The following is a 58905-nucleotide window of genomic DNA, read 5'->3' on the forward strand; positions in this document are numbered from 1 at the left end:
CTAATGAAAGGATTTTACCTTATAATATAAAGTGCCTTCAAGTGATTGTTGTTGTGGCACAATATAAATAAATTGAACTGAACTCAACTGCTAAATGTTTAACATAAGTTACCGTGATGATGTATCTCAGTTTGAATCCAACCACCTTCATAATACTGTAAAGTGTAGAAGTGAATTCATGTATCATTTGATGTAAATGTACATTTCTATTTATATTCACATCAGGGGTCTCCAACTCCAGGCCTCGAGGGCCGGTGTCCTGCAGGTTTTAGATGTGTCCTTGGTCCAACACAGCTGATTCAAATGGCTAAATGACCTCCTCAACATGTCTTGAAGTTCTCCAGAGGCCTGGTAATGAACTAGTCATGTGACTCAGGTGTGTTGACCCACGGTTATATCTAAAACCTGCAGGACACCGGCCCTCGAGGCCTGGAGTTGGAGACCCCTGATTTACATGTTTACATGATGTGTTGAATCTACCTTGTTGGTTCTCCTGCATTTACCTAAGTCTAGGACTTCCTGGCTTCTGATTGGTTAGGAAAGTCATGCGGCGGTCAAAACAAGGAAGTTATGTGGTTGAGGTGAAGTTATCCCTCTCTGTCTTGTAGTGATGGGATTTCTGGCTCTTTTTAGAGAACCGGCTCTTTCGGCTCGGCTCATTAAAAAGAGCCGGCTCTTTCGGCTACGAACCGGCTCTTCAGGTTGTTTTGTTGCTTTAATTAATTTATTATTACAATAATATAAAATTATGTACAAAAGGAATTACTAATGTAAAAAAAAGTGGTTTTATTTATGTTTATATATAAATATATACAGTGGCCCCTAGAGACACGTACAAACTCCAAAAAGCACGTACAAACTCTAAAACACATTTCTAGCGTTAACTGAACTTCCAAAACAGAGCTACCTAGATCACTTAAATTACACAATTGAAAGCATATGTGTATTGTTTGTGTATTTATACACAAGCACTCATATATATTCAAATAATTTAAAAAAAAAAAAGGTTCATTTACCTCTTACTACCACACACCGGTCGTTGGTACTTGCTGGCTTGTGTAGCCTCTAGGTAACAAAAGCTCAACACTGTGCCTAGCATTCTGGAGCACTTCTGTTGTCTTTTGTACATGTTTTGGAATTTTTACGTGCTTCTGAGGCTACGTCCACATGTACACGGGTATTTTTGAAAACAGAGATTTTCCGTTTTCGTTTTAAAAAATAATCCCATCCACATGTAAATGCAGAAATGAAGGAAAACGCTGCTAGGAGCATGCCAAAGCAACAAGTGCCGATATATTCCTAAACGTGTAGAAATGTTGGCCAATCAGAAACGTGGTTTACGTGTGGACGAAAGGTGCAAACGCATAGAAAAATCTCCGTTTTCAAAAATACCCGGGTACGTGTGGACATAGCCTGAGTTTTTATGTGTTTTGGAGTTTTTACGTGCTTCTGAGTTTTTACGTGCTTCTGAGTTTTTACGTGTTTTGGAGTATGTACGTGCTTCAGGGTTTGTACGTGTTTTGAAGTTTGTACGTGCTGCTTTGTCTCTAGGGGCCACCGTAAATATACTTTTATTTATTCACTCCACATAAAATGTAATAAATAAATCATATAATACAAAAACCAACTAGTCACAGTTCAACTTTTAACTATTTAAATTTTCAGCTTTTTCCTTTTAAACAAATTTAAAATGAAACAACACAAAACACTGCAAACCACAACACAATTAAATATAAATTAAAATATGAAAAAGAAGATGCATATTCTCTGTCATATGGACCTGCATGAATAAACTTTCTGAATCCTTTATCATCTGCAACTGAAAATAGTTGTGGATGATTACTATACCTTTTTAATGTGACGTTGTTGTCCCTAGCTCTCTTTCTCTCTCTCTCCCTCCGGCTCTGTTCCTGTGCTACTGAGAGTGTAACTACCGCCCCTCCCCCCTCTGCCCAGCGCAAAGCACAAGGCTCGCGTGCGGAGTGAAGCGGAAAAAAAGTGCGAGAGAGAGAGAGAGGGTGAGAGAAAGAAAAAAAAAAACCCACGGCTCGCGATAAGGAGCCGGCTCGCGTCGTTCACTTCAAAGAGACGGCTCTAAGAGCCATTTCGTTCGCGACCGACCCATCACTACTGTCTTGCTGTTTATAATTATGAGAGATTTGGTACCATATATTGAACCCTCGTAGTACCCCAGTAAGCAGCATGGAGACGATCACACCTGATCCAAAGTAAAAAATGGTTCCTAAAGACCCGGAATGTAACAACAGACAATAACACAAACTGAACTGTGGTGATTCTTAAAGCCCTTTGCTAGAGTTATTATCAACAATAATCTTGATTCAGAGAGCTGATGTAGCTCTGTGGTTTTCAAACAAGAACAACATCTAATTTTGAAGCAACTTTTATAACAGCAGAGGTCAGCTGTGGGTTTGATGGCCTATTGTTAAAAAAAAACATTCAACATACAAAACACATTTGCAGGTTATGGACTAGAAATGGAATATGTACAATTATTTTAGACTTACATGATTTGCCACCTGTCAGTTATCCTGATTGCTTTTGATGATGGAGATAAAAAGGAAACACTGAAGCACCCTTCTTTAGTATTTAGAGAATCTGACCAGCTCTTATTATGGTTGCTTCACTCAGTTAGGAAGCTTCCTAAACAAATCTGACTACACTAACACAGCCTTACTCCAGTCATGTTATTCACCTGTTTGCAGTTTAAACTAATTAGTTGTGAGCTGTTCCAGCAGGTGTTTATTTTTTTTTATTCATTTATTTGTCCTTGTTGTCCTTTTCTGAAATGCATAACATATTTCAGTTGTTGTCCTTTAATAATTCTTTTTTCTTTCCTTTTTTTTCATATCACTGTTCTTATTTCGACTTTACATGCTGTGACAAGACTGTAATTTGAAGTATATATATAAAGTATTAAATATATCCACCTGAAGTGAATTAACTTTTCCAAAGTGACATTTCCAAAAAGAGTGACGCAGAATTAGAGCCATGATAAAGGTCAGAGTTCACCCTCACATGTTGGGGAGGTGACTCAGCCAGCTGTTATCCTTGCGTGTGACACTCTTGGCATCTGGAAGCCACAAATTTATGCAAATGAGCAGCAATTAGTTTGTGGATGCTCATTTGGCCTAATGTACTCCCCAGACATGACTAGAGATCAAAGACGAGATAGCCGAGGGGTTTCCAGGATAGGCTAAAATTTCATGAATACTGATATGTCGTGTAACATCCTGGCTGACCTCCCTGCAGTCAGAATCCTGCAGAATTATGTACCATACCAGAGGAGTCAATTTTCTCTTTTGGCAAAGCTGTTAGTGACAGCACCTCACCCGCCTGTGGAATCATTAGCAGAGGAAGCTCACCATACTGACACTATCTGAACAAATAGCCTCTCAGAAGAGACAGGTAAGGCAAAGCCTCAGACCCTGTGGAGAGAGATGTGAGTGGCTACCTCCTGAATGCTGATTAAGTCACAGGGGAGGGCATCCAAGTCCCAGCTGAATATCAACGATAAAATTAAAATCTCCCTACTTTCTTCAGTTTTGTCCTCGGTTTCCCTGAACCCCCGACCTCAGCTGCTGAAGTGAAAAATGAACAACAACCCAAGATCAGATTCTGAGAGTGATCGATTGCTATTCCGGTCCCATTTCACAATGAAAATGATAATGACACGCACTTGGAGCAACACCTTGGTCCCCAGATCTCCAGACAGATGGCATGTGGCAGTTAGAGCATGCCCTCAGCTGCGTGCAGCTGCCCAGCAGAGAGAGGCTGTCGCTCAACCATCTACTCATCCCCTACACTCCGTCGGCCATCAAAATTATATGACCAATATGCTCCCTTTCAGCGGAGGCTCAGGAGAACATGCCGTTATGGCCGGTTTACATGATGTGCTCCATCCAATATAACAGAAAGTGTGAATGTTTTGAGTTTATTTAGGCCATAAACCTTGAAAAACACCAGATCGAAGTGGAACAGACTCATTAAGAGCGTGTATTTTCCTTCATATTCATAATTTAATCCTTTCATGCAAACTTGCATCTATGAAAAGGGCCAAAAATCAGCTGATGGAACCGAAAAGATTGAGCAAAGTCGGAAAATTACTTTTTTTTTTCTTTTTGCTCGAAAATAAGTGCAAGCAGATGACAGTCAAGACGCGCATACATTCATAATTAATGTGAAAATTGGCATTTTGGTGCAGTGCAATTTTCTGTGCTTTCAAGAGCATCGCACTTTGAACAAGTAATTACTCAGGCAGCTTCGTGAAAGTTGCTGTTAATTTGTTTGTTGAGAGAAAGCTGCAGACAGACGAGGAGGAGAGACAGAATTCAAACCAATTTTGGAGTACCGCTTTACTGCCTGCTACTCCTTTTTCTTGTCAGCCTTCTTGTGCTTTAAACAGCCTCTCAAGACTTTAAAACAGACTAATTATTTTAGACAGTGGCACTCCTGTGGCCTGGAGGGATCCAGCCCGATGCGGTCTGCGTGGAGACTGTCACATAATGAGGGCGCAAATGTCGGGATGCAGGCAGGGGAGCACAGTTCAGACCTGTTAGACACATGCTCACCGATGGCAACACAATCTTTCAGTGTTCGCAGAGCATTTCATGATAACACCTAACCTCTGATTCTATGTAACGTGCTCATCTTTGTTTAGCATTTGTTGAAAATGCATTAGACCCTTACATTAGTTTATCTAATGTTGTGTTTCTCTTGCTTTGCTGGTGCTGGGGAGGGTCTGTCAACTGCTGAAGTTTCATCACTTCATGGTGTGATGGCAGGAAATATTTACTCTGAATTAAATGTTATTTCAGTTTGATTCATTTGATTTGAGTTATTTTGGATGATGTGACAGCTCAGACAGGCTCCATCCCATGATGTTAAGTTCAAGCAAGTGTTAAATAAAACGCTTTGCTTCTGCATAGTTAGTTATTTTGTCTGTTTGCTGGTCCCGTGTTACAGTTCCTCTTTGTGCTCTGTTTGTTTGTTCCATTTTCTGGCACTTTAATTTGTTCTTGTTTAAAGATTTAATTTGCTGTGTTGCGTTTGTGCGTTACTTTATCATCCAGCCTGATGCAGCTTCTGTTTATTTCACGTCTTATGATGTGGCATTTTTGTACAGTGCCTGTCTTCCTCGTGCCTGACCAGCACACATTCCATGTTCGTATTAGATCTACACATTGATAAATATAGTCCACTCTCTGGGCTGTTTAAAGCAATGTGGAGTTTGAATCTTCTCTTCATGCTTCCTCCAGTTTCTTTCCACATGCATGCATGTTAACTGTTTGGTTATCTGCCTTGTTAGCCCTGTGATGGATCAATGATCTGCCCCGTGTCCACTGGGATATGCTCCAGTACCCACTACTCCCACAACCCTATTTGGATATTTGGAAAAAGCAAGACGGAAAATGAATACATGTTTAACTATGAAAAAGAAAACACTGCTTTAGAATTGCCAGCTAATGGCAGAATTATTTTTGATGACTTGAGTTTTCTAGTTAATGGATACTGAATGGTGACAACAATGTAAATATGAATCTAGTGCCAGATTAAATAAAGTTAGCATCCAGATGTTTAGATATGCCTCTCTAATTAAACTTTGTCATCATTCATAGATGAAATAAAAGCATAAAGTATTCATTTGTGTAATTTGTTGAGGTATGTTTGTTCCTCCCTTTGAAAGCTGCCTGTATATGCAGCTGTTTAAACAGATAAAGGAGCAATAAAGAAGAAATGTTAGGCTACCACATCCTTTGACTCACAGAGCCTGCCCTTGTGTCCTCCAATTTAGCGGCTTAATGGTGCGTTAACACCACAGAGAAAGGACTGTTTGGTTACAGTGAGCAAATTTGCTTTTGATTTCCAAACCTCACATCTCACAGCAAAGTGACTTGTCTTGTTCTGCAAGCTGAGATAGTCTTCTGGTGTACAGTAAACTGTAGTGAGACACGACATGTGACACGTCAGGCCGTTAAACATCGCGGATCGTTTTACTCAAAGGAGTCAAGCTTTAACGAACCTGTTTGCCGAAAGCTTTCTGTAAACAAGAGTTTAATAATTGTGTTTACTTAGCTGATGCAAATCATCCTGGCTCCAGTTGGGGGACATTAAAAACAACTCAATTAATTTGACTTCAGTACCCCCAGTAAACACAAGGCCCCCTCCTCCCAAAATGACCAGTTCAAAGAGCCACTGCCAGCAAGCGTTGCCATGGGAAAGACCAGTATAACGGCGGATATAAACAAAGCACACACAGACAATGAAGCCACCTGTCTCTTCTGCATCTTAGCCCGCTCGGCTGAGCCTCTCATGTGTGGATCTCAAGCAAAAGACTTCCGCTTCAGGCAACGCTTTGGGAGAAATGCTCTGGCAGCCTTCCCGGTAAAGGGATACATGCAAACTTAGTGAGATAAGCACAAAGTGAGTCCAACAAAGTGTATTCTGTCATGTCGTGATTGCAAGACTTTAAATTTTAAAAGAACAATTCTTGGAATGAAATCATGATCCATGAAAAATACCGAACACCCACTCAGTGTAGTTTTGCTGCTTCTTCGTGACTTTCTTGGTCTCATCCGACCATAAACTGTCTAGATAAGAGACGCTGTCATTGTGATGTCGTGTGCTGATTAGTGGACATAGTTTGCTTAGCCCTCTAGAAGTCTCACGACTCAGCAGTAATCTTGAAAGGCCAGTAGAAAATTATTGTGGCTGGGTGGTTAAGGCTAGAAAAGTTAGCTGACTTTAGCAGTTACACTTGCTTTTGTGGAAATTTCCCATAAATTCCACTTTAGGGTGATGTGAGGGCCAGCCTCTGTTTTATGCCCCCCGTCAGTCATTGCAGGCAGGCAGCTGTCTGCTAATTAGTCTGGCCATGCTCTAAATAATGCATAATTTGCAAATAAGTTCTGGAAAAATGGACCAAAATGTTTTTATACCATTCTATACGCATATTTCTTTCTTCTTTGCTGTGAAAATTGGTATTTTAACAAGTGGAAGGAGCCCCGCCCTGTGGCAGACTGAGTCTACCCTGCCTCTCGCCATGCGACAGAAACAGTCCAATGGATCTTTTGGGAAAACAAGAAAAACCACATGATAGTGGTTTTTCCACTACAAGTTCAAAGACAGCCTAGCAATAGGCAGGCACAAAACAGGAGACTTCAAATCTGATTGGCTAACCAGGAACAGGTATGACTATTTAAACACAGGTGATACTAATAAGTGCAGGGCAGACGTTTAAAAGCAGACAGGTGGACAGGAATAAGGAACAAATTAAACAGGAAAGTAAACTGGAAGTATCCTAAAACCCTTTCAAAATAAAATACATCAAATATCGCTGATAAATATGAAAGCATCAGGCTAGACAACACAACAAGTCAAACCACTGATGCTCACCCTGCTTTCTTCTACATTTATGCTACTGTCACTCTCTATGTTAGCTTTTGCTATTATCCACTAATTGCTGCTCCATATTGGCTGCTCTTCAGCAAAGGTCACACAGTCTTGCTTTCAAATGAATGTTGGATCCATCTCAGAATGACCGCCTCATAAAATCCTCATTATTCACCACACCAGTAATCAGTCATTGTGATTTGCTGCATTGCGTTCCAGCTGATTTTAGCCTGATTAGTCATTTCTCGTTTCGGCCGTCTTTCAACTATGACATCACGCTGTAATCCTTGTCCTGGAGGCACTGGGGAATTTTCCTGGAATGACTCAAAAGACACAGAGAGCGGTGGCTGCGTTGCACCCGTGGCTGTGTTATTCACTATCAAAAAAGGCAGGCGCAATCAACAAAACCCTTTCCCAGCATCCCCACCCGTTTGTCTAGACAGGTCACGCCACAAAAACAACAGGGCTCGAATATTAAAACGTTCACATTCCTTTAGTGCTCACAAACTTTTTAATCAACTTTTTTTCTTTGGAATGAAACCGTGGCGGCCCTCAGTGTGGGGGCAGTTTGTTGATCTTTTTAGTTTATTTTCTCATTTCTAGTAAAAGCTGTGTTCGTGCGCCCTTGTAAAGGTGTATGTTGCTATCCTGTAGTGGATTAAACAAGGGTGTTTATTTGAGGGCACTGATCTGCAGATATTTTCACTGCTGTAAAAAGATACATTTTAATGGAATCAAGTGGACTTGTTACTTTTTTGTTGCTTGATAAGAACAAAAACCAGGAATTCAAAAAGCTATTAAGTGCTGTAGATGATAATTTTGTTATTGTACTCTAGTGTTATCATCATAGAAGTAGTTGAGCGTTTTAGAGAAAGTCACTTTCTTATAAAGACTTGGATGAAAAGATTCTTACTTATGCTACATTAAGCTACATTAAAAAAAGACACGGTGGGATGGGGGAGTTAGATTGGCTCTTCCCAGTCCCCAAATGTCAGTCTACTCCTTTAAATGAGATGTTTTGCCTGAAAACAGTGAGCGTAATGAATATTTGCCCTCGGGCCTTTGGTTATAGACTTTAAAGGAGTACATTGCAGTGCCTCATAATCCAAAACCAAGGACAATGATCTTACCAGCCATAACATTAAACAAGTGCTGCGAGTGTCTAACATCGCCATTAAAGTAACGAGCAGCAGTTGCATTGCAAAATGAGATATTTTTGTGGGAAATGTGAAATATATTACGATGAGCATTTTACTGATAGATGCTTTTTCAGTATCCAGGTGGTAATTTGTGCTTTTTGAAGCATATATGTTGTTGCACAGTGGTATAAATGGGCTGACAAAGATGTTCCACTAAAAGAAAGAAACACAGACTTACACAGTCTCATCCTTGAGTTGAAATCTTTCTTAGTCCATTTATGAGGAAAATAATCTTGTTAGTAACTCTTTAAGTGTCTTTTAATGAAAATTAATCATCCCCATTTTTTAACCTGTTCTCACAAAAGGAGTAAAGAAGCCTCCATGTGAGCCTCACAAAGAAGGACTTAAAGGGGAACTGATTTTCTGATGTATGCTGATGTTAGACATGGCGAAGTGTCACAGTATGTGGAAGAAATGTCCATGAGTTATAAGCTTCAGACTGCTCTAAACAGACAGTTTTTTCTACTCTTGATTCTGTATAATGTCAGTCAGAGTGGATATCCAGCTGTCAGCAGTGCAGCCCCACCTGACGTATTTTAAAAACCTTTTGTTTATGTGGGGTAGCCAATCAGGGAGGGAGGCCTTTTTTGTCCCTCAGATAGAGGAACTGAGGCACACTAAGGTCCAATATGAGCTGTGACTCATGCAAAGCAACTCTAAAAGAGTTCAAGAATAAAATATGGAGCTGGGAATAAGTATAAGATTTGTCTTTTGGGCTGTTAATGTGTTTATGTGAGTTCAACTAATCTCAACAACTCATCAGCATCCTGTTGAAACAAAGCCTACACAACAGTGGAAGCAGGCAGAGCTGCTAGCACTGACAAGTCTAATTGGGTTGCCTTGGCGATGTCCGAGCTTTCACATCCCATCAGGTGAAAGGACCAAGGAGACGGTTAACTCTGGATGACTTCCCTGTAAGAGCAGTCGGACTGTCCTTTCATCTACCATAAGAAGAAGCAGCCAGATGAACATAACACACAGTTGGTGATAAGAGTAAAGGCTCCACGTTGGCTAACATCACAGGAACACCGGGGTAACTAGTTTACAATATACTGGCTCACATGTTGCTTAAGAACATAATTTTTTGAAAATGGAATCTTTATATAACTTTTTGACCATTTTTTTTAAATTAATAAAATATTCATTTGCATAGCTGAGTTTGTGTTCTGCAATTTATTTAGGTTTTTCAGGATTTTTCGTGTCCACAGTGAGGCCACAATCTAGGAATTTTCTCCTTTTCAGAGGTCATGAGCCAAAAACCGCAGCCAACTTTAAATGAACCATCTTCAAACCTCAGTGAGGAAACAAAGTAAAAGTACACATAGATAAAACAGGGTCTCAACTGTCTCTCAGTCCTTTTTGAGTTCATATCCTGTAATATTGACCTAATCTGTCTGCAGTGCCACTCACATGGAGGCTGTTCCATCATTTTCACATGAGAGGATATTAGCTCTTTGCAGCCACGGCAGTAACATCTGCGCAGATGCACTCCTGTCTTTTTAAACGACTCTTGGCTCAATACAAAAGTGTCTAATATACTCTGGAAAGACTGAGCTCAACAAGACTCCAAGGATGGTTTACCATGTCCTAATTTGATTAGAGTGCTGCAAAGAATGTGAAAGCAACCTCTGGGAAAATGAAACACAAAGTAGCTTTAAGAACCCAGATATCTCTCACAGTGGTGAACCACGTGAACCAGGCTGTTTTAGCATGTTAGTTCCTCTGATAGGTTTGACAGGATGTCACATTAAGTACAAGTTAAAACATCAGAAAGCCATGGTTTCAGTTTTACCGTATACTTGACGTGCCAATGCAACCAGCAGTCATTTTGCATTTCAGTTGAAGTAAATGAAATCTGAAGGATATGAGGTGTAGGTATTTGTTAGAAGTCCCCCAGTATTCTTAATTTTTGTGGGTGAAGTAAAAATCTATTTATGCGACGCCTTTCTTTTTAGTGCTCAGATTGCAACCTATATATAAGACACTGTGATGAATATTTGCCTTGCAGCAACATCTGAGTTCTTTCAGGAATAATAAACTGCACAAATAAATTAATATGTTCAAAACAGTTCAGAGTAATTGTTTGTTATGCACAGGCTTCAAGAGAAAACTGCACAGTGCAGACTACTAAAATTCTAACTACTTACGCTTATCACTGCCATCAGTGAGGAACAATGTGCAGTCTTTCTGCCGATGTAAAGCTGTATCATCCCACTGGGGCTTTTAAAAACTCAATAACCATGTTCCATCGTGTTCTTAAGAGCTTCAGTGGAAACGGTTTACTGTCTGGAACACTGCAAAACTGAAAAGTGGGTTTATATGCAAAAACCAATGTAGCTTTTTGTATGATGGTCCTTTTGCCACCTGCTATTTGTTTGGAGTGCTAGTTAAATAGCAAAGTGGACAGATGGTCTAAAAGACGCTGTAAACACTCGTTGTAGTTTGGAGGAGGAGGGATTCTTCATTCTGTGAAAAGTTTTTCATCCAAACTTTCCCCCAGTTTGTTCACTGGTCCAAATCTTCACCTTATGACCTGTTGCTTCTGGCTGAATACAGTGCATATCTCACTTCTGCGAGCAGGAACACAGGCAGGATGTTAGGGTCCCCTGAACAAATATCGCTTAAGGCGCTTTTTGTTAATTATTAATTCTGATCTACTTCCTGCTCCCTCTCTCTGGCTCCTGGAATCATCTCAGGTTGTGATTCAGTGTTTTTTCAGAGTTGATTAATGCAGGCATTTTACTTTCTGATAGTCTAAACCAGGAGAGAGCAGATTATCCAGGCAGCTTAGGTTACTATAGTGACACCTCTAATAAAGGTGAGCCCAGATGAAATGCAAAGCTACCTCATAATAACTGGTAAATCATGCACATTTTCACTAAAGAGCACAGATTTCAGCTTGTGCCTTTAAAACCATGTGGTCAAATCAAAGTTGGAACTTCATGTTGTACTGAATGCCACCTTAAACCAGCAATTTGACCCATAAACCCATCAGGGAAGTGTTTCCCGAAATCACAAATCAAGTAGGCAGTACATTTGTTTTCCCCTTAGACTTCTATATAGCTGGGTTTATTTTTACAGTCAGACCATAGACCATCAGTGTAAAAGATGAACATAGCATCCAGGTCTGAAAAATGAAGCCAATGCAAAAGTGCCAAAAACCTTCATCAATTTTAGTCAACAGGGATGTTTCATCTGTTTTTTTTAAAAAAAAACTTCTGGTCCTGTAGGAAAACTGTGTTCGGCTGAGCCCTCCTGCAATTGAGTCATTTTGAGTCATACAAAATAGAACTTTGAGTCCATTAATGGGTTGCAAGATATGTATTTTTACTGGCCAAAACACAACCTGGTCACTGGTGGTGTGACAGTGATACTGGACAAAAAGACCTGGCTTACAGTCTCTGGTCTAATTCATCCCAAAGGTGTTCTATAGGGTTGAGGTCAGGACTCTGTGCAGGCCAGTCAAGTTCTTCCACACCAAATTCACTCATCCATGTCTTTATGGACCTTGCTTTGTGCACTGGGGTACAGTTATGCTGGAACAGGAACCCCACACCAGCAGGATCCCCCCCTCCACCAAACTTTACACTTGGCAGAATGCCATCAGACAAATACGGTTCTCATGGCAACTGTCAAACTCAGACTTGTCCATCAGATTGCCAGAAGGAGAAGCATGATTCATCACTCCAGAGAACACGTCTCCACCGCTTTAGAGTCCAGTAGCAATGTGCTTTACACCACTGCATCTGAGGCTTTGCGTCACGCTCGATGACGTAAGGCTTGGATGCAGCAGCTCAGCAATGGAAACACATTCCATGAAGCTCTCTACACACTGTTGTTGAGCTAATCTAAAAGCCACATGGATTTTGGAGGCCTGTAGTAAGCGATTCTGCAGGAAGTTGGTGACCTCTGCCCACTATGCACCTCAGCATCCACTGACCCCAGTCTGTAATTTTACATTAACTACCACTTGTGGCTGAGTTGCTGTCATTTCCAATCTCTTCGCCTTTGTTGTAATACCACTTACTGTAGTAGCTTGCGTGTAGTAGCGTGCGTGTAGTAGCGAGGAAATTTTAAAACTGCACTTGTTGCACAGGTGGTATCCTGTCATATTTTTATCATGCAGCACTGATAAAAATAATCAGCTTCATTTTAAACATATATTTCCACTGTGTGGGCTAGATCGCTAGATTGATGTGGCTTTAGCTTCCTGTATGTTTTGCAGCAGTGTTGCATTCCCCTTTTTATGTGATCACAGTTTCACAGCCTGAAACCGAAAGCCTAACTTAAAGGTAAGAACCACAGATTTAGTCAAACCAGCTAAGGTAAAGAAAGCCTGGCTGTGTACAACTTCCTTTATCTTATACCTCTGGTGATTCTGAGAATAAGAAGAGAGGATTAGCCAGAATATGCTCATTGGTTAATGACTTGTAATTGACAAGTGATTAGCCAATAAGTGTGCAATTTCACAGTCAGACCTGTCCCTCGCTCTTAACATCAACCTTCAGAACACAAAGGTGTTGATGACAAAACTCTTTTCCATGCTTCACAGCAGGACCTCATTAACCAGTGGGAGTCATCGGGGTGTGTGCATCCATGTTTGTTTTTTAATACTGTCTATGATCCAGAGTAATCACCCCCTGCTGGCCATTTTTTAAAAATACAAGTTTCAGGCATTTCTACATGGACTTTACTTTTGAGACCCAGCATCTACATCCATCTTTTATGGACAGTCTATGGTACGCACCTTTAGCAATGACATCTGTTGGGGAATGGCAAAACTTTGACAAACCAACAATTAAGAAAATGTATCATACGCAATGATGCACTGAATCCATATTGTGTTTCTCTTACTCTAATAATCAAACATTAGAGCACAGACAACGAGACTCATTTCAAAAAGAGACAATGATTCATGGTTTACTTAAGCTTTGGGTACAGATAACAAAGACAAGCTCCACAACATTTTCTTCAGATGTGCTGGAGTGAGGATTACCCTTAAGGGCAGAATGAACACTGCTTGTATTCAGCGAGCAGCTCTGACACTGCTGTCTGGGTGAAATGAGATGAAGTTGAACCACACAAGGATCAAGTAACAAGACACACTATAAATAGAGAAAAAAAATCTGCTCTACTTACAGAGTCATGACAGTTTAAGTCAGATGCGTAAAGCTTTTTATAAAACTATACATTCTGTGATTGGAGAGGCTTTTGGGAGGGGGTGCAAATCAGGCTATTCAATTTATCTCAGATAGCTGAATTCATATTTGCTAAGGCCATATGGCAACATAGGATGTTGAAGATTGTGGCGTTAAGGCAGTAGCATCAATGTAACTAATAGAAAATGATGGACCAAAAATCCACAGCTGGACTTACAATATTTAGGTAGGAATTATGACATCTGTGCTTTAACAGAAAACAAAGATATGGATGTTTGCTACAGGCTGAAGGAGGACAGTGTAACAGATTGTGTTCGGTAAAGGCTACTCTACACTTAAGTTGCAAAGCAATTAGCCTATTTTGAAGAGCACGAAAAAAAGCGGACATCATTCAGCTCCCGGCTCGCTTTTGATCTCCTCCATCCTGCTGTAATGAGCGGCCAGCTCCCGAAGCACGGCTGTCCTGCCCAGGTGATCGTTCCTCCTCTTCTCCATGATCATGTCCTCCAAACTCTGAAACTCCAGCACGTGCGGCTGTTTGCCCGTCATTAATATTTTCAACCTGTAGGGCTGCTTGCCTATGCGTATCTCCCCACCCATTTTGAACTCCCTCTTGCCGAACCTGCACCAGGCTGCAAAACACTCAGAGTTTCTCCAGCTCAGCTCCCGGTCCTTTAATCCCACCTGCTCCATCGCGTTCTGCACCACCATGTCCGGACCCAGCGCTTTGAATTTGTACAGCTCGTTAACAATCCGACACCTCCTCCCTTGACTCGCATCGGTCAGAAAGCTGTTCTTTACCTCGGCTCTGTGCAGGTGCACCACCTGGAAGTCTCCCACATACACCGCCCAGTGCGGGTACTGACCCGTAGCCACAAACTCCACCAGATCACCTGGTTTGCATTTGTTTAGCAGATTCTCTGGGGAGTAAACTTCCAGGTTCACCGACTTTGCGCTCTTCTCGTAAATGCATTCGTCTCTGTTGTAGACGGCGCATTCCACCTCGTCGCGCTGGTCGTACTGTTTCTCTTCCTGATTCGGGTCTTTATCGGAGCCGTCTACCGCGCAGCCGTCCTCCAGCTCGTCGTCGTCGTTGGAAAATATGTAAGAGACGCCGATCCGCGGACCGTCCTCGGCGTCCACGCCGTTGGGGTCCACTGTGGGAACTTCTGCGTAACTTAAATGTGACAGCCTGTCCATCTGGTTCCCCATGCCGCTGCTCACCTGGTAGCAGCTTGTGTAATGTGATCTGATGCCGAAGGCTGTTACCGGTCGCCAAACATCCCAACCATCTGCCACAAAAAGGCTAAACAAACTTCGTTCTCCCTGCCCTCAGACAGGGTTTTGTCCAAATTACGCATAAGAGTAACTCCGTTTACCGAATGCGCCGATAACCACTCGGTGCCCCATCAACAAGTGGAGTTGGGAGGAAAAGGCAAACTGCTTACAGATTCGGCGAGGACAAATATCCCTCAGGTATAGCCTCACCTCCTGTTTCCCTGCGTAAAGTTACGTCTGCCCTCTGTCGCAAAAGAAACGATGAAAGCAAAATCCTCCACAGACACAACGACAGAGCGACGTGTTTGCCTACACACGTAGATATAAGCAGCTCAGGAACTGAGCAGCGTGCCACCGGGTGACTCGGCATCAGCAGGGACTCTCTCCAGCTACACGCAGCGCCGCTTTTAAAGCGGAAGTGCGCGTAATTTTCACCACCGCATCTTTAATATCCGCTCCTGCTCTCTAATGAGCCGTTTTGTTCACTCGGATTCTCAGTTCATGCTCAGACTGACTCATTAAACTGTAAAACAAAATATACAAACATTTTATTCAGTTAGTTGTTTGCAGTCAGATGGATCTACTTTGAGCCAGTTGGTTATTTTAATTGTAAATATAGTTTTGGAACTGAGGATATATGTATATTTGTGAGAACAAACAGACTAATTTTATGGTCTTTATGATTACTTTTTAGTGCTCTAGTAATTACTGCAGGCACAGTGTCATGGTCTTAATATGTATGTAAGTGTTTGTGATGTTCTTTGATTAGTGGTATTGGAATGAAAGCAAATCAGTTAGTCAATCAAACTAGATCCTGGAATGATGAATCTATAGATAAGTGACTGATGCCTTGGTACAAATTACCACTGTCCTATAAGGGGACAGCGGAGTGGGGTGTGGGGGCGGGGGTCTAACATCTGGAGATATTTTTACAGTTTTGACCACCTGTCTGTCCTTGAATGAGCTGAAGTTGCCAAGTACTTTGCCTGCTATCTCCTGGAGGGACCATAATATTTCCATTATGTTTGTACTGGCTCGTAGAATGCCTGGAGGTGCTCGGTTATGGACTATTTTCTCACCACTGTATCCCTCCGTCGAAAGGAATATGATCCCCGAAATGGCACACACTGCTGCTGCTGTTGCAGCAACCTCTGTGTGAAAACACCTGTATGTGAAACGGCTTGAGGAACAGGACAGGTGCTGAGGGCTGCAAGCACGCTTGCAGTTTAAAGGAAACAAATGTTACATTATGAAGACGAGAGAGACACAAACTTTGCAGGGTGAATGACCCTGAGTGTGACCCCAGTATAGTTTTATGTGCCATTCTGTCCTTGGTGACTACAAATGCAGAGTCACCTATTACAGATTTCTGCAGTTTAAGCAGGTAGAAAGGCCTCATTTAAGGACTCAACAGATTAGCAAGGAGACCTTTGGGCAGCACTCATCCAGACTATCAGGTTAATTAAGAGACTGAGCTTTCGTAGAGCTGCAGAGGATCACATTAAGTTATTTCCCCGTAACCACCGAGTAATCCAGGACGAATGTTTTCCCAGGTTAGTAAGACTGTGGCAGGGTCACAAAGTGCATCTGTAATGCAGATTTTCAGGTCACAACAGTGCCACTGATCGTTAGCACTCCAGATATGGATACAGCACTGTATGTAACTGTAATTCCACTTTTAGCGTTACATCAGCACATTTTTTTCTAGTTGAACGAATATAATTAATCTAATCAGGCACAAGAGTTTGTAGACTTGTGACATTTGTGGCCCCCAGATGCTCCCGATGGTCTACTGGAGTATGAGGGTGTGCATGTGTGTCATTGTTTGACCCGATACTGATGCAGCTTGATTCAAAGATCATCTACTTCTGATTTCTCTTGAAATGACGTAAAAATGACAAAGCAGCAGACTGCTGCGTGTAAGAGGCTGGTGTAATTTCACCATTCACAAGCGTTTCATCCACTTCGGCTCAAGTTTGTGCTCATTGTGTGAATAAGCACAATTTTTTTCAGGGCTTTTGTGTGTGGCTGTGTGTGCGCGTTTTACTTTCCTCTTATTTCACTCTGACGCCCTGCAGCAGTCTCAGTCTGACACTGCATATGATAGGAGTCTAAAATAACGTGCAGAATGAATTCAGCAGATGTATTACACCTTTACAGAGGATGAGGTTTTATATCAACGCAGGCTGAAGGTGTTGGGAAAGAAATAGACTGTTAGAGTGGTGACACGCAGCCTATTTGACCGGTTCTTGGTGCTTCTTATCCTCCGGTGGCATGACCCAGTTTACGCCCCCGGTGCCCCCTGGTAACACTCTGTAATTTGTGGTGCTGGGAAATTACTGGAGCAGGGAGGCCTGGGAGACACACTCAATTAGACAGGGCTCCACCTGTCCGATGGGGACACAGCCAGCCTCAGACTGACACCTTAATCTCCCCCATCCCCCCCAAAACTTGCAGGCTTTTCATAGCTTTTTCAAAGGCTGCACAAGCAGGTATTCAACAATGCGTTTTTCAGCTCAGTGTCCGTTAAAATCTATGAGGATAGTTGAATATGTGTATACTTGAGGCAGATGGACAGAGCATCCGGACCACTGCGTCTTGCACACCATCTGTTCCACCTGGCTTGGAAAACATCTAATGGCCTACTATGGTGTAATGTGATTGGCCACAAGTCAGAGGCTGTGGGCGGTGGAATCAGTGATTCAAAACCTTCAAAAGTGTACAAGAAATAAAATACACCACTGCAGGATATTTTAATGGAGAGGGGGGGAGGAGAGAGTTTGATCTTATTACATATTTATTTATATTTTCATATACTTTTTACATATTTATCTGTAATAGTATGTAACCGGAGATGAGGCAAGATGGAGAAAAGGATGAAGGAAGGGCATGGTGAAGGAATGTCACTTTCTTCTTCTTTTTTTGTAACCAATGTAATTACAAGATCATGTTTAAATCTGTCAAATAGCCACAGTCCCATTAAACAAGCTACAACAAAGAGTTCCTAAAATACCTGCTGACATATAAAACTAGCATTTTAAACACTGCGGTGGATGTATATCTAAGGGAGGAAGGGGATGGGGGGGTGTATCTGGGACGACTGAGTAACTGCAAGTAGATAACAAACAGGCAGGACTGGGAGGAGACTCTTACTGTGAAAGGTAGGCGTGTATTAAAACACACCTGTGAGGTGTACAATACTCAGGCAACATACTCACAATGATTTCTACACAGTCATCATGCTTCAAAAGGTCCTTGTGACAGTCGTTTTTTCCCCTATTTTAGCATCACGTTATCAGAAACTACCACAAGTGGGTCAAAAACAGAATGTAGATTCCTTCAAAATAAAAATAAAAAATGGAGGGAGAGAGAGCTCAACAAACTGGGTTTCCATTTTAAACGCAATAAAAAAAGTACTCTATATTCTCAGAGCAACACTGAAAAAATTCACGATAGGCTTCAGACACTTTTTGGGCCATCACATCTCTGAGATGCTGGGCAAAGCATTAGCATTTCCATCCCCTGGGTCTGCAACAGCCTTCACAACAAAGTTGCCTTCTCTCTAGACTACAAACCCCATTTTTTTTTCAAAACATGGTGTAAACAGAATCCCCTGGAGAGTGAGCAAGGCTGGCCAAGAGTGCACTGCACAAAAGCTGATCCACAGAGAGACAGAGAGAGCTAGCTGGCAAGCGACAGTGGCAACAGCCCTGGGTCAAACATGCAGAGCTAACTGTTCCCATTCTTTTCAGTTTGGTTCGCTCGGTTAATTTTGTCAAATTCTTGATGATGGCTGGCAGGTTTTTTTGATCCGATGTTGGTAATTTTTATTATTTAGACACACTACATTAAATGCATATTAACAATTTAAAAAAAAAAAGAAACTTGTGAGATTTTAAAAAAACAACCCCCCAAAAAAGGAAATAAAAAAATCAGGAGATATGATCCCAGACCTGGTAGTTTTTGATTGGGTGAAAATAATAAGGCAACACCAAAATAAAAGAACAGAGAGAGGAGTAAAAAGAAAATAAATCATTATAAAGAAATAAGGTCTTTGGTGTTCTCTAATGGATTAAAAAAAACTGCAGTTTCTCAGATGCCTTGTATGACACTTTCCTTATGGTGAGCTCTAAAATCACGTGCACACTACTAATGAGCCAACATTAAAAAAAAAAAAATTAAATGATGTTACTACATCCACAGGTTTGAAGAAATCCTGCACAGTGCAAATAATAAATGCCCCAAATATTGATTACAAGTAAAGAGGAAAGATTTTTTTGTGCAATATTATCATGCATTAGATCACTTAACATGAGACAATACAGGGAGGCAGCGGGGTCTTATCAACCTGGTTAAAGTCCAAAGAATTGGTCCTAGAATATGCATATTGTCAAATGATTCCTGAAGAAGTCTGTTCAACACTTCAATGTTTATTTTATAGGTCTTTTTTTTTTTTTTTTTTTTAGAACATCTATGCAATATTAACCATTTTACACTCTGCTCTCAAGGGTCACAAAACATCCATCGACTGAAGGGGTGGGGGTGGGGTGGAGTCAGTGGGAAAACAGCGCATTTGTTTCCAGTTAGATGGTCTTCCAGGTTAAATGATGTTTACCTGCATCACTGTGATATAGTGTGATAATAGCACCACTCCAACAGATAACACTGCCTTGCTACGAATACGAGGAATCACAGAGGGGAGGGAGGGAGGACAGCAAAGAGGGTTGGTACTAGTGTCGATGATTCCTCATACAGTAGGTGAATGACAAAGTGCTGACGGGGCCAATTATCCCATGACTGGATACTGATGGACAAGAAGGCGGGGCTTACGAATGAGGGAGTTTCCTTGTGACTGGATTTAAAGATGCAGGGCTAGAACCACGAACAAGAATTTCCTCAGTGAGACGTGACGCTGCGAAAAGACATTAGCCCCCGTCGTTGGGACGTCGTTTCCTCGTTCCTAAATCTGGAAGTTTTGCTGATGCTTTATGTCAGTTGGTCTTTCTGCAGGGCTGAGATGTCTAGAGGAGGAGGGGTGCGCCCGCTCCATTCCTTCAGCTGCCCGTCCTTGAAGAAGAGGTTGAGGGCGGGCAGGGGGACACCGGACTCTGGCGGGGGCTGGCTGAGAGGGTTGGACACGCCGCTGTCCAGGTCAGAGGACTGGCTGCCATCCTGCCAACACGGGGTCAAAGGTGACAGATCAGAACACCAGGCAGCGATATGAAGGGCAGGGATATATTTTTATAGGAGGAAAAAAGCCGGCAGAAGGGTTCCTGTGTGATTCATGAAACAGCCCGCCATTTCAACCAGTAAATACTGCTGCCATGTCCTTTCGCTTAATCATGTTACCTTCATGCTGCAACACCCTGATTCAGCTCTGATTACTTCACTTATTTTTTCCTTTGTCTCCAATATGTGTCTTTTCTTTCTTTCTTGCACTAAATGTTCACCCAGCTCCACTTCCTGTTTTGCATTGTAATGTTCATGTCTTTAATTGATCACTAAAATTAAATAAACACCAACTTAAAGTGGACCCATTATGCAGTTCCTTATTTTCTGTCACATATGTACTGTTACGATGTTGGATGCTCCTATTACACTTGGCAAAAGCTTCAATTAATGAGGTCAGCGCATGTGTAAGTAATCACACAGGGCTGAAAGCAGAGCTTACAGACTGCTTAAAACACTCTGATTGAGACCATTTTTTCTACTTTTGTCTCTTTATGATTACAAAGAGAACAGATACCATTAATATAGTCATCTAAGGGCAACCAATCAGAAGAAAGATGCCTTAATGAGACTAAGGGGCCATATCAAGGCCAAATAGAGATAAATAGAGATTGTTATTAAAATGTGAATGAAATCTGCACAACAGGTCTGTTTGAAGGTTTTTCCTTAAACTAGCAGTGGGTCAGCTGGGCAAGTGAACAACAGTGTTCATGAAGAGTATGAACGTGTGTTTAAAGTGGTGAATAAGAATCACTGTAAAGTACTGAGGTTAAAAGTAATAACAGTTGTTAATTATGCACAAAACTGAACCCTTCCTTAGTTACACTGCAATCAGTCTGCATTCAGTTTCTTCTTCACTCACCTTTTTTCACTCCCTATGCATCTGTATGCCATTTTTATATGTCATTAACTTTTATCTCCTCTTTTATAGTGTTTGTTTTGTCCTCGTCTCTAAGCTCTGCTCTTTCCCTTTTCTTTCCCCTCTGACCCTCCAACCAATCACAGAAGATGGTTGCCACTCCCTGAGCTTGGTTATGCTGGAGGTCTCTTCCTGTTAAAGAGAGTTCTTCCTTTCTACTGCTGCCAAGTACTGCCTACAGGGAATCACCTGATTGTTTGGGGTTTAATGTTGTAGGGTCTTACCACACAATTTAATGCAACTTGAGGAGACTGTTCTGAATTGACGATATATAAATAAATTGAAAATGAATTTTAAAATATTTTCTCAAACAATGCTTAAGTATTAACATTAATTATGCTAAAACGACATATTTATATTTTTACCACATAGTATTTTACTGTTACAACTATAATATTTATTTCTGCCTCATAAGGACCACATGGCTCGTGTCTTGACTGGACATTTGAATGGAATATCAGTCTGGGACGCTTTATAGATACAAACTGTGGCAATCGGAATCGGTTTAAACAGTTTATCAAAATAAATGGATAAATTATTGCCAACCTGATATTTGCTCTTTTCACTGGGCAAGACTTTTACTTTTGAGCAGGATTTCTTAAGTGGACACCCGAAGAAACGGCAAAGGGATTTTACCTGGAATGACTGAACGAAGCTCAACACCTTGAGTGACAGTTTTCGGCTCGAGTGGAGTAGCTCTTGAAGGCTGAAACAACAACAAATCTTTAGTCGAGCATCAACACACGTCAACACTCCTGTCAAAGTTTTTATATAAAAGTTAAGCTTTAGAGGATGCTGCCTGATTTTGCTTTTTACCTCTCGTTGCTGCAGAGCTTGTGTGAAGCAATCTTTCGACACACTTTGCGGTTGAGCTCAGAGCTGAAGAGGGGCATGCCAAAGCACAGTTCAAGAGGGACCCACTCGTCTTCAGATGAAAGGGCTGAGGGGGGAAAAAGAGATTGGCAAGGGAGAGATGGACACAAATTACAACAGAAGACACTGACAAGAGCATTTTGGTTTTGAATTTAGCATGAAGGCCTCTGTCACACTTTAGCTTTAGCTCTTAGAATCTTCCCAAACACTTTCAACTAACAAACATCTGATTAAATACTACTGGAGATATTCTAATTAAAAATAACACACACTTACTGTCCGTCTTTCCTTTGCCTTCACCGTTGTTCTCCTCTGTCACAAGCTCAAAGGACTCAGTGCTGCCATTAGTGTCCAAGCCTCCACCTAGATGGGTGTCTCCTGGAAGAGAAGTAATAAAATCTAAGTCACAGTTAAGGCTTTTGAGTGTTGTTTGTGGGTAAATGGTAAGAGCTAGATTAAAGCCTGTAGGGCCTTCAACTGAGAAGCTTTTTTAAAATCACTTCTTGCCATTTGCTGGATTTACATTGAAATTTAATCTGTTAAAAATCAGACCTGCAGTGTTGTATCTTTAACTTGGCGCGTTAAATGAGATTTGTGATCATTTACATCAAGATTCAATCAGCTGATCTGAAGGTAAAGGCTAAAAGTGTTCGATCCGTATGCATTAGCAAAGGCAATCACAATAAAAGAAACAATTCTGCAGACAAACAGCATAATTAAACTGGACTATGAGCGATATTTATCCAATCTGCACCATTAGTGCTATTATGGCCATCGCAGGTAAGGGCACCACTGCTAGTTCAACCCAGCATGCTTTCCATCCAGCGCCCTCACATGCACAGCATTAAAAAAAAGTGCACGTGCGAGCTCTCGTTACCTCTGCACTCAGTGCTGTCGCTGGGCCTGCGGCGGTGCCTATTGTTGGAGTTGAGCATGGTGATGTAGCCACACTGGTGCTCCAGATCCACATGCTCCTTCAGCTTCTGCAGTGCCTTGTGCACACACATGTTGGAGTAGGAGAACTCTGCACAAAAGGCACACAACACATAGAGTGGGATCATGTTAAACACCAAAAGGGGCAAAGCTCATACTCAAAATGACACAATGCAAAGATACGGCCACAATTTATCCGCTGCATGAGGCTGTTATGGACTGTGTTTATTCATTTGTTCTGTTACATTTGTTCAGTAAGCACATTAGGAGGATGAGACTTAAATGGTACTTTTAAGCAAATGCACAAAGAGAGGGATTTTACAGGATTCAAAACCTAACAGTGTTTGATGAGTTAAAACCCTCAAAGCTGAAAACAGTGAATGTTTGAGTCAGCAGAGAAAAGATCACAGTTTGAAGGTATGCTTGTCATTTATGCACACCCTGCCAGTGAAAGTATACCAATGCTGATATATCATTAGTGTATAATACAGTATAACAGTATTATCAGTTAGCAATTTAAGGCTGTAAACCTTATTGGTGCTGTAACTCAGAGAAATAATTAACATTGTGAAAACATTTAAAAATAAAAAGTCCACTGACTGTTTTGGTATTGACATGATATTAATTAAAAGTATTATAGAATATATAGTGCAACCTTTCGCATACATTTGTAATCTGTCCTTTCGAACTGGTGTGTTTCCCTCACAAATGAAAATAGCAAAAGTTATTCCAATCCATAAAAACGGAGAGAGATGTCAGTTTACCAATTACAGGCCAATATCACTACTCCCACAGTTCTCAAAAATTTTAGAAAAGTTATTTGTTAATAGACTTGATAAATATATTGAGAAGCATAATCTCCTAAGTGATAACCAATATGGCTTTAGAGCGAAAAGGTCCACTTCGATGGCAGTGATGGAACTTGTAGAAGGGATATCTAATGCAACAGATCATTCTATATTAATGAATAAACTAGAGAGATATGGCATAAGAGGGATAGCATACAAGTGGATGAAAAGTTACCTGGATGACAGATGTCAATATGTTGAAATCAATTGTGTAAAATCTAAGCAGTTGAAGGTAACTTGTGGTGTTCCTCAGGGCTCTGTGCTGGGCCCTAAATTATTCATGTTATATATAAATGACATATGTAGTGTTTCCAAATTGTTAAAATGTGTATTGTTCGCTGATGATACCACTCTGTATTGCTCAGGTAAAAACCTAGAACAGCTTCTGACTACAGTGGAAAAGGAGTTAAATACATTAAAAAACTGGTTTGATATAAATAAGTTATCGTTAAATATAAAGAAAACAAAATTGATTATTTTTGGCACTAGACAAATGAAAAATGTATCTAAAATCAGGGTTAATGGAATTGAAATTGAAAGAGTGTACGAAAATAAATTTCTTGGAGTGATAATTGATGATAAGCTGAGTTGGAAGTCTCATATAAACCATGTGAAAACAAAAATGTCAAAAAACATTGCTATTCTCTACAAAACAAAGCATGTCCTGAACAAGAAATCATTATACACACTTCACTGTTTTCTGTTGCTTCCATATATGACTTATTGTCTGGAGATATGGGGTAATGCATATAAAACAAATACTCTTCCTATTTTCAAGTTACAAAAAAGAGCTATAAGAATTATACATCAATCAAACTATATAGAACCGCTAACATTTTGTTTATTAATCTGAATACCCTGAAATTTTATGATTTAGTTGAATATAAAATGGCACAGATAATGTATAAAGCACAAAATAACTTGCTTTGCCGCAGTATTCAGAAGCTGTTTAAAGTCAGAGAGAGTCAATATGACTTAAGGGGAACAGATTTCTTTAAAAAAAACAAGATAAGGACAAACATAAAGCAGAGATGTGTTTCTGTTAGAGGAGTTAACCTGTGGAATAGTTATGACAGTGATTTAAAACGGTGTAGTTCATTTTCCTTGTTTAAAAATAGAGTATTAGAAAAATATATAAATCAAGAATGAAAAGAGCAAAAATAATAATACTGAAACTCTTGATTGTTTTGCTTTGATGTAGTTACCTATCTAAGGTGGAAAGTTTTTTTGTTTTGTTTTGTTTGTTTGTTTGTTTTTGCTTTGCTTTGTTTTATTCGTTGCTTCGAGCCCTGTGTACAGGAGCTGCATGCAAAAAGATCTTTTGTTAAAAGGGTTGGCGTAATAAGCAAATGCTTCAGCCAATACCTTTTGATTAGCCTTGTCTCATGCTTTCTTGCTTTGTGGTAATCTTTATTTTGTATTCACTGAGATATTTGAATGCTAATCAATAAATCAATCAATCAATCAATCAAGGACACATTGCTACACTTTACCTAATCTCTCTGTAATGTTAGGAAATGCAAACACGCAACTAGAAAGACGTGAATACGTTTTATTTTTATGTAATCATTTAATGTTCATTGACAGCCCTTTTAAGCTACATTCAGAGTCACCTTTAAAGAGGACATCAGTAGTAGAGAGACCATCCTTTACATTTAAAAGTAGCCTTTCAGGGTGGTTCTGATATCTGATCCAGATTCCCTCTATGCATCTTACACCACAGGTTTTCTGGCTATGAGTCACTGAGTCCACCAAAAGCAAACTGAAGACTTTGTACATTTCCTCTTCCTTTGGAAGACATGAACCCACGGCCAGATTAGGAGCACAAAAAATGAGCAGATGGAAAAAGCCATATTTCACAACATCAATAAAAACTTAAAATGGCCTCATATCTGAGGTTTTTATTGTGTTAAAATCTATTTTTGAAATGTTTATATCCTATTGAAATATGCTGAATTGTAGGATGGGGTTCTATTCTGCGCCATGAATAGCCATAGGAAATCAAATACAGAGTCTGCGAGGCTTCCTAATCTCCAATCTGTGGGTTTGAGTTTTCCGTTTCTGGAGAGAATAGTACCGTGTCAAGAATACTATCGTGAAGCAAATTCATGGTTTCATATTTTCTTATGAGAAAAACCCTTTTCTCCTGTTATTTCACTCTCACCTCTCATTCTTTGACAGCCACAGCTTTGTCTGCATAGGTACACTTATGGTTCGCCAATGTTTAGCAGTGTTTTTTAAACTAGTTTGATTTATACAAACACAGACATCTTTAAATCAAAAATAAAAATAAAATGCTTTGATTTCTGTAAAATAAGACAACACAGATTCAGCATGTGGGACAGTCGCGCCTCTGTGCAAAGTCAGTCTCCAAAGGTCCATTTTGAGCCAAGAAAATGTCACTTTTTTAACATTTTGTCTGACTCAGTAAAACAGGCTATTCTTCATTTGAAAGTTGCTATATCAAAACAATAGTTTATGCACAGACAGCTTCTTACCTCCCTTCAGATCCTCCTCATCAAAAGGGAATGGGATGTGCACCGTTTCTCCATGCCCATGCATACCATGACCCTGTGGATTACATGCACACGTAGTTTAAATTACAAACAGTGCACATTTATACACAAACACAGCAAGAGTTGGTACAACACGTACAAAAATTTCATCATTAAATTAATATTAAGTTAAATAATCTGGTATTAAAGGCAATATTTTATCCTCTCAACTTAAATGAGGTTTAAGACAACGACGTAGAAAAATCAGCCTCATCTGTGTGAGTTTACCTGGATGAGAACAGCAGAGTGTGTGAGGGCATCATTAAGCATTGTCAGCACATTGGACGTAGGGACCACTCCGGGGTCGTGACCCCAGGAAGTTATCAATAACCTGTCATAGACCTGAAGAGAGAGAAATGGTTCATTCAGCAATGCATAACTTCACTCATCATCAGATCTTTCCAAAGCAGCTTTCAACAAACTGGACACTGAAAAAATAATATTAAGAAAACCACATTTTATTTAACATAAAGCTTTATAAATCATAATAAATTCTAATAAATGATAGTAGATGTGTAAAAGTGGAGATAGGTTTGCAATTTTACACTTCCTTTTGCCCCAAAATAGCTTTATTGTTTATGTAAATGTAAATACAGGTTTCTACATTGTCAAGAGATGTACTCTAAGACACTTCTTCAGCTGAGAATCAGAGAGGAGAAACACAAAGTTTTACTTGCATGCAAGGGCAGCCACAGAGCACCCACACTTGGAGTGAGGGCTCCGAGACTCGCGCTCTGCCACTGCCCTGGTCTTTATTTATACACAAGAAGAGTAATACAACAGTGAATACGTTTGTTCAGTGGAATGTTGACGCGTGAGCATGTGCGGATATGTGTGTGTGTGTGTGGCGTGTGTGCGTGTGCCAGGAGAGGCTCCTGTACCTGGTACAAAGTGAAACTGCTTATTAAGCTCTTATCTAGCAGGTACTGCTCCTTCCCTGCATGATAACGGGTCACAGTGAATCAAAACAGTCTGAGTTATAAAGAGGTCATCATGCAGTATTCTATCATATGCAAACTTATATTATTAAAAGATTATACTGACTACAATTTTCTATTGACATACATGTAGGACAGCATCTCAGTTGAACCATTTCTGCCAGTTTTTTGTTTAATTTAGAAAATCAAAAAACAAAAAAGAATAAGAGGAAACACGATTTTCTTCTAGTTCAACTGTCATGCCATCTTGTCAACCTCCCACTAGGTCAATATTAGCTGGTTAAATTAATTAAGGTTCCACCCTGCTGCTGATTTTACATGCCAAGGATTTTGTTTGGCTCTCTCAAACTGAGAGAGAGCTTTTAGATGAAATTAAGGTGTTATTCTCATGTCTCTGGTTAATTATTTTCACTCCATAAGTGACTTATGGACTGAAATTGTTTAAATGTGTAAGTTCCTGCACTGCCATTAGAACGCAGAGCGAACAAACAACCAACTCCACAGTGAAGAGCACAGTTCCTCCACCCTTCACTCTTCAATGACAATCTCAAGCTGGCCCAGTCTCTCCTTTGATCAACAGACTCACACACAGGGCTCAACACCAAACAGCACTTCAGACTTTGCAGTCTGTGTCACTTCATCAGCCTCTCGTTTCATTATGGAGGAATTCTGCCCGACTCTTCTTTGCAACGTTGTTTCAGCTCATTGAGATTTATGGATATTTATTTATGCACAGCTCTCTTAAGGTCCTATATTTCAATCAGCTTGAAGTCTGGACTTTGACTGGGTCATTGCAGCACATTGATTATTTTCTTTTTCAGTCATTCTGTTGCAGATTTCCTGCTGCGCTTGGGAACATTGTCCTGTTACATGACCCAATTTCAGCCAAGCTTTAGCTGTCAGACAGTTTCGCATCTGACTCTGGAATAGTTTGCTACAGAGGAGTTTATGGTTGATTCAGTGACTGCAGGGTGCCCACGTCCTGTAGCTGCAAAACAAGCCCCGATCATAACTTCTCCACCACTGTGCTTGACAGCTGGTATGACCTGTTTGGTGCTGCTATGTCCCCTCTCTCTCTCTCTAGTCATTTTCTAACTGTACCATCATAAACACTTAACATGTTAACTGCGGCCTGCAGAGTCTGAGATTTAGCTCTTGGGTTTTTTAAATTCTCTGAGCTTTGCACGCTGTGCCCTGCGAGGGAATTTGCTGGGACATACTATACTCTCCCCGAAGGGCTGTGACACTGCACACTCCAGAATGCTTCAGACCAGCAAGGTGCCAAAACTTCAGCTTTTATGAATACACTCACACTTGCTGATGATCAGTTAATCAAGTGCATTTGATTAGCAGCACCTGGCTCCAACTTACCCTCTTATCACCTGTGAAAGCAGTAAGAGTGTACTCAGTTTTTCACAGGACTGTGAGATTGTTTTAAGGCAAAAATCCCGTAAAAAGTTTTCTTATTTACCCCCACAAGCCTCTACTCCATGTGTTATTCCAGCTTGAGATAACCTGGTTCTCCTATGGAAACTCTCTGTCCTTCCACAGTCAATTTGAAATTCCCAAAAATTAAAAAAATGCTTTCACATGATTCTCATTACATGTTAAGTGTTAGCCCTGCAACAGACTGTCAACCTGCTAGCTGGCTGGCTGGATGGATGAAGCTGCAACATTTCTACTTTCTTACCTCTCCTAGTTAGCTTTTGCCTTAAAACTAGGTCATTAGTGTTACAATGACCCTATGAAAATATTTTGCAAGTTTTCTGAACCTACTGAAACACCAACAAATTAAATGACATGTAGATAAAAGGTGCAAAAATACATGCATGCAAGCTATGGTCTAATAGATCCATTTGCATGACATTACACATCTTCCCCTGAGAATTTAGTGTATCAAGTCACCATTAGGTCCTTGTCTCTCAATCGCAGTGCTATTAAAACAAATCCCACGACCAGTGGGAAGCCTTTGAAGAGAAAAATGCAGGTTTACAGTGAGATATGACCAAGGCCCATGAGAGTCTTTGTTTAGAAAAGAGCTGATTACCCGTCCTTCCAACTCACTGAAGGTCAAAGATTTGAGAGGGTAGGTTGTAAAAAGATAAGTGAAAATGTGATCCAGCCAACTGTTGGTCCAACACAGTACTTTTAATCTGACTAGACCGTGTCTCTACGCCTGTGACTTACACACCTGATTAATCATTAGTTTGGACAAACCTGGAAAATGTCCGGCAGTTTACGGAGCCTGGAGCCTTTGGAGAGCAGCAAAGACGGCGGGCCTTGGCCAGTCACATGATACAGGTACAGCTTGAACCAGATGGAGCTCACCTCAGGGATGGCTGGGCCAATGTGCTACAAGGAGAAACAAATACACACACGCACTCATACATAAGTTTACAGGAGCAGAACTAACGCATGCACACTGGGCAGTTTTCCCATCTCATTCCTCGCATAAACTCACACTTCACATCAACCAAAAAAATAACACAGGCGCATGAGAATAATTGCGTCCGTGTTGTTCTTCTGTCTGAGGGGAAACTGAAGCTGCTATTAGAGACGTGAGAAGAAAACAAAGACAAGAATTTGGTAAATTCCACTTCACTGAATCGCAGCAGTGTTAGAATAAGCAGCAGCGTGAATGGCACAACAAGAGTTTAACTTCTTTCCCTCTGTCTCTCTGAGCTCAGCTAGAAAGCTGGAGTGTGGCCAGGCAGAGGAATTACTGGTGAGCCTCGCCTCCTTTCCTTCCCTCTTCTCTTTGTGTAGCCTTGTTGTTGGGGCAACTGCAGGCTGAGCACTCGGAGCACACACACAATCACAAATCAATCCCGAGCGCATGAGTGTGTACACTACAAGAGCAGGCAAACACAACCAAACGGACAAACTCATTAACTGTCAGCTACAACACAAACACACACACATAAACGCACTCAACATGTACCCAAACATCCCAGCATGCCAAATAGCAGCCCTTCTGCTCTCCTTCCTTCCAGGCATCATACCTGAGGGGTGCAGCTGCTGATGGGTCTGATCTCGTTGCTGAGCGGTGCCATCGAGACCAGCAGCTTGTAGTTCTTGTTGAGGACGCGGCTGCAGGTGGCCTGGTCTAGACCCAGCAGGCTCTCACAGCGCAACATGTCCAAGGGGAAGCCTAGTGAGAGGAAAAAAAAGGAGAAAATCCTGACTTACTTCCTAAACAGGCTAATGCAAATGTTTATGCGCATTAAATTTGTAGTGTTGTCTCAAAGGATAGAGTATTTCTTAAAGCCACAGCAAAAAAGTTGCACTGCACTGGACTGTTATGATGAACTGGGAGCTATGTTCCAACCATGCCCTGTCATCATGCGCTGCGGGTAGTGATTAAAATAATGGGATTGCAGATATAAATGAGCAAAATAAGAGTTGGCCTTGTAGGGTAGCTGGGCTCAGCTGTATAGATAGGGTGATGAGCTTGGAAATGGAGCAGAGGTCATCTGATTAGGATGCCTCCTGACTGTTCTTCTTTGGAGATTTTCCAGATGCATCCAGCTGGGCTGAGACCTGGAGTTTTTCAGAACATGCTCAAGGGATTATATCTCTCATCTGGCCCAGGAATACCTTAGAAACCATAGGCTGAAGGATCTTTTTATCTAATCTTCAGTGAAAAAACTGGTAATCATGTGTCCTAAAATATTAACTATTCCTTTGAAAAAAAAAAGAGGGCTTGAATAATTATTTCTAAGTGTGGATGCTTTAGACAATAATGTGGTTGATGATTGAACAGAACAAAGATTTTTTTTCTTGTTTAAGTTTTCAAAGGATATTTTTGGCATCCTTGGATTTAAAATCCTTGTGTCTTGCAGGGGAAACTATTGAATCTAAGAGATGTCTATGATATTAAAGGGTGAAAGACAGGAGGACTGGTTTAGCTGACTAGGTCAGCAGACGATCCATGTGCCATAAGACCAATGCACAGGAGCAGGTTTGCATCCGCCCAAACTCAATTTACTGCCGTGCCTTCCCCCTGATCTTTATCCTAGCTTTACTACCTTCTCTCTACTGTCCGATCAAAAAAACAAAAAGGCTAGAAATCCCCCAAAATAGATTTTAAAAAGGGGTGAAAGATAAATAATTTCAAAGATGCATAAAGTGACTTATATTTAATTAACAAAACAGGGATTAATAATCTACAAGATTTGCAAATGTTGATTCTGACAGTATTGATTGTTTCTGAGTGTTTTGTTGTAAAAAGTGATTTACCTCCATAATAACTGTCATCATTAACTACACCTGTAACATGGAAAATGGCACACACACTTCAACTTTCTATTCTATTCATTCTAATACAGTTATGAATGGCTGGTCCAATAATTTAAAAAAAAAAAAAGTCTCCTCTGACTTTACCAAACGTTTTTTTTTTTTCTTGGCTTGACAAATTTCCTTCACTTCCCAAATTAACAATCATCATTAGACTCTTTGGGGGATTAGTTTAGCTTCAGCCAGCAGGCTCTTACTGCTCTCACTCCTCAGCTGAGCAGCAGCAGCATGAGGAGCACACAAAGATAAGACAATCAGAAAGGAGGCACACAGCCAAACCAAACAAACAGCATCTGGTGGCGCAATGGAAGCTACACAGAAACTCAGAGACTTGCTTTGTCGATGCTGGAGGACATACTCTCTTCTGCTCCCTCTAGAGACACAAGCTGAACAATACAGGTTTGCTCTGTGTACATAGTATGCCGTTGTCTTCAGTATTTTCTGTGACCATATTTAAGAGACAGCAGTGAGGGCCAAAAGAGACAATAGTGAGAGATGCCAGCCAAAAGCAGCACAACCAGCAACTTCTTCTTTGTTGAAAAAGAATAAGTAATCATGTATTGATTTTCTGAGATCACAGAACAAGTCGCTGAATGGAAGACATTTACCATTTTCTATAACTGCAGTGACAGCAGCTCAGAGTACTTTCTTAAATAACAGAGTCAGGATAAAAACATGAGCTGCTGATCAGCTGAAAACAGACCACCAGAACCACTGATGCACTTCATAGCTAAAAGTTACACTGTGTCACATTAAAAGGGAGCTTATTATAATTACTTCAAGCTCAGTGCTTTTGTTTTTAGACCCTATTATGACAGCATAACTTTAATATTTCACATTAATAATAATCATTGTTTATTTATACCCGACTTCAGTGCAGCTCAGCTCACTTTATCTGAAAAAGCTGTTTAGCTCTTCTTCCTGTAAACCATCTTTGTGGCTGACACTTGTAAACAGAAGGTTTAAGAGGATTAGCCAATCAGAGCCAGAGCTGTGTGCCTGAGACCTGATCCCTGAGATGACCACATTAGGGTCATCTCCCCCTTCTATCCCATTATTATGATTTAAGAGTAAAGAAAAAAACAAAAAGAAAAGCTGTGTGAAACTAAATATTTATAGCAGGCTGAATTCTGTGATTCTGGCTCACAATGATAATGAGCATCCACCACTATAATTATAACAGTATATGGATGTAACTGTAGCTCAGGAGATAGAGCAGGTCATCTAATAATCAGAGTTTTGGTGTTTCAGTTCATGCATCCCAAAAGCAAAGATACTGAACAAGTTTCTCTCCATGATACTGAAACAACAAAATCAATATATTACAGATAGTAGCTCATTTGTCTCACGATCGACCACAGCTCATAGGTAACTGTCCTTAAAATAACAAAAGTGACCTTGCCTTTGAGCACACTTCTGGCTGAAGACCCATTGGATGATCACTATATACAATTTTTACTAAAATCTGACCAACACTATAAGAAGGGTAGCCAGTCTTGTAAACTGGGGATGGACGGGTGACTGGTAATAGACCCTGTGTCCTTGTCAAAGTGGTCACTTGAAGATAAAGGCGGTGTAACTGCATAATTACCTATGTTTGGAATATCAGGTCCCTGGTCCTGAGTGAGTTCTTTGTTGTAGCGCAAGAAGAGAATGGTGTTTTTCAGGGTCAGAGCGTGGTCAAAGTAACGCTGAGCCTCGCCCTCTGCTGTGCTCTCCACCTGAGAGAAACAGAAACGAGTGGAGAAGTTCCAGCTCAGAGTTTGTGTGACTGTATTCAGATGTCTGCATGTAGTGTTTGATGTCTGTACATACATGTGTATTTGTTACACCAAGTTAGCATCCTCTTAGTGTTTAATTGTAACGACAATTTAAGCTAAGGTTTTGATGAGAGATTTTCTGAAAACGAGAAAGAAATTCTGATTTCTGGTCTCACCTTCTCCAGCTCAGCCAGGAAGCTGTCGAGAGTCTCATCCGACAGTTTGCCCACTTCAAACATGGTCACAGCGTGACTCTTCAGGTTCTGATAGCACGACAGCAGAAAAGGATTAGATCAACAGTAAACATCCAATTTTTTTACAAGATAAGTTTTGGTTTTTTATATGATTAACAGCAGTGATAATAATACAAACATAGTCTGAGGTACCTAATTGCTCCAGATTTTGCTACTTTGTGTGAGATATAGAAATTTAGACACAGAGATTTTATTTTTCCAAATAAAAAAAACGCTCATATTCTAGTTCAGACTGAGGCAAATATCCCTCTGCACCATTCAGCGAGCAGGAGAACTCGCATGCATGAGCGACACTGCATTGATGCATATTTTCCTTCTGAGAGATCGCAGCACACCCACTATCTTTATCTTATGCTTGTTACGCCACCCTACCCCACTTCCACTGACGTGAAGCCTTCACGTCCACACGCTTTCACTTACCGGCGATAAGTTGCCCATCATCAGGAAGGCTGTAAGGGTCGAGTCAAAAAGGAAGGCGATCCTCTTGGTGGGTGCAGCTGGGATGCTCAGGCTGCTAACGCTAGCTGTGTCTGCTACAGAGACATAAAAATATGCTGTACCACTCATGCATACTGCAGCAAGTCTAACAGCACAGCCAAATACGAGTTATTCTTTTAAAACTCAGGAAATAAACTAGTGTTTTTACGATTAATTGCATTTAGAAGATGAAAACGAAAGCCTTTCTCTATCAAACAGGCCTGATTCACATGGGGATGTGATTGATCAACAGTCACTTATATGACAATAGCCACTTAAGCAAATCAACAGTGCCACCTTAACATGTAAAACAAAGTTAAAATCAGTTTAAATATGAGAATGTTTTAGACAAACACCTATTAATGTGAGAATGAGTTTGTTTCTCAGTCATGTTTGTCTCAGTCATGTTTCTGCAGAAACATGACTGAGCTTTCTTAGGGATTAATTAACACTGCTGCTTCAAACTTCTGAAGTAGCAATCATAAAGTGCTCCATGTGTGCACATCAGCATTTGCATACACTGCAGAATATGCCTGCGTGTGTGTGTGTGCGTGTGTATACAGACCTTGGTCTTCCAGGCTAGTGGTGTCTGTATCTGTGGCTGAGGAGCCTCCCTCCATTACAGGACTGCCCTGCTCCCACGACAGCAGCATCTTCTGGGGGTCCATTGTGCTCCTACAACAGAGTACATAAAGGACACTGTCACCACACGCACACAATTAAACAACCCTAGTAGTTCATCATGTCCTAAAGCTGGGGAAATTAAAACTCATTAAACATTGATGGCATTGAATTTTTATAAGAATAATGTTGGTGTGTGGCAGTTTCTGGAGTCTCAAATGCTCGAAGCTTCAATTAAAATGTTGGTTTTTCGTGTGCTTAACTGTGTAAATGTAAAAATGTGTTTCAACAAATTGCACTACACTGAGGTTTCAGATGGTGTTTCGCTGACTGACTGATGACAACACATACTTGAGCCTGTTAACAGATGGGGCATTCTTCCAGGTGGGGTGGAGCTGGTCTGAGCTGAACACCTGACCTTTCTTCACGGCGAAGCCGAGGCGACAGTACATGGACACTGCGTTCTGATAAAACACAGGAGAAGCACGAGCAAATGATGTTTGATCCCACAAATAACATATCTGAAACCATACGTACACTTATCAGCCACTTTATTAGGTACACCTGTTTAACTGCTCCCAGTCACATGGCAGACATGTAACGCCTGTATGGAAAAACGTTTCCTGGTCTAATGAGCCTCGATTTCTGCTGTAACATTCAAATGGTAGGGTGAGAATTTGGTGTAAACAACATGAAAGCATGGATCCATCCTGCTTTGTAAGGGTTCAGGCTGGTGGCGATGATGTAATTGTGTGGGGGAGACTTTCTGGCTCACTTTGGATGCTTTAGACCCACTAAGCATTATTTAAACACCACACAGCCTATCTGATTATTGCTGCTAACCATGTCAACCCCTTTACTGCCATTAAGGCTGTTCTGAAAGCAAAAGAAGTCCAACCAAGTGCTGGTAAAGTGTATCTAAAGAAGTGGTTGTTGAGTGTGATAGTGATACAACAGAGAGAGAGTTGCAATAATAAGGTGAGGAAAGAAGAAAAGTGGGTTACAGATTTTGCTCTAAAATGTCTTGAGACCGTCACCAGAAAATTTGGTATTTTTATCTCTCTCTTCTGGGAAACATTTCTTCCCGCATGTGCGATGGTGCAATCTCTGATGACGACATCGCCCTTAGCTTTACCGCTGACATTTTCTGACTAAATTTTCTTTTGTAGTACAGAAATCCACCCTGCAGTAGTAAGTGTAACTCAAAACTACGCTGTCTAGGTTCAGGCAGTTATATCCATACAAATTACAAACTTTTAAAGAGTTTATTAGCAAGATATTTTAATTTAGACCTCATTTAACATTTTAATCTACATATCAACAGGAAAAAAAACAACAAGCATTCTGATTGTTAAATTAAAAATCCTGAAAAAAACAACTGTATAGTCAAAAAAAAAGTCAACCGTTTCAGTGCAAAGATGGACAAATGTCATAAAAACGTGTAGCCCAAGAAAACCAACCCCCTCAGTTTGAATGGCTTTAAGAGGGTTTGAAATTACATTGTCAAATTATACTGTAAGCAGAGATGCCTTGTGAGAGTCTCAAAGTGACTAAAAGCAATCTGAATAGTCTTTTGGATGATGCTCTTTTAATGCCCAGTAGGATCTATTTAAAAAAAAGGGGAGAGAAAAAAAAGCAATTACTGGCTGCTGACTCAACTGGTCTCAAACACTGAAGAAAAAAGAAAGGTAGTACTGTACAGCTGTCTGGCCTTTTCATTATTTCCTCCACTTCTACAGTCATCAACTCGCCATGCTGTTAACTCTTTTACTCAGACATGAGCATAGTGAGCTTGATTGCTTTTCACACCTTTACACCCGAGAGGTGCAAGCGGAGGTCAACTAGTCATCCTCTTATCATATCAAAAGAGGCCCTGGGAGGAAGTTTCTTTCAAATGGCTTAGGCCATAAAGTGGTTATTGCACAGGAGGAAAGTTCAAACTCAAGTCAGGATGGGAAAAGTTTCTGCACAATGGAGACCTCTCAGACATCTCAATCATCTCAGAAGCTACAGGCCTTCTGCTGGAGACTTGCTTTAAATCGCTGCCTTCAACCACTTCTCCTAAGTGATGCTTTTCAGTTGCACCAATGAGATGGGACCGAGTGATGATGGAGTGCAGCTCTCCACACAAAAGGTCATAACACTGTGGCAGAGTTTAGGTCCGTGCCTGATAGAAAGTGAATAGGAAACTGGGTGGGGGGGGGGGGGGTCAAACCGGAGCAGCAATTCAACAGGAATGATGCCGCTCAGCCCCTCTGGTGGAGTCATGGGTCATGATGGATGTAATCGTGGCGCTCAGGTACACGTCTGCGTGAGTGTGTATCCAAACCGAAACGGCCAAATTGTGCTGAAATGTCTCCTCACTTGGCTACATATTATCAAAGCTTTTTTCCCCCCTCAGAGTTAGTCTCTGAAATGCCAAGAAAACAAAAATGCGATGTGATAGCTGCTTATCAGACAAAATGCCATCACCCAAATTTAACAACGTCACATCCTTGAAAAGCAAATTCCTATTTTTCGAAACATAATGCAGCGAAACATATTTTTCAAAACAAGCTGCTCCCTTTCTTTCATTCAGTCTAAACGCTGCTCTGCCATGTGTCTTTGCAAACAAAGAGAAGCGAGAAGTACGTTTAACAAATCTCTTCTAAAGCAACAGTGGAACCGCAGAAAATCACTTCTGCATTTTTCTGTGAAAATTTTGAAAGACATATTTCTCAGATCTACCGTTTCCCCATTTCTCTTCTGAAAAACTGCACTTCAGTTACAGTAGGATGAGCAGATGCCTACCTTCACTAAGTCCAAGTCGATCTCCAACACATTTGCCAGCTGGGAAGCGCAGAGGGAGGCAGGATCAGGAGACAGAAAAAAAGGGTTTGGTTGAAATGTTGATCAATAAACAAACACACACACTCTCTCACTATGATCGCAGCAGCCAGAGGGTAATGAAACACATTTCTAAAGCCTACCTCTGCTACGTTTGTTTGCTCATCGATGGACACAAAGATTTTGTACAGAAGCGTTTCAAAGTAATCACCCTGGACCCGGTTCATGACAAACCCTTCCAGTGGGGGCACTGAAAGACACAAACAGTGACCAACAACTGTTCAGCAACTCTTCAAACACAGAACTGATTCCGCTGCCTTCTTTTTAAATACACTACAGTACTGTGCAAACGTGTAGACTGACCTCCTCATTTCCCATTTTGATCCCACACTGTTTCAACAATGTTGAGATCCGAGCTCTGGGGAGGCCAATGCATGCCTGATTGTGTTTCCCAATGTGTGTTTTTCTATGCAGCTATGAATTTACTGCACTGACAGTGTGTTTGGGGTCACTGTCATGCTGAAAAATGAAACTTTTGTCAATCAGATGTTTTCTAGATGGAATTGCGTTGGTGGATCAAAATCTGATTTATAATTCCATCAATTTACCACGACAGAGCCTCCACCGTGTTTTAAGCCCTCGCTGATCTGAGCGCCACAGACCTGTTCCCACTGATCTTCAGTCCAGTTCTTGTGTAATTTACCAAACCTCAGCCTTTTCTCCTATTTGACAGCTATCCTTCCATTGAGACCATTTCTGATGAGGCTTCAGTGAGCAGTAGATTTATCAACTGAAATGCCATCTGTCAGGTCCTGTGTCAGGTCTTTGCTGGATTTTTCGTATTTCTTAAAGACATGACTTGAAGATATTGTTCATCTCATGCTGGGCTATGCCAGGTTTTCAACTAATAGTTGTTTGGGAATCATCTTGTTGGTGCAAAAACACTATTTTATGTCTGTCAAACTGTGTCATGTTTGACATTTTTCATTTTTCGACTATAGAAATGGGAACGAAAGAAGTGTTTTTGAGACAGGCTGACAGTAACAAAACAACAAAAGATACAATTTAAAATTAGCTCTTCGCACAGCAGCCTGGTATGTGTAGACACATATTGGAGTTAGATGCTTTTTTGTGCTTGAATGATTCACAGATCAGGTGTTAACTGGCTTAACAAACACAAGCATTCCTCTGAAAATGGTAAGTTATAAGGACTGGAGTGAAAATGAGCGAAAAAGCTGCCAATGTCCAAAAGAAAATCTGGTTTCTTTAAGCAAAACATAAAGAATCTCAGGTTAGCGTAAAACTTTTGCACAGTACTGTGTCTGTAATACCCTTATAACACGTGATTTCAGATCAGTGCAAATTCATTCCCATAATACTTGTTTAGCTTTTAACATTTCAGTTATGTTCAATATTTAGACAGCAAAGTTTCTTAGCAGAAGACAACAGAAGGGATGTTTAAACACACAAACACACACACACACACACACACACACACACACACACACACACACACAGGTGTACCTGAGATGCAGCTGTCATCAGATATGGGAACATCTAAGTAGATGAATCCCCGGTTGTACAAACCTACAGCAGAGAAAAAACAGTATAAAATACTCTCTTTGTATATTTGCAGTTGCTATTTCTATGTGGATAAACCTAATATTATGACAGAACCTGTGCAGTTACTGCTTCATCAGAGTAGAATAATATTATGCTGGAAAAACTTCAATCCAATAAAAATCTCATCAGAACATCTACATGTATTCAGATTGCAAAGCGTCTCAGTGCATTTTATTCTATTTGTTGCCACTCAGTTACCAGCACTCCTGTGTAGAGGTTCATCACACTCAAACTGATCTCTAATTAACATCTAAGTTGCAAGAACACAACCTTCATCCCTGTGCTTCACCTCCGAAAATCAGTCCAACACACTGAGGTAAGACTGGATCTGTTCTTACTATAAACAACTAACAAGATTTAAACATTTGCCACCTAATTTATGGTTGAGCACGAGCAAATAGAACTGAGTATGATGCTCACTTAAGACCACGTTGTACTCCATGGATCCGGCCAGCTGAGGACCAGAATCTATCATCTTATCAATGGCTTTCTTCTCAGCGGGAGAACAGATCTGCAAGTTGATCCAGTAAACAGATGACATTAGTGCACACCTGTACCACAGAAATATACTTCAAAAAAGGGTTAAAAAAAAAAAAGCACCCATGGTAATCCATCTATACATTATGTGTTGATTTCTGTTTCTTCATTTTTCTTGTGGAAAAAAAGAATTGTTAGAAGAATTGTTGGGGGGTTTTCCATCTTTTGAAACTATACACACAGGGCAGGGGCTCATGTCATGAACAGCTGTAGCTTGATGTGATTAATGTGCATGGACTTCAATAAAAGCTGGGAATAAAAAATTCACCAGAATTATTCTCTCATTTATTTTTTAGGTTGAAAACAAAAACATTACACCGGTAATTCTTCATCGTCTTCACTACATTCATTTCATGTTGTTTCTTCTTCTCTACATGCGTATGCTACCCTTCCTATGACAAATAAACATCTAAACAGACAGAATTATGCTAAACTTCCAACATGAGGATCCAAGCTTTCTCATCCTCCCTACCTATGTTCACCCAGGTTTCCTTGGACTGTCTGTACCTTAAACCACATCGCTGTATGTATTCAGTACAGTTGTAAAGAGCTTGAGGCAAATATGTGATTTTTGACACTGAGCTTTCTATAAAAAAAACGACAGGATTTTATTGTAAGTTATTTAATTGAAACAGATCAAAAAGAAAATTTCTGTCGCACCCTTATGTCGTCCTCGGTGATGTAGCCTGTCTGTGCCACCCACCACGGCTCCACGGAGATCTCGACTGGTTTGCCCGGCAGTAGGTCCCGTGCTGTTTTCCTGCGGAAGAATTTCTAAAGGTGGAGACAAAGATTATTAAAGAGGGCTCAGCAATTAGCAAGTGAGGTGAGAAAAGTTAAAGATATTAATATTCCAACTACAAAGATGGACAAACTAAAGAAATATCAATTTGCACCCATATGTGCAAACTGTTAAGATCATCTGTGAAGATGATTTTATACTTTAAATTGCAGATTGGAAGATGATAGTATTAAAAATATGAATTTTAAATGCACTTGAACATCACCCATTAAATACATTCTGTACCACTCTTATGACTCATTTTCAGGCCGTTTTTACACCCGTAGTTTGATTTTGTTTAACTTGTAGCTTTTTCCTGTGGTCTGGCTTCATTTGATTTCATTTCACAGAGAAAAAAAAGTTCACGTGAGCCAGTATGTGTCACTACAAACCATGTGTGACTGTTTAGTCTGCTTATTGATTAGACGTGTCCGGAGCAATCAAAGTAAATAAAGCAAAAAGGAGAATTTCCTTTAATTCAAGTTGCTAGTCCGTAGTGACTTTACTAACCATCTATGGTACACTGTCGGGCCCCAGATTGCAAAGTATACCTGGCTTCGTTCCGCCTAAATAGACTAAAAACACCACAGGTGTAATAAAACACCTTAAATACATGTTAATGACATCTTACTTTGGAGGACCTGCACTGGTTCATCAGGTCGATGTACTGGTTTCTCCCAATGCCAAGTAGCCTTAGACCTGTGGGATGGTTGGAAACATGAGCCAGTCAACTTATCACAGGTGTATAAAATCAAGTCTGCCTTTACCAAAAATTGTGAAGGAATCAGTTTCCCAAAAGAGCTCACTAAATTTAAATGTGGTACTTTTATTATTGGATTTGCAACAAGCCACTTTCTGAAATTTATTCCCTCCTAAATATTCAACAGTCAGTTTTAAGTGGTATTATTGCAACGTGGAAGTTTTTAGGAACAAGAGTGCTGAGGCACATGGTGCATAAAAGTCACCAACGCTCTCCTGAATCAGTAACTGCAGCTTCAAACCTCCTCTGACATTAACATCAGCACAATAACTGTGCACCAGGAGCTTCCCGGTATGGATCTCCATGGCTGAGCAGCTCCTGTAGGTGTAATGTGTAGGAGGCTCAGTACTTTTGTCCAGTCTAACCTGGCTGCAATGATTCTGCAATTTTCAGTCTGGCTTCTTGTAATTACAGACTGAGCTAAGAAGTTCGTCAAGAAGGAAAGTTTGAGAATCAGTTCCTTTTTAGTGTTTTTCCAACTTCTTTCAATAAAAGTTATTTCAGTAAAAAAACCTTCATGAGGTTTGTTCAAAGTTTGTGCAAGTCCAAACAAATCCCAAACAAGTCCCACACACCTTCTCCAATACAACTGCCTGAGACACACACACACACAATCCATCCCCCAACAAGCAGACAGAGATAACAAGAGTAAGCGTGTGCATGCATATTTATCTCTAATCAAACGAACACATATTTTCTGAATCTGAGGAAATTCTGGGCCATGTAGCAAAAAGTTTCATGTTACACTAAAATATTCATATTTGTCTAAAACTCCCACCTTGTCCCCTCTTCTCCCCTGTGCTGCGCTGGGTTGCAGGGGGCAGAGTAAAAAGTGCTGGGACAGGTGCCAACGCAAACAAGAACGAGTAAGATCGCAGAATCCTACACTTGCACCCTGCTGCTTCACCGAGACACAGACACAACACGCAAACATCCACCCACGTAAAACTCTCTCTCTCTCACATACTCTCACTGCCTCTCCATCCGCCCACTTCTGCATGACACACTTCCAGACCTCCTCCAGAGAGATTAGTGGAGTGAGGCCCCTCCGAGTACGGCTACGATCGCCTGCTGGCAACCTTCTGCTTCCACGGCATGAAGGTCCTGCACTGCCAGGACTGAGCCACTCACTAGTCAACACCAAAGCCCATTTCAGCTGACAACTAAAAGTCAAAGACACAACCGGTGCCCGTGACTTTTAACTAATTTTAATCAGGCTCCACAGTCATTCCTCAGAAATGCGGGCCCTCAGAAATGAGGCCATTTTTTAGGGGGAAAAGCAATTTTCATTATAATTAAATGGCATTTACACCAGCCAATTAAAACCCCATGGCAATGCTCTGGTTTGGTTATGGAAACACAAAGCAATTATTTAGGTTTGTTATTGAATTTAATAAGCGGGTTACAAAAGCATTCCTGTAATAAAACAACAAAACCACAGCAGGGTTTGGGCTTTGAGAGAATTAACAGCAGTTTTACTAAGAAGCCTTAAACCTCCAATATTCAAGAACCAAAACACACTAAAAACACTTAGAAAAATGAGTCGAGAAAACTGTACAGAGACAAACAACATGTGCTACTCATGCCTAAAAGCCAGGGTGCCAATCTTCATCTTTATCATCAGCTTTTAAAAAGCCAGATTTTCTGAGAAACATTTTTGACACGTTGCTTTAATTTATCTTTCAAATGTGATGTGTTACACAAGCTGTCTCCCCTAAATAGAAAAAAGAAATAGAAATTAAGTAAAATAAACTGCCAATTATTTCTCTTGATTAACTGCTTGGTGTGAAAAATGACAGAAAATAAAAATGTATTCAGTTTTTAATTAATAAAAATGGGGGGGATGAATGTTTGCCAAAAGAAATTACTTACACAACTAACTTAATATCAAAATAGCTGCTGATTAACTTTCTGTCAATCATGTTAGAAATTAATAAGAGACCAGTTTTGATACAGGTAACACTCACAAGTACAAAGGAACTGATACGCACCAGGAATAGCACAGAAAAGACACGCAACCGAAAAAGATCTGTAAAGAGGTTTGAAGGGCCTCTCCAGTGAGCTCCCGACTCTTATTCTCACCCCTAATCTTCCTAAAATCTGGATCCTTTAATAACCATTCAATAATAAAAATAAACAATCACTAAGAAAAAAAAATTAAACAAGAACTGGGAAAGTTGGGGAGCCAGAGACAGTCGAGCCATTTTAAAAGCGTAGAAGAGAAGAAAAAAAACTCACAGTCAGCTGCAGTGAAGTTGGGCAAGGAGTCGTAACTCTTCTCACTGTTCATAATATCCTGGAGGTGCAAAGAAAAAAAAAGAGGAGAAAGGAGAAAAAAAAGAATTAAACTAATTTTGTTCTCCCCTTTTTATGTCCCCTGTCTCTGATTAATAACAGGATTAGCAGATCTGAGCAGCCGTGCTAATTTCAACTCCAAGTTTTCATTAAGTGCTTAAGACGGATTATCAGAATATGACATAGCCTTTGGCAATTTAGTGGTCACAATTAAAGCTCAGTCAAGTTTGGTTTAGCGTGCAGCAGAAAGTGGGTGAAACCCCTCTCAGTGAGCTGAAAAATAAATGCTGTTCCTTTACATGTATTTATAGGTTAGGGTAAAAGAACATTAGCCACATCTGTCCTATGAAATGGGAAGTACACTAAATGTGGAACAATCGAATGTGACAGTTGGTATCTGCACACAGAGTTGTGGTAATGGAAATACATCTGAGAGCACGCTGTATAAAGAAATTACACCAACTATGTAGTCAGGCACAAAATTGAAGTAATCAAATTACAAATGCATTATTTTCCATCTCCAGTCCTGTGAACACAAGGGCTCAGTCTTTGCAATCTAAATGAAAATGCCAAAAGTCAAGGAGAACCCTTCTCCCTGACAGACTGGTTCTCTCTGCTTTATCAGTGAGTGTGAGCTGTCGTGCAGGCAAAGCCCAGACTGACTGCAGAGCAAACAGCAAAGATTTTCCCCGGGTGTGTTTGCCCTGGGATCAATCCCGTGCGTCTCCCTGAGCTGGTAGACGAGGCTTTACTAGACGCTGACTGACACCTAGTGCCTGACTGATGCCAGATCTGGGGAACATAGGAAACATAGCATATTATTCTCTAAAGCTACACAATGTCTTATGATGTCCTCAATCTTACCTTTTAGGTTAAAAATGAACTAACACACAATCATTGTAGCCAATGACAATACACCCATTTATCCTTTATGCAGGCTGACCATAATAATCCAGCACATCTACTCAGGTGTACCAAACAATGCCGTATACTCGTACTATTCATGCAACAAAAGCACATTGAACTAAACAGCTGGGAGCTGTGAAAAGCTCAGATCCCTCTACTTGTATTGGTCTTTTGGATTCCTTTGTTTTGTCCCTGCAGTTCCTGCACTCATTCCCAGGGATGCCAAAAACTGAAGACATTGTTCATTTTAAATGAGCAGAGACTGCATGTTTCCAGTCAATAAGAAAACCTTTGCCGTTGAACAATAAGTATGTCTGCTCTGTTCTTCTGGGTTTACCTGCCTCATTGTTCTAAAACCAACGGGAACTGACAGAACGACAGATGTTCAGGTGTACGAGAGGCTGTTCACAGAGATTATGATAATGGGAGCAAAGTTAATGCTCTGGTATTGCACTCTTCAACGCAGCATGAGTTGCTTACCTCCATGATTCCTATGTAATACGAGAACGGAGTGACTCGTAGCCCTTTGACCATGATGTCAGACAGGTGGTAGGGGTACAGCATCAGGTGGTCCCGGCTGTACTTCAGAAGCTCCTCATAATATTTGCGCTCATCCTTCCTCACATGGCGCACTGCTCAGAAAACAAACAGCAGTCAGAGTGCACATACAGAAATGATCTCAACATCAACATCACTAAAGTGATTCGATGTAATACATAATGCACTTTATTATACAGGTACATACACATGTTTAGCCACTGTATGATTATTAACAGTACAAGTATTTTCAGTTGTATATTACCTTTTCAGGACAAATATGAAGGATAATCCTATGATCAACACCAAAGGCAGAACAAAACATGGACAGAGCTAATAAGACATCACCCACAGGTGAGTGAAGTCCCATTTTTAACCCTTGAGCTTACTGTTTTTGCTGTAACTTTTTTTGAAACCTGGCATAATGAGTGAAAGTTAGTTCTAACTGGGAACCAGAGGACACTGCATGCTCACTCGCTAACTGACAAGCAGGATCCAATAGCCGTGCCCTGGTTTATCCTCCTAATTATGACCATAATTTACAAAATAAACATTGTGTTTTGCTGAATTTGCTTTGAAAGCAGAGAGTGGGATTACAGTTCCATCAGAGAAGTGTTTACTGAGGTCACAGAACCATGAAGCTTAGTGCTGTTTTCCCATAGACTTTTATAAAATCAGAAGTCTTACTGCAATGATAAAATGGCACTAGGGTATGTTTCTCTGCAAGGTGGTATGGTGAGAAAGTTTTTGCCCATCATCAAGCACTCTCTGGTGGGGTTATATTTATCCTGCCACAAACCGCTGTCTGTCTTTTAATCTAACACTCAAACATCATGTCGCTCACACTGTATGTTTACCACTGCTGTGTGTGTAGGGGGGGGTAATATTGCTCACCTAGGTTATTGCGGAATCGCAGCTGGTTGCGGATGCTGTACAGGAGCACTTGCTTCTCATACTCGCGCTGAGAGTTCCCCAAACTCTGCAGAGAAAGGAAAATGCACAGGTGAGACCACATTAATGTGTCAGGGGGTGAAACCAAACAGTGCCTCTTTTAAACCTCCTGTTCTCCAGCTGTCTGTGAAATATTTTTCCATACTGGAATATTTGCTGCTATTAGATGTGATGTCATATGTGTTGAGAAACGTGTGAAACCATATTAATTGCAAAGATGCAATGAGGGATTTGAATTTGACACAGGCTAGGAGGCAGGTAATAAAACAAGAAGCATCATCTTGAGCTTGATTTTGTGCTTTGGTAGCGCATACCTAACTACAGCCTACAGCATACTTCTAGTTACTTACAAGGCCAATACACCGGTTGGTATTGGACCAATAATGACCTTAAGCAGATCAGATATCAGCAATAACCTGTCTGATCCTCACTGAACAGTTTATGTGTCAAAGTCATGATGTAATCCACAGGTTTTAGAGCCACGGTAGCCCCTGGATTCATGTTAACTCACACAAAAAATGAGCAAAGATATTTTAAATTAAATAAAAATTAACAATGGAATTGGGGCATAAGCTCAATATTGTATCTGAAGCTGTTTTGAGAGAGAGAAAACTTGTTATATTGTGCACATCAGGCCAGATGTGTACACCAGGGGCCCCTGGAGTCTCACTGTTTCTGATGAGTAATCCAACTTTTCAGAGGGTGCATGAGGATGCAGCAGCTCAAACAGCTCATCCACCCACCTCCTCTTCACCGAGACATGTTGGCGTAGTGGCACAAGAAGAGAAGGGGGGGGGGGTCATGCATTTTACTGACAAACTGTAACAGCACATTTCAATAGCATTAAATGCACCAGGCACAACTACGTAAAAGCCGTATGTGCAGGTGACATACACGCTCTAAAATCATGTGGTGCCCCCCACCCCCACCCAATCAAACAAACTGTCATGTGATGCCAGTGTGGCTTCAGTAGCTGGAGTGTAATGATGGTCAGTTATGGCTCCGGCTGGATGGTGAAGCCCCTGCAGAGGACGGGGAGCGAGCAGTGCGACACTGACAGCTGCCAGTATGACAGAGAGCAGCCCCGGTGACATTGACAGGTTCCCCTTGCGGTGTCCCCCCTCTCTCCGTACCCACAGGAAACGTTAGAAGTCGGTACCTGTTTGACGTTAGCTGGGAGCTTGTTCCACGGGTAATTCTGCCTGATGTGAAATTCCACGTCCGTGTTCATCGCTAGCTAGCTAGCTGGCTACAAGCAGAATTCCTCGAGACGATCGGAAACGGGCTCTCGGGAAAGTCCACGGTGACCTCGTCCCCCCCGGACACCCAGCAACCGAGCGAAGGGACCCCCGGTTTTAGGAGATTTTTTTTCTCCAGCGATTATTTTCCTTCACAATAAACCGTAACTTCCTTGTTGTATTTTCGAAAGAGCCGTTCGTCACGCTCGTGGCTACTTTCGTCACTTCCTGTTGAGGAGTGACCATGGAGCTGAATGGAGCTGGAGAGAGCGGGGTTTCAAATGAGAGATGATGTTAGCGCCGTCCGAATCAATGGTTTATCCTTAAAGTGCGATTATTACTGCATTATTAATTTTTTAGCATTTTTAGCACTCGTGGAGCATTTTCCACCCCCACAGCAGCCTGTTTTATTCCTAATGAAGACGTGAAGCTTTAAAACCAGAGAGTCAGGGCCGTGTCTGACTGACTGGATGGGCCACTTTGACTGGGGAGTGCAGCATAACATAATTTGTTTTAATAAGTCTCATTTGAGGTCATGCTTTAAAGACAGCCTCACAAGCTGACGATGACCTTCTTAGTTCCACAGAGACAATAATAACCAAATAATAATAATAACCAAATAATTAACATGGGCTTTGTTGTTACTTTGTTGTTACTACGATAACATGTGTTAAAATTTTCATGACTAAACCATATGACTTTAGTGTCAGAAAAAATCAGCTGAGAGGCACAGTGACATTTTTGGATGGGCCTCCATCCCCCAGAGCCCGTCCATATCACTGATGATGCAGAAAATATATTCTTTTGTTTGAGGGAAAAGTCTAAGGAATAGTCTAAACCTGCAGGGCTCTGCAAGTTTTTGGAATCCTGCACAAACTGGAGTAAATATTATATATGTCTGTAGGCTATGACCATATTTTTCACACTCACACTGTGAGTATTTGCATTTAGTGTGGGGCATAATATTGATACAGCAGTATCTTATTATTGCTTCCTCTTTGTTAGCTTGGGGGGGGGGGGGGCATTACTGAAATATAAAAATTATGATAATACACACAAACACAGATATTTTGATGTAGCATATAACAATACTATAGGTGTTGATAAATGGTCTGGTACATATACATTTATATTATTTCTAACCAATTTCAGTACTCATAACACTTTTTTCTACAAGTCTCCCCTGTGTATCTAACATTCACATTCACAAACTGTGGGCAACATGTTGTCATAGTATCATCGTCCCACTTATGACCAACTATAGCTTCACAGAAAGACAATACAATAAAACACAGTGCAATACTTGCAGATAAATTTGGTTAAAAACATAAATTATCTCATTTAATCTCCTGTTCTACCTGCATGTTCTACATGCAAACTGTCAGGTTTGCATCTGCACAACTCTGGATTGGTGGTTTAACTACACAGTCATCTTTAACACAGGGCGTTATAATTAGGTTAAGTAGCTGGAAATGCTGCCATCGTTTCCCTGTGAGACATAAAAGTGCAAAGCCAAAATGATCTATTAAAACACTCCTATCACCTGGACTACATTTTGGAAAAGAAATTCATTCATTTTTTAGGTCCTCCAATCTGTCTTTCTCTCATTTTCACACCATAAAAAAGCCCTTAGTGTGATAATATACCTTCTGTCCCAGTAGGTCTGTTATCATATCTTCATTCTGGTCAGAAAATATATACAGTATATTTCAATATTTCAGTGAGTGGTTAATGTGATCATTATTCAGCAGCAGAAACAAAAGCAAAATTCAGGTTTGAAACCGGTATGATTAACTAAAAATAGAAAATCATAAATCTGTCCCTGCACCTTGACCTGGAGTTTTTACGAGTTGTTTTTTGTTTGATTTGCAGTTTTGTTCTTACAGGAATCCGACCTGTAAGCATGAAACTATCACTTAGTGACTGGTGACTCAGTGTAAGATTTCACTGCAACACCAAAGTGGCTTCTGCTCTTGGGTCATGATATCTGGCTTGCTGACAGCTCACTTTCTTGCAGCTATGTCATTCAATCTGCCTGCATGTAACTTCAGTTCCCTGTCATATGCCGCTAAGCAAACATGACAGTAATTCATCTCCCTGGCAGACAACCGGCATAACTCCATGGAGTGCAGAAAGGGGCTGCAGATTGAGAATCCTCATGACATTATAGCTCACAGATAATATAAGGAAAAGAAGGTTTAAATGTCTCTGTAAAGTCACACAAGACTGATTTGAAAAAATATCACAACAGGCTCAATCTGATCTCTGAAGGAAAGGAAATCTTTGCAGCCTATTTCTGTAACAGTGTTCCCCAGCCTTCTTTGGCGTGTGATCTTTTAAAATAAAGCGTTGTCTGCTTGTGAAACACCTCATCTAAGGCTACAGTATGATATAAAAGCTGTGAAAACACACATTGTTTCTAAACTAGAAGCATAGAGGTGGAAGAATAGTGTTTCTTTTTTTTTTAATTAAATATACATTTTTAAAAATATACTGTTAAAGTTCTCCATAGTCTCAAGGCTTTAATGTGCAGGGGTTAAAGTGGGATTTAACAGCAAGGGGAAGCCTAAGTATGATCTGCTGTAGCCATGCAACAGCAAACAATGACTCACCTTAAAATAAATACCAAACCTGATTACCGCTGTGAGCTGCAGAGGACATATTTGCTTTGTGAACAGCGATCAGACCTTCTGTAACCCTGAGCTTTACTCCTCTGCGTGTGTTTAATGTAAATAATAAAAAGGAAAGGAAACAAGCTGTCAACTTTATTTACATTTCAAACCATCTGACATGATGTCTTCTCACAGCAGCAGCAGCTTGTTTTATTAATAAAATAATGTCTAATAATCAATTTTTTAAATTTCTTACAACAGCTATTCTTTATGTACTGATCATGTAATTCCTCTAGAGACAGTACTTATTATTGTAAGACTCACTCACACTCTGAGTACACACGGGGGAGTCACAAAAAGTGATTAACTAATAAACTGCTTGTAATTTTATGAGCCTCACAGTTAACTCTCCTCCTGCTAATGCACTGAGGTCCAGGCCTCAACTTTCAGAGTCACCGATCGCTATCAACAAAACACTTCTCTGTAATGTATTACGTCCTTTTAAATTTGCATGTATTTTTGAAAGTAGTAAATGCTGATCCTAGTAGTTTTTGGTCTGTTTTTCAAAAATAGGCTGGCAGATGTTTATGTACTAAAAGTGAGTGACTGTAGCCCGTTGCTAGGTGATTGCCAGGCATGTAGTTCAGCTTTTTTGGATGTAAGTTATGTACTGTCATGAAATTAAAAAGAAGAAAGAATGGTTTCATAAGGTGCTACAGGTGCACAAATGCTACAAAACAGGTAGCCTGCATTTTTTTTGCATCATTTTATACTCATTATGCATAATTAAACTTTTGTGGATAGAAATGAGATGATACTGATACGAAATAAAAATTATATGATGCTTTTATAAGCTGTTAGAGATACATAACTGCTAATAATGGGTCGTTTTGGCCAGTTGCTATGTGGTTGTCAGGCAACATAATGACATCATTACACATAATTCAGCTTTTTTGGATAGAAATTAGATGTTACTGATGCGAAATAAAAATTATATGACGCTTTTATAAGGTGTTACAGGTGCATAAATGCCGGTAATGAGTCATTTTAGCCATCATGTTGCCAAGCAACCTGGCAACATGATGACATCATGATATCTGATATAAATGTGGACCTCCATGGGCCTAAAATGTACCTGTGCCCCACGTTTGGTTGCTCAACTCTTAAAGGTATGGCAAATACTTCTTGATGATTTGACACACACAGTGCAACGAGTTAACTGTCAAACAGGTGATTAATAGCAACAGTGGTCACGTCCAGTTGTGCACGTTCATGGACACAAACAGAAACACCACCACACCTATAAAACTGAGCCCAGTTCTTACAGCTGTTTCTCCTGATCAAAGTGACCCATCAGCACCTTTCTATATTTGACTACATCCTGGGTTACACACATGAGGAAGGGGGAAGAGGAGGAGGAGGGATGAACTTGGACGGCACTAGAAGATGGACAAGGTTTAGCAGCTCGGGGACACTTTGATGAAAGACCAGCCTGGGTGGGAACAATGGCTGAGTCAGGACCCTGTGATGGTTCCCCTTCCTGCGGCTATTGTAAACGCTCCCTCCGCTGGACCCTGGCTGAGTTGTTAAGCTGGCAGCTGGGTACCAAACAGCGCTGTGTCACATGAGAGGCCCGGCTGGAGTCACAGTGGCCCAGGATACTATTCTTAGCTGTAGGAATGTACACAGTGGCCTCATGGCAATCTCCACAGCGCCTAACTGGAAACCCTTCCCTGAGTCACTACCCATTTTCTCTCTGGGTAATGCTTAAACTGTCTTTCATTTGGAATTAATCCTCTTTTTTTTATCTCAAGACTGACAACTTTGGATAATATTGGTCCTCCGAGGACAGGAGGTAAGGGCTGAGCTAATCACAGATACTGCTGATGAACTGGAATCATCTTGTTCACACAGATGTTTGTCTCAAACTCCTCAGTTTAACTCCAGTTTTATTATTAAATCTTCAAATGTGAAATTTCTTTTGTATTAGCATAACTCTTAGTTAAGAATCTATATTTTCTGGTTAAAATGTTTCCTCTTATTTATTGGACGTTTAAAGGAGTGAGTCATTGCATTTTATTAAATGTCTTTATTTAGACTGGAAATGTTTCTCAAAAATATAATGCCATGGTATATACTGTCTCTTAAAAGTGTAATAATTTAAGCTGCGTACATGATTAATTCATCACCATCACCACTGTTGACGAACTGATTAAGGTGCAGATGGATTATTTTTAAATTCAGATGCAGTTTATCATGAGAAGTTCTGCAGCTCCACCAGCAGCTCTTATTTGAAGTCTGAGTTCAAACTCCCAGTTGTGAAATGCCACTCACAGCTATTGGCATTTAATAATATACAATAATGATTAGTGGTCTAAATATATCAGACAGGCTGGGCCATGTAAGTGGGAGTAAATCAGTAGCTGGCACGGGGATGATTTGAAGACTTAATGTTGCTAATAGCCCAATGAAATTCATGCTCTTTAAACAATAGGATCATCACAAACCCTCCAGCCAGAGAGAGACGCACTGGGACTAAGACAGAAAACATGACATATAGAAAAAATAACAAGAGAGAGTGTGAGGCCAGTCCAGAGAGAGATGGGTTGCAGAGACAAACACAGATGGTCTGCTGATACAGTTCTGTTTATGTCAGTGATGATGGGCAGCTTGATTACTGAAATAAGCCCTAATGGCACACGAATCCTGTGAGATCATTTAGACGGGATTTGGAGCAGAAGTCTGTGAGTCAGTCATTCACATTAAAGACAGCTGCTACGTGGGAGGTTTAAGAGTTTGAGAGGAGACGAATAAGTGAAAGGCTTTGTTATGAACCAGATCACACAGTTTTCCAAGCATGCATGATTAAGTTGTTGCAAATACAAATTTATTAAAATCACACTTGTGAATCGAATTGATGCACTTTGTGGAGCTCATGAATAAAGAAAATTAGAGAGAGGAGGATGGATGGAGAACGGTTAGTAAATCAGGAAGGACAGAGGATTAGGAAGGAGGAAACGAGGGCAGCTATCACAGTCCTGGAGAGTGAGAGGATGACTGAGCAATGGAGAAGAAGTTTACTGGTACTGATTTTCAAGAACAAGGGTTACAGAGGGATGAAGCTGATGAGCCGGGCCATGAAGATAGAGGAAAGACTTGTTGAAGCTAGGATAAGAAGAGAGGTGAGGATCAGTGAGCAGCAGTATGGCTTCATGCTGAGAAAGTGCTCTACAGATGTGAAGCAGGGTTTGAGAGTGTTGATGGAGAGGTGTATAGGAGTTGCACTGCGTCTTTGTGGATCTAGAGAAAGCATATGAAAGGAGCAGCAGAGAAGTATGTGAGGGTGGTGCAGGACATGTATGAGGTCACCGGTGACGTGTATGGTAGGAGTGAATGATGGTTTCAAGGTGGGGGTGGGATCAGGGTTTGGTTTCATGTCCCTTCTTGCTTGCAGTGTTGTTGGACAGGTTGACAGATGAGGTCAGTTCATGAGCTTTCGTGTTTCCAGATGACATTGTGGTGTGTAGTGAGAGGAGGGAGCAGGTGGAAGAGAGCCTGGAGAGGTGGAGGTATGCACTGCAGAGAAGAGGAATGAAAGTCAGGAGGAGCAAAACAGAATACATGTGTTTGAATGAGAGGGAGACGAATGTAACAGTGAAGCTGTGAAAAGGTCATGAATGTGGATGAGTTTAAAAACCGGGGTCAGCTATCCAAAGCAACAGACAGTGCACAAGAGAGGTGAAGAAGAGAGTGAAGGCAGGGTGGAGTGGGTGGAGACGAGTGTTAGGTGTGATTTGTGACAGAAGGATAGCAGCAAGAGTGAAGTGAAGGTTTACAAGATGGTAGTGAGACCTGCTGTGATGTTTAGTGTGGAAATGGTGACACAAACAAAAAGACAGGAGGCTGGGCTGAAGGTGGCAGGGTAAAGATGTCAGTATTTTCGCTGGGACTGACCAGAAATCAGAGGGACAGCTCAGGTCGAGCAGTTTAGAGACAAAGCTAGAGGTGCAAGGCTGAGATGGTTTGGACATGTGCAGAGGATAGACACTGGATATTTTAGGAATACATGAGGAAAAGAGGAAGAACACAAAGATGATTGATGGATGTAGTGAAGGAGGACATGGTTAGTGTGACAGAGGAGGATGGTACACAGAGAGTAAGATGCAAGCAAATAAAAAAAAATGTGGTCATCACTAATATTTATTTAGAGTAATCACATCCTCAGCATACTCAGTCCACCTTCTCCCACTGGAAAACAAAAATACAACAGTCACAAAATGATTCCTGCTTTGTCCTCCCTTCTGCAGAATGGCCACCAGACCACAAGATGTTTTCTCTTTCAAAGACACTGAACTTCCCTCTCACCTGCTCGCAAAGCTCAACGTCCTCCGGCAGGAGCGCATCCTGACGGACGTCCTGCTCTGCACTGAACACCAGGAGATCCCCTGCCACAGGAACGTCCTGGTGTCCAGCAGCCCGTACTTCCGCGCCATGTTCTGCAGTAACTTTCTGGAGAGCAGCCAGGCGCGCGTGAATCTGAAGGGAATCTCTTCAAATGTGCTCATTGGCATTGTGGACTATGTTTATACGGGCTGCATCACCATCACCATGGACATTGTGCTCCCACTCATGCAGGCAGCTTCCATGCTTCATTACGGAAGCCTCTTTGAAGCCTGCTCCGTGTTCCTCCAGGAGCAGCTGAGCCCGGAAAACTGCCTGAGCATGATCCGACTGTCTGAGATCCTTCACTGTGAGAGCTTGAAGGAGAGGGCTAAGGAGATGGCTGTGAGGTCCTTCTCTGACGTGGCCGCTACAGAAGATTTCTGTGAGTTGTCTCTCCCGGAGCTCATGTGTTACCTAGAAGACGACCGACTTTGTGCTGAGGAGGAACAAGTGTTTGAGACCCTGCTGGCGTGGATCCATCATGACCCGTTCTCACGACGGGGAGCAATCCACGATCTCTTCAAGAAAGTCCGTCTGCGCTACATCCACCCAACTTACCTCTTCCAGTTCATTGCCAATGATCCACTGGTGCAGAGCTCCAGCCTTTGCACTGAGATAATCGAGTCAGTCCGCCGCCTAATGCTTACAGTCAGCGCCAAGTGCAGCCGTGAGCTGAAGCCTCTGTGGACCACACCGAGACGTTATACCTGCAGAGAAACGCTGGTGGTAGTTGGAGGACGCAAAAACAACGAACAGACTTCAAGGGAAGCGTTACTCTATGACGAAAGGACTCAGCGTTGGCAGTGGTTGGCCAAGCTCCCCTTGCGCCTCTACAAAGCCGCGTATGTGTGCATTCACAGTATCCTCTACGTCCTCGGCGGGCTCAGCCTCTGCATGGCGTCAGGCGACAGCTCGGTCAGCGCTACAGTTTACACACTCTCCCTCAAAACGAACCAGTGGAGAACTGCCGAGCCCATGCTGGAGCCACGATATGCCCACCAAAGCGTCTCATACCTGCACTTTATTTTTGTGTTAGGAGGCATCGGTGTAGATAAGCGCATCTCTCAATCAGTAGAGAGATATAACAGTATGTTTAACCAGTGGGAGGCCATGGCACCCATGCCCACAGCCGTGCTTCATCCAGCTGTTGCAGCCAGTGATCAGAAGATCTATGTTTTTGGAGGGGAGGACGCCATGCAGAACCCAGTCAGGCTGATTCAGGTAAGGAAGGCTTCAGTCAAAGTTAGCATTCAGTGAAGAACAGCCTGTGATGCTCAGGAAAACCAAAAAGGCTGATTGATGGTGTTTGTGCTGTGACACAGGTGTATCACATCGCTCGCAATCTGTGGTCCAAATTAGAGACAAGGACGGTGAAAAATGTCTGTGCTCCTGCCGCCGTTATAGACGACAAGATCTATATCATAGGAGGTAAGGACACATTTTTACTTTTAAAAAACTGAGGAAAACCGTTGTTCTCAGCAGCTGTTTTACGCTAAAATATGGCCTAATATAGTCTGACTCAGATTTCGACCTGATTGGTCGACTTTGGGATTTGCTGACTATATGTAATTTACAATGACTTACCAACCATCTAATCTCCAGGGTACACCACGCGAATGATAGCCTACGACACCAAAGCCAACAAATTCTTCAAGTGTGAGAACCTGAAGGAGCGACGAATGCATCACAGTGCTACAGTGATCAACGGCAAGATCTACGTCACCGGTGGACGCATCCTGAATGGCCACGACGTCATCGAGGACTCGGACTGCTTCGAGTGCTACGACCCAAAAACAGACGTTTGGACCTCTAAAGGTTCTCTGCCGTACAAGCTGTTCGACCACGGCTCTCTCCCGCTAGTCTGCGTTTCCAACAGACCCAACCCACCATGACCCACCATCTAATCACCGCTTGCTCCTTTTTATTGTGATCTTCACCTGCCCTTTGCCATTATTTATTGGCTTCTAACAGAAATGGGAAACCATGTCAGAGTGACACCATTCTTCCACGCAGCTCAGTAAAGTGGCATTTAAGGCCGGGCTGACTTTCATCTGCATCAGAGAAGAAGAGCTCAGCTGGCATGCAGAGGTGTCATTTCTAAGCATCTGGGACGGAAGTGAACCGAGAACCCCAGAAATGATGAGAGGCAGCTGCTCGGACACGTATGTAATCCAAACAGCTGTTTAAAAGCTGTTTCCGCAGATGGATACACTTGTATAAAGCAAACTAAATGTGTTAATACTGTATTTTCCAAGATATTTGAACACAGCGTGTCACTCTGTATGGCAGCTGCACTTAACTCTTGACAAAACTGAAACTGGTTAATAATTTGCACTTTATAGGTAAAAAAAAATAATACATTCCTTCCTGACCCAGATGTGTATCAGAGGGCACTGATTAATGAGAATAAGGGCTACTGCAAAGTTGTACTTGCTCTGATTTTTGGTGAAGTTTTGCAAAGAAGAACTTTTTTTTTTCTCACCTGTAGCAACTTTATTCCAGTCTTGGGGGGTTGATTTTCAGTTAAAACCCAACAAAGCTTGTTCTGTTTTAAAGATGTCTGCTTAAAACATGGCAGAACCAGTATGCAAAGATGTGACGTTTTGGATCAGTCCAAGATCTGTGAGCAAATATTTCAATGGTGGTTTACATTCATATTTCACCGTGCACGCAAATGTCATTAGATAAAGACAACACTGTGGCCTGCTGTGAGCGGGCATGAGTAAAAAAATGTTGTTAGAGATCCTTTTTTTGTGTTTACGGGCTACATCAGACACCAGGGGCAACCTAAAGGTGGTCTGGCATAATCATACCAACTGATCTGGAATTAATTTTTTATTCATTTGGGAAATCATAGTCATACAGAAAGAAATCCTTACCTGTCAAGACTTTGATTGCCATTACATCCCTCTGTGTCCTACAGACCTCTTGTCCTTCATGGAGCATGCATTCAGTGTTTTGCTCCAGCCCTTGGTAACTCCATTATTGGATAATTTGTGGTATGCATCTTAATGTTTGAGACTTTCTCACGAATCAACTGAACAATGCATTGCTGCTACTTGCACATTAAGAGACTTCCTCTTTATTTTTGTATGCGCTATTACTTGTACGATGTGCATAAATGTTGTGATTATGTACTAAAGAGAAAGTCAAATTTCTAATTTGTTTCAATGATTCTTTCTGCACATGAAAACAGATCAGCATCTTTGTTTAGCTTATCAGTCTTCATTTTGAGCAGGTTCGTAATTTGCCTGCAGAGTAGCTGAGTCACGACCCCCTCGTGCATGAGGGAACACCATTAATGCAGAAACATGTTCTGGTTGTCAGGTGACACATTTGCTCTCCGTACATCATTAAACACCAGTGCAAAACCCATTAAAATATTGGGATGATCCTGGAATGTAGTGAATGCATTTCTTTATGTGAGTGTCAACCTCTTGACCCTTCAGGGGGCATTCTCCTCATGCAGAGCGTCTGGTATGAGAAGCTCCACGTGAAGGCTTCATATCCGGTTACCACTGTCCCCCTGAGAGGCTCACTGTTTGCAAGGTATATGGCCTACTTAAAACTAGCCCTCCAGCAAAGCTGACCTGAGGGGAAGAGATTTGGGATCAGATTTCACTCTTACGCTTTAATGCTCGTCCATTAGTGTTAGTGGAAAAGCTGAAACTTGCCTACAAGCACCGACCAAATGGGAATTTCATCACTGTCTCTGAGTTAAATGGCTCCTTGTTAGCCTGGTCCCTCTAAATGCCTCTCTGTAACCCTGTGTGAATGCATTCAACAACTCCTGCTTGCAAAATGAGCTTAATGTCTAAACTCAAAATGCTGAATCCACCAACGCAGTGACTTTTCCGATTATGTCACCGGCAGTCACGTGCTCAGCTCAGTCAACCAGATGAGAATGTAAGAAAGCCCAGTGAAACCTTCCACTGAGCTGCTGCTAAATACACAGCCTTCTCAGATTGTTTACAGACTCTGTGTTTGCTCAATACCTTTCCATAGAAACCAGTGTGTGAGGGTCACCCTTAAGGGAGGCTGTGGCCTGGGCAGGTTATTTTCAGTATCTGTTACTAACCCATTAAGGGGTAGCATATCATTGCCTATTCTGTGTGTGGAGGAAGAAGAATGTATATGTGTATGTGTGTGTGTGTGTATTATAGTAACATGCTTCATTTATTATCCATCAGTATGAGCCTTACACTAAATATTTTTTAACAAGCTACTGAAAAATGAAAGATTGTTGGGATGCAGCTTTTGTGTTTTTGCTTCTGTACATGGTGGGTTTTAAGTCAAACAAATAAAAAATATTAAAAAGTAAATTAAAAAAAAATTTGTAAAAAATAAAACTGTCATTGAAGTGCAGACTTTCAGTTTCAGTTTAAAGGGTTTAACAAATGTATTGTGTTAATAGTTCCCCATTTTCAGAGGCTCAGAATGAATAAACTAACATAATTTTAATTATACGGATCGTTTTTAATATTTTTTACTCCCTGAAGTCTGCAGCCCATGAACTTGTGCTCCTCTTCTTGCTTTGACATCCTCTGCCTCTTTACTTTAGCCGCCATCTATCTCCATTCAGTCACCGAAAAGCTGCTTTCCTGAGATGAGCTCGGGTGGGTTGCTATCCATTTGTGAAGCTTTGTC

At 41.1% G+C, this 58905-nt stretch overlaps 3 protein-coding genes across 4 annotated transcripts; 1 reads left to right on the forward strand and 2 right to left on the reverse strand.

Moving 5' to 3' along the window:
* Positions 1-13502: 13502 nt before the first annotated feature.
* Positions 13503-15461, reverse strand: lratd2a (LRAT domain containing 2a). The gene has a single exon (XM_031729390.2). The coding sequence runs from the start codon at positions 14978-14980 to the stop codon at positions 14156-14158; it is 825 nt and encodes a 274-aa protein (XP_031585250.1). The 5' UTR covers positions 14981-15461; the 3' UTR covers positions 13503-14155.
* A 2364-nt stretch (positions 15462-17825) lies between these two features.
* On the reverse strand, positions 17826-47423 carry fam91a1 (family with sequence similarity 91 member A1). Of its 2 annotated transcripts, none has more exons than XM_031729393.2 (24): positions 47125-47423; positions 45909-45993; positions 44958-45109; positions 43515-43572; positions 41148-41215; positions 40396-40509; positions 39619-39709; positions 39100-39162; positions 37719-37825; positions 37540-37578; positions 35101-35213; positions 34694-34803; positions 34072-34181; positions 33574-33660; positions 33229-33358; positions 30344-30492; positions 29559-29693; positions 26632-26745; positions 26347-26419; positions 22945-23091; positions 22344-22445; positions 22011-22134; positions 21831-21900; positions 17826-20218 (listed from the first exon to the last, which is right to left on the reverse strand). In XM_031729393.2, exons 1-24 carry the CDS (start codon positions 47194-47196, stop codon positions 20033-20035), a joined length of 2499 nt encoding a protein of 832 aa, XP_031585253.1. In that variant the 5' UTR covers positions 47197-47423; the 3' UTR covers positions 17826-20032. The 2 variants fall into 2 exon arrangements, with proteins under 2 accessions (XP_031585253.1, XP_031585251.1); XM_031729391.2 differs by having other exon boundaries at positions 34072-34184.
* Positions 47424-54123: 6700 nt separating this feature from the next.
* klhl38a (kelch-like family member 38a) lies at positions 54124-56150 on the forward strand. The gene is made up of 3 exons (XM_031729210.1): positions 54124-55479; positions 55581-55686; positions 55861-56150. The coding sequence occupies exons 1-3, from the start codon at positions 54124-54126 to the stop codon at positions 56148-56150; spliced, it is 1752 nt and encodes a 583-aa protein (XP_031585070.1).
* The last annotated feature ends 2755 nt before the right edge of the window (positions 56151-58905 follow it).

Source organism: Oreochromis aureus, linkage group 22 (genome assembly GCF_013358895.1).
Source record: "Oreochromis aureus strain Israel breed Guangdong linkage group 22, ZZ_aureus, whole genome shotgun sequence".
Classification (NCBI taxonomy): Eukaryota; Metazoa; Chordata; class Actinopteri; order Cichliformes; family Cichlidae; genus Oreochromis; species Oreochromis aureus.

Bases quoted from the DNA above. Each gene is read 5' to 3' on its own strand.
- lratd2a (XM_031729390.2), bottom strand. From the start codon at position 14,980: ATGGGGAACCAGATGGACAGGCTGTCACATTTAAGTTACGCAGAAGTT.
- fam91a1 (XM_031729391.2), bottom strand. From the start codon at position 47,196: ATGAACACGGACGTGGAATTTCACATCAGGCAGAATTACCCGTGGAAC. The intron at 34,804-35,100 runs GTATGTGTTGTC...ACTCTGTTGTAG, and splicing joins CCATCTGTTAACAGGCTCAA to GAGCACAATGGACCCCCAGA. The intron at 26,420-26,631 runs GTAAACTCACAC...TGTAATCCACAG, and splicing joins ACTCTGCTGTTCTCATCCAG to GGTCATGGTATGCATGGGCA.
- klhl38a (XM_031729210.1), top strand. From the start codon at position 54,124: ATGGCCACCAGACCACAAGATGTTTTCTCTTTCAAAGACACTGAACTT. The intron at 55,480-55,580 runs GTAAGGAAGGCT...GCTGTGACACAG, and splicing joins ACCCAGTCAGGCTGATTCAG to GTGTATCACATCGCTCGCAA. The intron at 55,687-55,860 runs GTAAGGACACAT...TCTAATCTCCAG, and splicing joins CAAGATCTATATCATAGGAG to GGTACACCACGCGAATGATA.